Here is a 72,089-nt window from a genome sequence, read left to right as displayed (position 1 = left end):
CAACTATGCCACAATTGATCAAAACTGTCATCTGCATTCTTAGCCGTCTTCACCCCATGACTGAGCCAGAGAAAGAAAGAAAGTTTGTTAAAAGCAAACCACAGTATCTTCACATTGGAAGCCACTGTAGTCTCATAAGATCTGGGGAGAAATTGAGTTGTGAATTGCCAAAAAGAGACATCAATTTTTCCTGATGCCTCTGTGTGTGTGTGTGTGTGTGTGTGTGTGTGTGTGTGTGTGTGTGTTTCCGTGTATTGTAGGTGTGGAAAGCAAAGGCCCACTTCATGCAGTGTTCTTCAGGTTCCCATTCACCTTGTTCTTCGGGTTGTTTTGAGGCAGGATCTTTTTTATTTGGGTTCTGAGGATCACACCCAGGTTTTCATGATTGACTGCCCTGTACTGACTGAGCTCTCTCTGAAGCATTCATTCTTCTCTTCTTCCATGGGTACCCTGTGGACTAGCAGAACCCCTGCAGTATGGCAATAGTACAGCAAAGAGTTCTGAATTGCTGAGAACTGGTATGAAACTTTTAATAACTGATAATACCTGGGAAGTTATGTAACAGGACATACATGTTTATCTTCAAGGGATTTGACCTCCCCGAAAGGTAATATTTTTGAAAATAATTGGTATCAGTTACAACAAACACAACTTTTTTTCCCCCATAGCCGAGGTTCCACTACAAGCAACTTCCTCCTACCCCTTATTAAGGAGTTTTGATATGTTTTAAATAGAGAATTAAGCCCATCAGCATATTTGCTATTTAGCATGACTATATTCCAGTTGAGAAGACTTAGCTTGTCTGCAGTTTACATTATAAAAACCACAAGTTTGCAGAATTTTTATTGCCAGAAGTTCCTGTTCAACTGAAAATAGGTCTGACATATTAAAAAGTGGTGAAGAATTTTAAATAGAAATGTGCTAGTATCACTGCTGTTGGATTGGTAAAAGGCAAGGTTCCCAGGTGGGAGGCGTGCTGGAGGCCACAGCAGGAACACAGTTTACAGACTGGAGAGCTAAAGATGGAGATATGGAGAGAAAACTCCAACAGGTATTAGAAAGTTTCAAGTATCAAGAGGATGTGACTAACTGGATGTCAAAGGAAAAGAATATACCTGCAAGAAAAGAATGCATCTGTTTCTTGAAACTTTTAAAAATTAGCCTATAAAATGAGACCATTTTCAAACTCATTTTATTGTCATACTTTGTCCATATTCACTCCCTGATCTTCTCTTGTCTCCTTTTCCCTCTTCTCTTAGTCCCTCTTTTTTTCCAAATTGCCCACCCTATTCTTTCATGTCCTCGTGTGTGTGTGTGTGTGTGTGTGTGTGTGTGTGTGTGTGTGTGTGTGTTGAGTTCTATAGGAATTCATGTGATGTTCATCTTTCGTTTCCTTCACTACACTCTCTTCCTCACTCACTTTAGTTTCCTTTCTCTGGCACAGTGGTTCTCAACCTACCTGAATGGATCAACTCCTCAATCTAGTTTCTCATGTTGTGGTGACCCCAACCATAACATTATTTTTGCTGGTACTTTGTAACTGCCACTTCGTTACTTTTTTGAATCATAATATAGTTTCTGAAATAGAAGTTTGCCAAAGGAGTCATGAACCATAAGTTGAGAACCATAAGTTGCTCTATCCTCATGTCCCCTTCTCACTTTTGTTTTGTATGTGTTTCTGATTACAAAAACTGTTGCATGATGGTGCCATTACACTAGAGAGAGGAAAGAAACTTTTATGGAAAATGGGAGATAGATGTGTTCATATTTTCATACTTTACATTTGCTAATGGCACATTTAAAAATTTTTTATTTACTAATATTTCTTTATGTGTATGGGTATTTTGCCTGCATGTATGTCTGTGCACCACATATGTGTCTGGTAACTGAGGAGGCCAGAAGAAAGAATCAGTTTCCCTGGAACTGGAATTATAGATGGTTTGTTTGCTTCCATATGAATACTGGGCATTGAACCTGAGTCCTATGGGAGAGCAACCAGTGTTCTTAACCAATAAGCCCTCTCTTCAGCTACTACTAATGGGACTTTTATCTCTCTGATGAGGTGAAAACTATGACATCTGATTTATAGTTGTGGAAGGCAGCCTTCTCGGGAATAACCCAGTATTCCTTTCTTCCTGGGAATCTGCCTGAGTAATTTGCTTCTGACCAAAAGAATATGAAAATGTTGAGCTTTCTCTTCTATAATCCGGTTGCAAAAGATTAGGAAACCTGCCTTGCTATGTAGGTGCCCTCTGTGTTTTTCACAGCTCCTACAGGTCAAATGTTGCTGACGTCATTGGGTGGAGAGGCCCACACAGCAAGGCATGGCAGGTGGCCTCCTGCAACAGCTAGTTTAGCTTTCACCAAGAATGTCTCCCAAACTAGCTGCTGCGGTGGTACATGCCTGTAATATACTCAGAACGTGAGCCTGGGCTACATAATGAGAGTGTGTCTCAAAAATCAATCATCAATCAATCAATTAACCAAATGATGAAAAGTTCCTAGATGCTTATTTGCTGAAGCCTTAACTGTTAGTGCAACTATTTTCAGAGGTGGGACTTTAGAAAACGCATTTGCTCTTGACAGCTCTGACCGTATCAGAAAATTAATCTATTGCACCCTTCCCAATTTGATGGGATCCTAGGCAGTGACAGAAACTTAGGCAGTGAGACCCAGTTGAAGGAAATGAAGAGGGTTCTTGGTAACATGCACTTGGCAACTATATCTTCGTGCTGTCTCCCATCACTGCTTCCAAGTCACCATTATTAGGCAAACAGCCTTACTCACCACATGCTCCCTGGCATAATAATTCTACCTCACCAGAGCCCAGAAACAACAGAGCCAAAGGACTATGAACTGAAACCAGAGGCCAGAATAAATCTGTCCTTGTTTGAGATGACTTCCTCTTGTATTTTTTCCCAACAACAGAAAGCTAACATATCAGCAAGGTACTTGTTCAGTTCAACTACCTACAAACACTGGATTGGTTCTTCAGTCTGAGAGAGGCTTTCATAGTTGAGTCTTCAATGAGACTGCAGAGCAGGATTTCTCACTTTAGCTGCAGCTTTGTGATAGGCAGAAAGCCAAGAATCCTCCGACAATTATACCAAAATTCCTAACCCACAGAAATTTCAAGACAACATTGGATGCTGATTTAAACCACTAGAATTTGTGAGAAATGTATTATGCCACAATAGATAATTATTACAAATGCTTTAGAGATGGAGACCATATTTGGGACTCACCAGTGCATAAATGGTATGTATTAAGTATGTGTGGTCTCCCCCCAGGCCCCGGGAGACAGTATAAAGAGATGGAAAGGAAAAATGGTGTGGAAACTAAAGGAAGATCAAATTTGAGGAATAGGTGAAGGAGGACCGGGAACCTGAGATGAAAGAGAAGATGGACTGCAAGGCTGGGGAATATCAAATACTGAGATAAAACTCAAGAACTGTTTCTATCAACAAGGTGGACTTTGCTTACTTTAATGTGAACAATTTCAAAGCAATGACCTGGAGGCAGGCAGATTTCAGTAGACTGAGGAATCAAATCAAAGTGAGAAAGCAAAGGATCTTCCTTGAAGAGGGATAGCCCTTGACAGAGGCAAAGATTAAGGTGATATTTGTAGAAGGGGGTGACTCTGCGTAGGAAGAAAAACTTGCACATTAATGTGACAAAGGCCTTTGGCCATGCAAATTTACATTACTTTTTCTGTTATTTATAATGCAGTCATTTAAAACACAAAACTAAAAAGAAAAAAAAATAACCTAGTCATTCATAATCCTTCTGCCCTTTTGAAGGCATTTACAAGTCCATTTGCATCTTACATAACAAGACACAGTATCATTTCTCTCCATATATAATGTAAACAGCTTTTAATGTCATTATATTGGCAGCATAATTATTTTTAATATTACATATTATCAAATTTGTATACTATAAACAACTCATTTCGTACCTGTTGGGAGTCTAGGTTGTTTCAACATTTTTATAACTGTAAATATGACTGGGTTAATTGTACAAACTTTCTCCAAACAAAACCAGAGAAGCTTCCCATGGGAGAAGCTTCATGGATGCCTTTCAAAGCCAGCACTCTGTACTAAAGAGCTCTGAAGTGACTTAAATAAGAATGCATGAAAAATTTTCTAGAGCTCCTTGGTATTATTATTTTATTACCTCAGACAGCAGGTGAGTGCTTCAAATGAACAGAAGAAGGTCAATTGTGACTTGCCCAGACTGAATTACCCTGTGTTTTTGGAGACTGCTCTTGGCTGTTGTCTTCCTACCAAGACCCTGAGGAGTGAGAAACACAACAGGGACACCCTCCATCATCTCTCCTATTTTGTGTGCATACTCACTGTATCAGAAGAAGCATTGCCCTCAACATTTCCCTTACTATTGCATGGTGAGTCACATAACCCCCTAGGAGGTCTGAGTACACAGCAAGAAAATATCTCCCGTTCAAATTCACAGCAGTTGGTGCACATCTGCTCAACATCAGAGCTGCCAAATAATCCTCACGTTTCTGGTAAATGCTTGTTGAAAGGAAATGATTTTTCTGCTTTTGCAGTGGTCTGCCGGAATGTTCCATGTTTGTTAGAAAGCTATACATCACTTTTTCACTAGATCCCCTCTGACCATCTGCTATGGGTTGGATCTGGTTTGTCTTTCCCAAAATTCATGTTGATGCTTGGCCTTGGGAGGTGGTGCTGAGTTGGTGGATTTTGAATCATAGCAGAACCCTCATGAAGAAAGACCTGGATGGGACTGCATCTGTTAGCAAAGAAGTGAATGGTTACAAAGTAAGCCTACTTCTCTTTTGCTCCTTCTGGTGCACTTCCTCCCTTCCCAGTTTCCACCCAGAGATGAAATAACATGAGGGTCTTACCATAATCTAAGACTTACAAAACATGCAGTTTCAAAACTTTTTCCTCATACATTATCCAGTCTCAGAGAGTCTGTTATATAGTACCTGAAAACAGCCTATCTTTTCATTCGCTTTTAAAAATTAATCCTGGTTTATGATGCTAAAGGTATCTTTTTACCCCTCATGGCTTATAGAAATATAAAAGAAACCATGTGGAAACCCATGATCCATGCCCCCACTGACTGTAAAGAGCAAAGAATTAATGATTGCAGTTACATAGTTGAGAAAGATGACATGGAATGCTTCTGTCACAACCCCCACCCCAAAGCCCACCCGCCAAAAAAGTAGCTGCCTAAACAGAAAGGCATTAAAGAGAATTCTTAAAAAGTGTGATAAGGATGCTGAAGTTAGCCCTCCATAACTGATGGCTTCTGGCAGGGGTGTGAGAGGGGAGCGATTCAGTTCTACTTAAAAGGCTGGCCACTGAGAATTTACCCATGCTTCAGTGAATATATTAATAACAGAAATCGGACTTTTTAAAATTTTTAATTTTAATTGTTTTGTGGGGGGGAGGTCACAAGAGTTGGGGTGGACATGAAAGGACTGGGAAATGAGTGTGATGGAATGCATGATGTGAAATTCCCAGAAAATAAATAAAAATATTTAAAAAAAAGAAATTACAGAGTAGTTAACAGGTTTGGTTCTCAGCCTTGGGCTGCATTCAAATGCCATGCAAATGTATGAGCTCACTCATTTAAGACAAGTTATTTAACTGGTCCTATTTCTTATCTATAGAAGAACTTCATGTGGAATGACATTGTATGTAGGTAGGACTTCCTACATGATTGGTTCAAGTGGGACTTCTGTGCATGGTAGCTGTCAATATTGGCTATAAAGACAGAACTAATTGCTTCAAAAAGTTGAAAATAATATATCATTTGCAAGTATTCACTGGATGAAGCTGCTGCAAGGCTGTCAGTGTAAGCCATAGTACCTTTCAGGGGGAGGCTTCAGAAAGGCAGCAGCATGGCTCCTGTGGTTAACAACAGTGAACGTGGTGAGTTGTCCAAGCATTGCACAAAATGAATAAGTCCAAAGTGTGTGGGGGGGGGGGGAGGTGGGGGGAGAGTGGTTTTCCAACTGGTCCTATTGGTATGGTGAACCTGGTGTGGCTTTATTGGTTGGCTTTGAATCTAGAGATGAGGCTAGCAGAAGTGTACCCTGATCTCAGAGAAAATAAGAAAGGCTGGAGACTGAGAGATTTACCTACCAAGACCTAAGAAATAAATGGGAAGCTCAGTCTGCACACAGGTGATGTCCAGTGAAACTGTCATTTAAAGATGAGTCCTCCATCTACAACTTCCTGTATGCCGCTGGCTAACTCACACTGATGGTTCCTTTCTGCCTATAACAATGAAAATCATGAGCCTTGGGTTGGCTACTGGCTAGAGAAAAATTACCTGTTTTTACAGAAGTTCATGGCACTCGGGCTCATGTTTTCATGAGTCTCCTAAAGTTGTGTTCAAAATGTAGAAAAAAATATGTCCATTTCTCTAGGGGAATGACCTATAGTTTTCTATAGTCTAAAAAGTGTTCCTTATTTTTAATTTTTAGGTTTTTTTTTTTTTTTTTTTTTGTGTGTGTGTGTGTGTGTGTGTGTGTGTGTGTGTGTGGTTGTTTTGCCTGTAGGTATGATTGTGCACCACATGCATGCTTGGCAACCACAGAAGCCTGAAGATGGTGTTGGATACCCTGTGATTATAGTTGTACAGATTTTGAGCCATCATGTGGGTGCCGGGAATTGAACCTTGTATCATTCAAGAGCAGTCAGTTTTTTTTTTTTTTAATGTGTTTTTTTGTTGTTGTTTTAAAAATTAAGAGATTTTCTATTCATTTTACTTACTAACCACGATTCCCCGGTCCTCCCATCTCCTGGCCCCAGAATTCCCCCTCCCCACACCCCATTCCCACCTCCTTCAAGGCAAGGTCTCCCATGGGGAGTCAGCAGAGCCTGGTACATTCAGTTGAGGCAGGTCCAAGCCCCTCCTCCCTGCACCAAGGCTGCGCAAAATGTCTCACCATAGGCGCTAGTCTCCAAAAAGCTGGCTCATGAACTAGGGACAGGTCCGGATCCCACAGTCTGGGGGCCCCCCTAAACAGTTCAAGCTAAACAATTGTCTCGCTTATCCAGAGGGTCTAGTCCAATACCATGGGGGCTCCTAAGCTATTGGTCCACAGTTCATGTGTTTCCACTAATTTGGCTAGTTGTCTCTGTACTTTTCCAATCATGGTCTCGATATCTCTTGCTCATAGAATCCCAGACTGCAACTCACAGCTCCAGGGAGGCTAGCTAGTAAGGAGGAACCTAGGAAGGGCACATGAATCTCCCAACGATGGAGAAATGGATGAGATCTATATGAGCAAGCTGCGGGGATGGGGGTTAATCGAGGGCAAGGGATGGGGAATGAAAGCTTAGAGAAGTGGGAGGTTTGAGCTGGAACAGGAACAGAGTGGGAGAGCAAGGAAAGAGATACCATGATAAATAAAGACACCATGGGAATAGGAAAAAGCAGAGTGTTAGGGAGGTTCCCAGGAATCCACAAGGATGGCTCCACCATAGACTACTGGCAATAGATGACAGGGTGCCTGAGCTGGCCTACTCTGGTGATCGGATGTCTGAAAACCCAACTGTCATCATAAAACCCTCATCCAGTGACTGAAGGAAGCAGATGCAGAAATCCATGGCTGGGTCCGAAGCAGAGCTCCAGGAGTCCAATCAATGAGAGAGAAGAGGGATTCTATGAGCAAGAGATATTGAGCAGCCAGTGTTCTTAATCAAGTGTTCTTTTAAGTAAAACATATTGTAGTTTTTCTGCTGCTGCTGCTTCTGTTTGAATGCACACATTTTCTCCTTTTGTTTCTGTATGAGCATGTGTGTGTGTGTGTGTGTGTGTGTGTGTGTGTGTGTGTGTGTTTCTGTGTGTTTTCATGTGTATGTATGTAGAGGCCAGAAATCAACTTCAGTGTTATTCCAAAAGAGCCATTCATTTTATTTTTTGCAACAAAGTCTTTCACTGGGACATAAAACTTCCTAACTAGGCTATGCTGGCTGGTCAGTGAGCCCCAGAAGTGTGATTATCTCTGTCTCCACAGCTCTGGGATAAGAAGCAATTTCCACCATGCCTGAATTTTTACACAGGTGCTGAAGATTCATCTCAGATTCTCCTGCATGTGAGGCAAACACTTTAGTCACTGAACTATCTTCCCAGCCCTAATTGTCCCTCTAATCCTTATGTCAATCAAATATGATGAGATGAATGGTGTGTTTATCTCCTATAGAAGAATTTTTCCTTCACACATGGGCCTCCAATTTTCCTTATACCTACATACTTGCTACACACACACACCACACACCACACACACACACACACACACACACACACACACACAGACAGAGAGAGAGAGAGAGAGAGAGAGAGAGAGAGAGAGAGAGAGAGAGAGGATTTATTGTCATTTCTGGCCTAGTAAGGACTCTCATTCTCATACATTATAGCTGTGTATTTAATAACTTTTACAAACTTTTAAAATGTCAGTTCGTTCCTGTTGGCTGGAGACTCCTATAGAACAAGAGCTCAGTCTACCACCTTGAATCTGAAAGAACATGCCTGTTACTTCTTGCCTCTGCATTCACCCACTCCTTTTCCTTGTCTGCATCTCACTATTCCTTTTGAGCTTCAAGCTTAGCTTTAGTTCTTTGTTCTTATTGGAAGTTTCTACTATAGCTTTATTTCCATTTTCATTTTAAATTTTGTTTTATTATTTTATATTATATGGGTGTTTTTCCTGCATGTATGTCTGTGAACTACATGCATTTCTGATACCCACAGAGGCCAGAAGAGGAGACAGATCCCCTGAAAATGGAGTTACAGGAGCTGTAAGCCACCTTGTGGGCTCAGAGACTGAAATCCAGGTTCTCTGGAAGAACAGCCAGTGCTCTTAACTGCTGAGCCATCTCTAGTCTCTGTTTCTGATGTAATTTTAACCTCCTCTTAAAAGTTCACAACAAGTATTTGCTGCTGGGAAAGTGTGAAAGGAAGTCACCAGGTTGCTGACTTAATTTTTCAACACTGCACTGTTGACATTTTGTTTACATAATTCTCTGTGTGGAAGAATGTCCTCTCATTGTCCCATGCTCTCCTATCTACCTGGCCTCAAACAACTGAGTGTGCCATAGCATCCTCCTCTCTCCCAACTGTGACAACCTCCAGTGTCTACATACATTATCAAATGGCCCCAAGGGATAAGACTATCTCTAGCTGGGAAGCATTGAGGAAGAGTGACCTCTAGGTGTGATATGAGTCTGTGGAAACTTTCTTAGTTTAATCATATCTTTCTATCCTTCTCTTAGATTCACTTATTCTAACATATGTGTACATATCAATACCAATACCATACACATATACCAAGTACATACACATATCCATCACCACTCATTTTCAAGCCCTTAATCAACCCTTTAAAATAGATTTTAGTGTTTCCTTTAACAGGTGAAGACACTGACAACAAGATCTTTTTCTTCAATGATTGAACAAAGCCCAACTAAGAAACATCAGAAGAGCCAACACTCAGAATCAGGATGGTCTGATTCCCGCAGTCATGACATTTCCAGGGCACGATGCTGTCCTTTCTCAGTTTCTTCATGCTGATTTGTCCTTTTTCTCCAAATGGATCTCAGACTGAAGAACTAGGATTGTGTCTACTTTCTCTTGGGAACAGCATCAGTTTCTCGTGGTGGGTCAGGGATCAGTTTCAAGGAAAATCACAGCTTTTATTTTAACTCCCTGGGTCCCATCCCCTGCCAAACAGAATAGGGGTATAAAAATCTGATACTAAAACATTGATTTTTATCCTTCATCTTAAGCTACAACAAGACTATTTAATGTATTTGAAGGTTCAGAAAATACATTTCAGAAAAGAAATTCTGCATGATTACTTTCAATGTGCAGCTTGAACTTCATGGCTTTTCCTTCATTACCTCTGGGCAGGCTATTTCTCCAACTTATTTCTTTTCCATTGATTGCCAGAATTTCAATCAACTTAGACCTTTTGCATTAGAGGAAGGGATAGGTCCGCTATTTTTTCACAATTTATGGAGTTTGAAATTTTTAACACCCCCCCCCATTTAAGCACCTATGGAATAGAATTTCTACAAACAAGTTTTCTTTTAAGACATAAAGTTCAAAAATCTAAGAAGTGTGTGTGTGTGTGTGTGTGTGTGTGTGTGTGTGTGCATGACAGACTCAGAGTTGGAGAGGGAGAGGTTAAGTTAGTTCTTCTACTTACTTTTAAATGTCACTGAGGAGAAGGGATTTTGATAAATATGTTCTTAAAGGAAAAAAAAGATATAGACCAAACCATATGTTGCATTTTCTGTCCAAGGACTAGTATATCTTCTGTGGATTTTGATACTGTCACCAACCATAAAGTGTGGCTGAAGTTCAATCATGGTATTGTCTAGAAAATTTTAGGCAAATGTATATTTTGAATCTGAATTGTTATTCGATGAGGTCATTCTATTATAGCTAATATTTCATTAGCTTCAGTGGCTGCTCAGTCACCAACTCACAATTTCAAGGTCATATGTACTTGAAGTGTATATATTGAGAGACATAGATATATCTTCAATTTTAGTTTTTATATTGTCATCTGTCTATCTATCTATCTATCTATCTATCTATTATCGATCTTCCATCTGTCTATCATCTAAATATGTGTGCAGGCATGCGGTGCCATGGCAAATGTGTGGAAGTCAGACATTGATTCTCATCTTACTGGGGCAGTATCTCTCTTGTCTCCTCTGCTACTCTGTTAGTTAGTACTCTAGGATAGCCAGCATAGAGACCTTCCAGCTAATTCTTCTGTCTCTGCCTCCCATTTCTCTCACATCACATCAGGATTGTATGTGGGCTCCAGAGATCCAACTCCGGTTCTCAGCCTGGGCAGCAAGCAATGTATACCCTGTGACATTTTTCTATCCATAAACTCTGCAATGTTGCCCAGGAAGTTTCACCTTTATAAGGTTAAAAGATATAAACATTCACACCAGTATATTTGAAGGAAAACCATTCAATTAAAGCTTCCCAACAATCATCCATGGGTTGAAAATACTTGAAGCACTTTACCTCAAACAAAATATAAATTGTGAGAACTAGAAAGTATTTTAGAAGTAAGTTTACAGAGCAAGGATTACAAAAACCATTATAAAGTTCTGAATATACCGAGGTCTAGATGTCTTTACTATCAAAGACTTCCTCAGGCATGTTATTCCTCTCCCATTAACAAATCCATTCTTAAAGATGAAGGTGAGCTAGAAAACATGGCAATGCAGTCATCTTTGAGCTTCTTAGAGCCCATTTCATGCCGTTTGGAACCTAAGAAGGAAAATTATGAAAATCTTAGATGAACCTTACTTGCTATGCTTCAGTCTTGCTCTGCAACACTGTCCACCAGTTTCCAAATTTCTTTCACCTCTACACCCACTCTGTTCCCATGGGTGGCAGCAGATGCAATGGGGTAGAAAACCTCAACAACAACAAAAGCCACAAAAACTAATTCAAACCAACTCACATCAAAAGCATCTCCCTAAGTCAATGGTTTTTGAAGGCTTTATGTGGGTTTCCCTTCATTGTTACTTTGGGATTTCTGAAATTTTATTCTTAAATAAAAATCCAATAAACTTTAGGTTCCCTCCAGCAAACAACCCCACTCAACAACAGGCACTGCCTCCCAGAAGAACAGGTAGGCACACCACCCATAGACCCCCCCACACACACACTGTTCCCTTTTGCAACCACAGGCCACACCTGCTAGATCAGGCAGGCTTTCACCTGTGGACCTTCTCTATTCTCTGGATTCCCTCCAACTTGCACCTCCAAACACAAGCCCTGCCTGCCATAACAGGCAAGCATGCCACCAACTGATGCCCCCACATTCTTTCTACTCCCTCAGGCAGACACCCTCTGCCTAACCACAGACCACATCTGTTAGAAGCTCAGGTAGGCCACCCACCTTATGCCCGGTTCCCCATTCCCTCTTAATCACCATATCCCAGCCCCAAACTTGGAAGAACACTCCCTGCTGTACCAGAGGCCATACCTGCTACAAGAATTCCAGCCTCTAACTTGGGCAGAGACTTTCTGCTTGATCAAAAGCCAAGCAGCCTGCCAGAAATCCTGCCCACAACTCAGCTGGAGATTATCTACTCAACCCCAGGCCACATAAGCAAGAAAACCAGAAAGGAAACTGAAACCATAGAACAACATACCCATCCAACAAAGACAAATCCAGAAATCAGCACCTAGACACATGCACTCACTCTCTCATTCACTCACTCACTCACTCACTCACAACCACCATCATCACCAGCAACAAAATAATAGGAATTACTGTCATTGGTCTTTGATATCTCTCAATATCAATAGGCTCAATTTCTTGATAAAATGACACAGACTAACAGAATGGATGTGAAAACAAAATCCATCTTTCTGTTGCCTACAAGAAACACATCTCAACATCAAACATAGGCATCACCATAATGTAAAGGGTTGGGAAAAGACTTTCCAAAATAATGGACCTATGAAGCAAGCTGATGTAGTCATTGTAATATCTAATGAAGGAGACTTCAGACCCAAATTAATCAAAAGAGATGGAAAAGGACATTTTATACTCATCAAAGGAAAAATCCAACAAGAGAATAGTTCAATTCTCAGTATCTATGCCCCAAACACAAGGGCACACACATTTATAAGAGTAACATTACTAACTCTTAAGTCACACATCATGAACATCACACATTAATAGTGGCAGACTTCACCACTCTCACCAATGAGCAGGTCATCCAGACAAAAACTAAGCAGAGAAATAAGGGAGTGAACAGATGTGAGGAACCAAATGGACCTAACAGATACGTATAGAACATTCCATCCAATATAAAAGAACATACCTTTTTCTCAGCACCTCATAGATCTTTCTCCAAAATTGGTAATTCAAGACTCACCATGTATAGGAAAACTGAAATAGACCCTACATCTTCTCAAATCACTATGGATTAAAGTTAGTTGTCAACAACAACAGGAACAACAGAAAGATTACACACTCATGGAAGATGAACAACTCTCCACTGAATGGACTATTAGGTCAAGACAGAAATAAAAAAGGAAATTAAAGACTTCCTAGAATTCAATGAAAATGATTACGCAGCATACCCAAACTTATGGGATACAATGAAAGCAGGGTTAGGAGGAAAGTTTATAGGACTAAATGCCTACATTAAGAAAATGGAAAGATCTCATACTAGCAACTTAGCAGCATACCTGAAAGCTGTAGAACCAAAAGAAGCAAACACACCCCAGAAGAGTAGACTGCAATAAATAAACTGAGGGCTGAAAACAATAAAATAGAAATAAAGAGAGCAATACAAAGAATCAATGAAACAAATAATTAATTCATTGTGAAAAATCAACAAGATAGACAAACCTGTGTCCAAACAAACCAAAAGACAGAGAGAATATCCAAATTAACACAATTTGAAATGAAGGGGGAGGAATAATAACAGACACTGAGGAAAATTATAGAATCATTTGGCCATATTTTAAAAACCTATACTCAACAAAATTAGAAAATCTATAAGAAACAGATAATTTTTTCAATAGATAGCCCTTACCAAAGTTAAATCAAGATCAGGCAAACAACTTAAACAAACTTATAACCCCAAGGAATAGAAGCAATCATTAAAATTCTAACACCAACACCCCCACTCCTCCACCTCCCCTAAAATAGCCTAGGGTGTTCACGAAGAGTTAATGTCAATATTCCTCAAATTATTCCACAGAATAGAAATAGAAGGAACTTTGCTAAATTCATTTTGTGAGACTACAGTCATCCTGAATACCTAAACCACTCAAAAACTCTCCAAAGAAAGTGAATTACAGACCAATTTCCTTTATAAATATAGATGCAAATATACCCAATAAAATATTTGCAAGCCAAATCCAAGAACACATTTTTAAAAAGAACATCTATCATGATCAAGTAGTCTTCATCCTAGGGATGCAGGGATGTTCAATATATAAAAATCTGTCAATGTAATCCACTATGTAAACAAACTAAAAGAAAAAATACACACGTGATCATCTCATTAGATATAGCAAAAGCCTTTGACAATATCCAACATCCCTTCATGACAAAAGTCTTGGACCAAATGAGGATACAAGGGAAATAGCTAAATATAATAAAGACAATATGCAGCAAGTCAATAGCCAACATCAAATTAAATAGAGAGAAACTCAAAGCTATTCCATTAGAATCAGGTACAAGGCAAGGCTGTGCAGTCTATCCATATCTATTAAATATATTGAACTTGAAGTTCTAGCTAGAGCAACTGAAGGAGATCAAGAGGATACAAATTGCAAAGGAAGAAGTAAAAGTGCCATTATTTGCATACAATATGATAATATATGTAAGCGACCCCAAAAATTCTACCATGGAAATCCTACAGCTGATAAATACCTTCAGCAATGTGGCCAGATACAAGATTAACTCAAAACAATTAGTAACCCTCCTATATAAAAATAACAAACAGACAGAGAAAGAAATCAGAGAAACAATATTCACAAACAATATAAAATATCTTGGGATAACCCTAGCCAAGCAAGTGAAAGACTTGTAACACAAAAACTTCAAGTCTTTGAAGAAAGAAATTGAAGAAGATATGAGAAGATGGAAAGATTTACCATACCCTCAGATTGGTAAGATTAGCATACCAAAAGCAACGTAAAGATTCAATGCAATCATCATCAAAATCCAACACAATTCTTTAACGATCTTAAAAGGACAATTCTCAATTTCTTATGAAAAATAAAAAACTAGGATAGCTAAAACAATACTGAATAACAAAAGAACTTCTGAAGGTATCACCATCCCTGATTTCAAACTGTATTATGGAGCTATAGTAATAAAGACCACATGGTATTCACATAAAAACAAATAGGTTGATCAATGGAATTGAATCAAAGACCCAGACAGAAATATACAAATCTATAGAAACCTGATTTTTTTTTTTTATTAAGAAGCCAAAAATACATACTGGGAAAAAAAGCATCTTCAACAAATAGTGCTGGTCAAACTGGATGTCGGCAGGTAGAAGAATGAAAATAAATCCATATTTATTTCTCTGCACAAAACTCAAGTCCAAGTGGATTAAAGACCTCAACATAAAACCAGATAAAATGAACCTGATAGAAGAGAAAGTGGGGAATAACCTTGAATGCATTGGCACTGGAGACATATTCCTAAACAGAACACCAACAGTGCAGGCACTAAGATCAACAATTAATAAATGGGATCTCATAAAAGTACAATATTTCTTGGTAAGGCAAATGACACTATCAATAGAACAGGATGGTAGCTTACAGAACAGCAAAAGATTTTCACCAACTTCATATCCAACAAAGGATCAATATCTAAAATATATAGAGAAGTCAAGAAACTAGAAATCAACAAACCAAACAATTCAATTAAAAAATGGGGTACAGATCTAAAAGGAGAATTTTCAACACAGAAATCTCAAATGGCTGAGAAATACTTAAAGAAATATTTAACATTCTTAGCCATCAAAGAAATGCAAATCACAACTACTGTGAGAATCTCTCTTAGACCTGGCAGAATGGCTAAGATCAAAACCACAAGTGACAGCTCATGCTGGCAAGGGTGTTGGGCAAGGGGAACACTCCTCCACTGCTAGTGGGAGTGCAAACTCAGACAGCCACTATGGAAATCAATATTACAGTTCCTCAGAAAATTAGGAATTCATATACCTCATATCCAGCTATACCTCTGTTGGGCATATACCCAAAAGATAGTTCCATCCTACCATAAGGACATTTGTTCAATTATGTTCATAGCAGTGTTATTCATAATAGCCAGAAACTGGAAACAGCTTAGATGTTCCTCAACCAAAGAATGGATAAAGAAAATGTGGTGTATTTACACAATGGAGTATTACTCAACTGTTAGAAAAAAAAAATGGCATCATAAAATTTGCAGGCAAATGGATGGAACTAGAAAAAAATCATCCTGAGTGAGGCAACTCAGACCCAAAAAGACAAACATGAGATGTATTCAATTGTAAGTGGATACTAACTGTTAAATAAAGGATAATCATAGTACAATCAACAGATCCAGAGAAGTTAGGTAAAGAGAAGAGGACTAGAGGGAATTCATGGATCTCCTTGGGAAGGAAAAATAGAATAGATTTTTGTGGGTGGACTGGGGGTGGGTGGGAATGGGAAGAAGAGGGATAATCTGGGGGGGGGACAGAGGTAGAAAGTATAAGGAGAGAAGACTGAAATAGGCATACATTTAGGGAGCAATATAGAAACCTAGTGCAGTAGAAACTTCCAGAACCTATGAGGTTGACCCTAGTGAGTACTCCTAGTAATGGAGACTATTTGGAGCCTGCACTAGCCATCTTCTATAGCCAGGCTAGGCTTCCAATGGTGGTCTGGGGACACCAACCAAACCATAAAACACATGACCTTCAACCTGCCCTGCCTGCAAAATGTGCTAGGGCAATGGTGGCTCAGAGCTTGTGGAGTGCCCAACTAATGTCTAGTCTAACTTGAGACCCACACCATGAGAGGGAGCCCATGTCCAACACTGCCTACATGGCCTGGATTCAGGAATCACGGCTCAGAGACCAAGGGTAGAACCGAGCATGACTGTCAAAACAAACAAACAAAAAAGTAAATGAAATAATTCCTTATGATATTCTTCTGTATTCATAGGATTGGTGCCTGGTCCAATAGTCAACAGAGAGGCTTCTGTCAGCAGTTGATGGTTGCAAATACAAAGACTCACACCAAAACATTCGATGGAGCTTGGGGAACTCAGAAGAGGGAGAGAAAGGACTGTGGGAGCCAGACGTGTTGAGGACACCAGAGAACATGACCCACAGAATCAACTGAGCAGCACCCATAGAAGCTAAGAGAGACTGAAGTAACAACCACACAACCTGCCTGGCTCTGCCCCAACTCTCTGCATACATGCTGTGGTTCTAAAGCTTGGCATTTTTGTTAGACTCTTAACAATAGGGGTAGGGATATCTCTGACGCTTTTGCCTGCTCATTGGACCTATATCCTCCTACTGGGTTGCCTTATCCAGCCTTGATATGAGGGTATATGCCTAGTCTTTTTGCATCTTGTTATGCCAAGTTCAGTTGATATCACTGGGAGGCCTGCTCTTTTCTGAAGGATAACGGAGGAGCAGTGAATCTGGGAGAGATGGTGGATTAGGAGGAGGGAAAGGAAGGGAGAAAAATAAAAATAAATAAATAAGTAATTAAAAGAATTACATAAACTCTCTCATAAAATTCTTTTGTTTATAGAATACATCTTAGCTGTTCCCCAAGGCAAATTATTTAAAAGTTCAGTTTATACAAAGACAGCTTGAACAATAACTAATAATTACACAGCCCTTACTGAATGCCCAAGATTCTCTTGGACATTTTGTGTATACTAAAGAAGGTATTTGATCTTCAGAGTTCTGTCTGAAGCAGGTACCTATTTCTCTTGCAATCAAATCTGACTCAGTTCCTGAGTTCAGTGGTGAGAGGTCAGACAGAGTTCCACAAGCAACTTTGGGTATCCAGAAAACTGAATTATTTATGTCTACGTTAACTCCCCTACTTAAGTGAAACGGTCATAGGTGAAAGGGCAAGGATTTAAGTAGCAAAGTAGCAAGTCTAATTTTAATTAATTCATTGTTTATTGGGTTATTTTTTGAGTGAGGGTCTCACTATATAACCTTAGCTGGCCAGTGAAGACCAGGCTGGCCTCGGACTCACAGAATCTGCCTGCCTTTGCCTTGGGAGTGCTGGGAGTAAGGGCATGTGCCACCACAGGAGTCCAATTTAAAAGGCAAATGGACACCTTTCTATGCCCGAGGATAAGACCCTAGAAGTAAAGAACTCACAGTAACAATCATCACTTTTCAGGCATCTCTCTCAGGGAACATGCACAGGAGTGGGTGGAAAGACAGGAGACAGCTGTGAAAGTCTGTCATAGCAATGTGTGCAGAAACAAGACTGAACAATGGCAATATCAAAAGACATGCCAACCCAGAATTAGGGAAATCTCAATCTCACTCAAAGGGTCCCGCCTCTAGACAAAGAACTACAGGTAACTAATGACTGTTGAGAGAAGGAGAATTAACCTCTCTCAGGGTTGAGACTCAAAACTGGTTATCCAATACAACGTGGTTAGCCCCAAACCATATACACAGAGACAACAAAAATGAACTCAAGTTGTATTTATATATTATGCATACATATGTAACAGTAATGATCAAAGAAAATGGGGCTATCAATTTGAGAACAGGGAGCATGGGAGGAGGAGGTGGGAAAGAATTGGGAGGGGCTGGAGGTAAGAAAAGAGAAAAGTGGTGTAATCTATGTAATTAAAATGTATTAAGAATAAAAAGTAAAATGAAGAATATCATCCTGAGTGAGGTAACCCAAACTCAGAAAGACAAACATGGAATGTGCTCACTCATAAGTAGATACTAGATGTAAAGGATTACCAAACTACAACCCACAGCTCTAGGTAACAAGGAGGACCCTAAGAGGGAGGCATGGATCACCCTGGGAAGGGGAAATAGATGAGAGCTTCTGGGTAAACTGGGAGCAGAGATGGGGGGATGGTAGAGGGGGAGGGGATGAGAACATGAAGGAAAAGGATCCTTGAGCAGGGGGAGGTGTGGTGGATATTGTGTTCCCTGAAATATTGTGTGTTCCCCGAAATAAACATATCTGGGGTCAGAGAACAGACAGCCACTAGAACAAAGCCAAAAATGGTGGCTAGAAATTGAGAAGAGTAAGCCATAGCAGAAGTTGGGCGGTGGTGGTGGTGCATGCCTTTAATCCCAGTACTTGGGAGGCAGAGCCAGGTGGATCTCTGTGTGTTCAAGGCCACTTTAGAAACAGCTAAGCATGGTGACCCACGCCTTTAATCCCAGAAACCCACCTTTAATCCCAGGGAGTGGGGGCAGAAAGAGAAAAGTATATAAGGCGTGAGGACCAGGAATTAAAGGAGAAAAACCATGTAGTGAGAAAAGCATGTAGTTAGTTAAGCATTTGGTTGGTTAAGCATTCAGGCTTTGGAGCAACACAGTTCAGCTGAGATTCATGTGGAGGAGGACTCAGAAGCTTCCAGCCTGAGGAACAAGGATCACCTGAGGAACTAGTAAGGTGAGATAGCTGTGGCTTTTTCTGCTTCTCTGATCTTCCAGCATTCACCCCAATAACTAGCCTCGGGTTTGTTTTTATTAACAAGTACCTTTAAGATTCCTACTACAGGGAGGGATAGAGTGGGAGAGCAATGAAAGAGATATCTTGATAAAGGGAGCCATTACAGGGCTAGGGAGAAACCTTGTGCTAGAGAAATTACCAGGAATCCACAAGGATGACCCCAGCTAAGACTATTAGCAATAGTGGAGAGGGTGCCTGAACTGGCCTACTCCGGTAATCAGATTGGTGAATACCCTAATGGTCATCATAAAACCTTTATCCAGTAGCTGATGGAAGCAGATACAGAGATCCACAACCATGCACCAGGCTGAGCTCCTGGAGTAAGGAGGGATTATATGAGCAAGGGGCATCAAGTTCATGATGGGAAAAATCTACAGAGACAACTGAACCAAGCTCGCGGGAACTCACAAACTCTATACCTAGACTAACAGCTGTGGAGCCTACATGGTCCCTCTGCCAGTAAGAAATAGCTGTGTAGCTTGGTCTGTTTGAGGGGCTCCTGGAAGTAGGATCAGGATCTATCCCTGGTGCATGAGCTGCCTTTTTGGAGCCCACTCCCTATGATAGGATGCCTTGCTCAGCCTTCATGTAGAGGGCAGGGGCTTGGTCCTGCCTCAGCTGAATGTACCAGGCTTTGTTGACTCCCCATGGGAGGCCTTACCCTTTTGGAGGAGTGGATGGGGGGGATGGGTCAGAGGAGGAGAGGGAGGCGGAAAAGAGCAGGAGGAGGGATGGGAGGTGGAACTGCGGTTGGTACGTAAAATGAAAAAAATAAATAAATAAATGAAAAAATTTTAAAAAGAATTATCCAATTCACAGATGCAAAAACTAATGTATAGACAAGGTAAGGAAACTTCCCAGGATTTAGCAAATTGTCAGCCAGAACCAGGAAGATTCTGGACATTATGGCTCAGGGCTGTGCCAGAATTACAAAGCCCATTTCAATTTTTTTTCCCCTTTGTCCCACGGCCATCTTCTGTGGATTTTCTGGGCATGTGTTTAGGAAGGTTTACCAGAGACCTCAGTCTGGCTTTTCCAGAGCCCAGTGCCTGCAAACTATGACAAAGTGCTACTATAGACAAAGAATGTACAATGAACCTTCTTTGCTGCATGGCTCAGCAGTCTGGAAGGATGGTATGCCACTTAAGAGCTGTCTTTGCTGAATTCCATCAACCAAAATAGAGGGAGATGCTTTCTGCCTTATAGGAAAAGCTGCTCTCCCTGCCTCCAGTATAGATTAATCTTAACTTTGATTACAGAATACTTGTACAAGTATTTGAGTTCTTGTTCTTGATTCTTCCTCTGGTTGCCTGAAAAGTTAGGATCTCTTCAAATCATTGCTCTTAACTCAGCATGACTGTAAGAGGTAGTGCCCATAGCCAGTTAAATTCAAATCTATAATATGCCTTCTAAAATTTCCTGAAGTATTTAATGAATGTCAGCAATTATACTTTAGACTTCACACAGCCCTCACAAAGGAGAGAGGCAAGGCATTATCGAAGAATAAAATTATATTTGGTAACAATTTCAAAAACTGTGTGTCTTGTTGGAGGCCTACAAAGTAATGGTCTAAGTTACCTATGGCAGAATATCTGCTTCCTTATCAGCATGAGAATGTCAAAGACCTTTAGCAAACTCTAGGAAGTTCAGGAAGCTTAAACATGTACAGCTGGGCTTGGTAAAGAAAATCTGCAATCCTGGGACACAGAAGGCACAGTCAAGATTATATGTCAAAAGCTAGGCTCTGTCTAAAACACCAAATACCCAACAAACAAAAAACCTCAACAACATAAGTAACAAAAGGTGAATCCACAGTGCATGTTTCCATTGTTATTTTTCTTCAAGGGTAGAGAAAATGTCATTTTAGTCAACTGAAATTTAAAAAAAAAAAAAAATGATACCTGGGTGGCAGAGGCAGGCAGATCACTGTGAGTTTAAGGTCTATATAGCAAGCTCCATGCCAGCCAGGACTATATACAGAGACCCTGTCTCAAAACAAATAATAGGTTTAACAATAAAAGTCTTAGGACTCAGAATGCCAAGATAAGCTGCATATGCAGGTAACATCCCAGGTGATTAGACACTGGTGGTGCTCTAAGGTGCTCTGGAGTGGAGCCATGACTGTATTAGCTGCAAGACTCAGTATGCCTCTTGCCTTTTGTCTAAATTAGTCTCCATCTGTGTAAGGAGCTTAGGTGTCAGGACTACTGTGGTCTTTTTGAATCTCCAAATGCTTCAGTTTTGTGACGTTGCTGTAGAGCTCCAATTGCCTAATTTTCCTGTCACATTACTCTCAATAGATACCAACTGTTTACTTAGCATAGCAATTTCACATCATTGTGGAACATCCACAGAGGCCACAAAGGCTACTCAAATCTAAACAGTTAATATTTCAGTCATTAAGCTACTCTTATTCACCAGAAAAGGCCCACCAACATTTCCAAATGTAGAAGACACAGCACAGAAATAGTTTAAACATGCAGAGATTATCAAAACACCTTCGTTATTTCCTGCATGGATTTTTAGGGTTCACTGGGTATCCTCAAAAGATACTCCTTGTCATAAGTTTAAAGGTTTATGTTTTGCTTTATTTTTACTTATGTGTGTGTTCACTTGTGTGCAGAAACACAAGAATGTGCAGAAGCCAGAGGTGAGAGTTCAACCTTGACTGTAGCTTCTCAGGAACACTGTCTAACTCCATTTTGACATAGGTCATTCAGTGACCTGGAACTTGTCCACTTAACTGTACTGGCTGACCAGTGAACTCCAGGGATCCGCCTGTTTCTGCCTCCCCCGTGCTGGGTTTACAAGTGTGTCAGCATATCTGGCTTGTTTTTCTGACATGGATCCTGCAGACTGAGCTCAGGCTCTCATGCAGGCACAGCAAGCACTTTTGCAGCTGACCCACCTTCCCTGCTCCCCAGCTTGTTCTCTACATGAAATATTTTCAATGTCTTTCCTCCTTCAAGAAATACTTCCATGGGACATAAATGCTTCTAAAAGTCAGTGAAAAAAATTCTCTTAAACACACAGAAATTCCATAGGACTGACTGAAAGAAAATTTATTTAATAGTCCTTGAAAAAAAATTAACTATCGTTGTCATGTTTTCATGTGATTTTGTCATTTTAAAAACAAACCTGCACTTTTACATGGATTTTTTTTTGTTTTTAATGAAACATCTGGTGGTATTGTAGATGACCAGCAAAAATCATTATTTGACAACTTAACCATTGCTCACAAAAGTCTTACTTAATCAAGTCGTTTAAAAAGTAGTTCAGTGGTTGGTAGAGAGAATACTAAAACAAACAAGAGTAGTTTTAAATTCAAAGGTGAACATCTTCGTAGAAACCTAGTGGTATGCTTCTGAAATTGCTCTCGTAGAAGTCTCAAGCCTGTGACCAAATCTTTAGGAACAGTGAAGACCCATATGAAAGCCTGGGAGCTACACCCTACAATTTAGGAATCGGTGTGGCAGCCACTGCTATGCTCTCAATTGCACACTCATCAGTTCCTCTGCGGATCCGGAAGTAGCCACTTTCACCCCACTGAATGCCCCAGCTGTTCTTTACAATCCAGTAGTCTAGACCAGTGTCTGGATCGCGTCCATAGCCCACAAGCAGAACAGCATGATTTGTCAGCTCAAAGGGGTTGAAAGGGTCTCTCAGCCCGGTGTGGTGATAGACTCCACTGTGGTAGTGCAGGAAGTCATCATGGACTTCAAAGGCAACTGCCATGGGCCCGTGTTGGACCAGCTCAAGCTTCATTAGGGCTTCATTGCAGCCACCATAGAAACCACCCACGTAGTAGTACTCAGAAGTATAGTAGCGGAGGCAGTTGTCCTTTGGTTTGCATGGAGCATCTGTGGCTGTGTAGGGGAAGCAGTTTTCTTCCACCACCCCAAAATCTTGGGCATACTTTCCTGCAATGAGGTATGGGAACCCACCATCACAACCTAAGGATGAAAACACACATGGTTATTACACTTCTGCTAGGCCTTGCTTTGTTCTTCTCTGTTCTCTGGAAGTTTTCCTGAATTTAAACATAATTTCATTCTTCCTTTCTTGGCCACTCATCTAATAGTCCCCCCAACCATATGTCTTCAATAGTCATTTATTTAACACTTAGTAAAGAATAGAGCTACTCTAGCATAGTGGTTGAGTGATGGAGGCTCTGAAACCAAATAGGTTCAACCCCAAAAGTCTGTGAACCATTTAACATCTCTGCACCTCTGCTTTCTCATCTGTAAAATGTAGATGATGAGAGCACCATGCCTCAATGTTTAGTTATTTTACATAAAAACAATCACTTTAGTAGGTACTGTCATTGCCATATAGCTACACACACACACAGAGACGTATACACATACTCCTTCTCAAGCAAATCTCCAATCTCCATCTTTACCCTAGACCTATGACACATATCAATAGCCTTGTACCTCTCATCAATATAATTATTTAACTTTTGTTTTTGTTGCTTAATTGTAAACTTCATGAACATAAGGATAGTTTTGATATCCTACACCCTCCAGTGCCTAGACTTCACAATATGGTATGTAGGATTTCATACATATGTGAAAGGCTCACTGATGTCATTCACCAGCAGTTTCACTGGCGACCTAGAAACATCCCAGTGGCCACATCTAGGCTGGCATCAGAAAACTTGAAAGTGGAAGTATTTTAAATAGCATTTCTTTCTAAATCCTATCTAAATCTTTTGTATAGCCTGTTCTGAAAGGCTAAGTATAGAATGCTAAATTTTCTTAAAAACAGATACTACAGCTTTAGTAGAAACTGGATTGTAGGAAGACACCACGCTTGGAACCTAAAGCTGCCATGGTTAAAAGCTGTAGGATTTCCCTAAGAAAATTTGCTCATACTCATTTTCTGCTTTTGAATAAGGTCTGCGCCTGATTTTTACAGTTTTGTGCACATGTAGGTGATGTTGGAAGAAGCAGTACTCACTTGATATATTGACATCTTGCTATAAGATGTAATAGATTCCATGATAAACTGTCTACTGATAAGTGACGGGGCCAGATTCCCACCAGGGATCTCTGACTATAGACCCTGTACTTTTCTGTTATGCTACCCCTTTACTTTTGCCAGTGATGGTTGCTGACATGCAGTCAAATAGCTTATAACATAGCTCTGACATACAGCATTTACCTTGGGCATACTTGCTACAAGATACAACCTCCTGAGGACTCAGGATTGGGGTCTGAGTATTGTTGGTTAATATACGGATTCTGGCTTCTAGCATACCCATAGAGGCAAATGAGTAGCAGCTTCCACAAGATTCTGTAGATGAAGAAAAAATTATATATAAATATATATATATATATATATAAAATGCATATTATTTATTTGTAGTTTTACAAAGAAACATGAAAACCTGAGTGAATGAAACACCTTAATATAGGACTTATAATAAAAGTTTTTCATAAATATTAGTACAATATAGAAGACTCAGTTCACAAGCACCAAACCTGAGATATTTCTTGATAGTAAAGACTGGATGTCTATAATAGTGTTCACCAACAGACTGAGGAAAATATGATGGGGCACATATGAGCTAAACTTTAAAAAAAAAAAAAAAAAAACTCTAATGCATTAGAAAGTTTGAGTTCACATAAAAATCATGCTCAAATTCCAAGCTCTGGTTCTAGGAGTTGAGGAGAGTCCTCTTGAGTGGGATTAGTGTCCCGTAAAAGATGTTCCATAACTTATTGGTTAGGGCCAAATGAATTTATTAGAAGCATCTGCTTTGAAGACAGTTGCCATTGCAAGAAAAGGAGAAGAGCTGTATTATAAGATAATGAACATGAACAATGTTATTTTTCTGTGTTTCTTCAAATTACATGGGCAAAAGAAATAGCAATTTAACAAAATATTATAAAACTGGACTTCCTCTTGTTATAATTTTTAAACAAGTGAATATACCTTTATATTTCTGTTGTCACACAGCCTCTCTCATCTTCGCCATTGCTACAAAGATTACATGGAAATATGCCTATACTAAATTCAAGATAAAACCAGTTCTGCACAAGATGTATATCATGCAATTTATTATATTAGTTTCACAAAACTCTTAAAGTACTAAGAGTTCCACCATGAATCTAAAGATTTATGAAGTCAATTTAACTAATTTTACATATAGAGATATCTTTAATAAATCTGATTATTAATAATTTGGTAACTACATTCTTTACAGAAAAGCCCTGTGAAAACTATTATGCTTTTAAATGTTAGCAGGAATACTGCTTTTCCTTCTTCAGGTAATGATTTATGAAACCCCTGGAGGCAAAGAAAAGCCAGGACACTGTTCAAACTCCACCATCATAAATGCTGTTTGAAATACTTAGCTTGTTTTTCCTCGCACTAAACTTGGTATCTCCTCAAGTGCTCTTTATCTTGCCACGTGACACCGGAAAGGAGCTTAGTGAATGTTTGTGGAAAGAATGAGTCAAGAGATAACAAGAAGGCACATTTTTGCAACCCAGAAATGAAGTAAATTCAAGGCAAACTGTCAACCACTTAATTCTAAGCTCTAGAGGAAGCAGAACTTTGGGTCCTAATGTGAGTTTCCTTACACAAGTCACAGTGCCACAAGGCCTTGAATCCAATCTACCAAGAGCTTCATTTCTTCTTAACTACTGTCACGTCTGATGTTCCCACAAATTCTCCCTTCTAAAGTCTCATATTTCTTCATGTTACATACTGCTCTTGCTGCTGAGGGACCATCTAAATTATGAAGATGAGAAAATAAACAGCTGTAATGGTGACTTAGAAGTCACTACTATACAATCTACTCACTTGAGAACTGAGGCCTAGAAACTGCAGCAATGACCTGAGACCATCGGCTAACCCAGTGGTTCTCAACCTGTGGGTTGTACCTCCTTTGGGGGGATCCAAGAACCCTTTCACAGTGGTAGCCTAACACCAATGGAAAACATGGGTAGTAACAGTATGATTCATAACAGTAGCAAAATTACAGTTATGAAGTATCAACGAAAATAATTTTATGGTTGGGACTCACCACACCATGAGGAGCTGTATTAAAGGTTACAGTGCTAGGCAGGTTGAGAACCACTGTGCTAATCAATAGCAGATGTTAGTACTTCATTTTCTCTTCATGCTGGGCTAGTGACCTTTGCATTGTTTTTTAATCACTGTACTTTTGAATCACTATTTTGTTTATTCAAGAATAGAGGATAAGCTCTGTAAAGGGAGAGACTGTCTATTATTTACATTATCCACAGAACTACAAAGAAAATCACATATTTTTTTTCTTATTTGGCTTTTTTTCTTTTTAAAGTCTGTTTCAGATTATCTTTCCTTGTCACATAATCACTACATAGAAGATTAACTTCAACTTTACGGTTTCCAAATCATCTAGAAAATACTTCCTTGGGACTCTTCCTTTAAACAAGGGATCTCAACGAACAGATAGATGTGTGACCAAATAACCCAAGTCACTATTACTCTCTGGAGACACCTAAGTCCTATAAGCCATCCAGCTTCCCCAGCTTGTAACAGCCATGGAGATAAAGCCTGTAAGTATTAATCGTTAAACTCACATTATCTGATCATCCACTAAGACAGGAGAGACAGGTCACAAGAACAGCTCGTGACCCAGAAATGCTTTGTTTTGAAATCACAGGAATCTGAAAATCTCCTTTAGGTTCCTGACTTTCTGGGAAGATTGTCAACTTGCTCTCTGGGAAGATATTTATTGCCTCCTTTCTAACAAAAAATCCAGTCTAATTCCAAAAGGAACATAGTATGTAAGGCAACTATAAAGCAATAAATAAGAAGGGGCCTGTCTCTCAGAAAGCACTGCATGTGACCCCACTTCTACAAGCTCTGCCTGTGACGGCACTTCTACAAAGAGACAAACCATGGTGACCACCTAGTGCGCATCCTCCCGCAGTGGGTAACACACTGCAGTAGCACAGAAGAGTCACAGTTCTCGCCTCTCTAGCTGTGTTCCTCCTTAGCCATGTGACCCAGAGCAAGTCACTTAGCCTCTGGCAGTTCTTTTCATTTTAGTGCAGAGATAGATTAGGTGGAGCGAACAATGTAAGGGCCTTGCCTTCCTTCTCTAATGGACATTTATAACCAAGACTTCAATAGAGCGGATTCCAAACACCAGGAAAAGCCTCCACAGTACCTAATTGACCCTAAGGAACCACTCTCGTTCTCCCAGAGACAGCCAGACCGAGTGGAAAACGAAGTGAACCCATCTCACTCAGCTTTCTCTCTCCTCTCCCCACTTCCACCTCAAAGGCAATCTAGGTAGAAGGTCTTTTTAGAGCTGTTTTAAAGTGTAAATGGAAGACTTCATTTGTCTTTCCAATATTGCTTTTTTCATTCATTTTAATTTGTTCATAATTTTTCAAGAGATGTTGTGGACTCCTTTAACTATGGCTGATTTGGAATTCTGTATTACATAGAAGACTGGTATTATGAAAATGGGACATTTCAAAGTGTCTCAATTAATAGGAAGGGAAAAGAATAAGTGTCTTTGCCACTCGGAAGTATGAGAAAAATATCACAAAGCAGAAGAGGATCTTCTAAGTGGATTTTTCCCTCCAGCACCTGCTGTGACAGAGCAGGTAAGAGACTGACTGAAAGTAATCAATCCACAAATGACGTGTGTCTTGAAATTGCCCTCCATTGGTACAAAGCATATTTACAGCACACAAAGAATCGGGGGATTTGGGGACATAAGAGCTCTTACCAATCTCCCAGGAAAGCAATGTCAAAGAACTTTCTTCAAAATGTCTCATTTCTTCCCCCTGTGTTACAGTCTCATCTCACACATGGTGGGTAAACACTACCCTCCCCCCAAAAAAAAAATTCCACAATTCTCTTATTAATGTGATTATCATGTTGTACTTTGATGTTTTGCTTGTCCAGCCTTCTAAACTCACTCTTGGGGATGAGAGCTGTTAATATTTAAATACTCTGCTATTATTAAAGGGCTTCTTAGAGGACAGAGAGGGGGCTTAGTGGGTAAAGCATTTGGTATGCAAACACAAGAACCTGAGTTCAGACTGCCAGGACCCACAAGAAAGCTGGGTGTGGCAACACAATTCTGTAACCACAGAACTGGCCACAGGCTGGCCAAAATGGTGAGCATCAGGGTTGCTGAGAGATGGTGTTTCAAACAATAAGGTGAAGTGTGATGAGAAAGACACCCTCAGCAACCTGTGGTCTCCACACACACAGGTGAATTCAACCATACACACACATACATGTGCATACATTACACATGCACATATACAAAAGCTTCCAAACATAGAATAAATTACTAGAAGCAATGAGAGATGCAGCATCAAAGCATTAGCAGCTCACATTATTTACCAGTTGCTATGCACCAGGCTGTCAATAATGAAGTCAGCACAGGACATTCCTTACTTCTGTAATCCCTCAAGTAGGCATAGAGACTCTCTTTCAGGGTTCTACTCCTGTGGTACACCACCACAACCAAAAGCATTTTGGGGAAGAAAGGGTTTATTTCATCTTAAACTTCCAGGAAATGGTCTATTAGGAAGGTAAATCAGGGCAGGAACTAATGCAGAAGCCATTGAAGAGGTCTGCTTACTGGCTTGCTTTTTACATCTTGCTCAGCTTTTCTTATAGTACCCAGGCCCACCAAGTTCATGGGTGGTACCTCCCACAGTGATCTGGACCCTCCCACATCAATAATCAATCAAGAAAATGCCCTACAGGCTTGCCCACAAGCTGGTGGAGGCATTTTCTTTTTTTTTTTCAACTAAGGCTCCCTCTTGAAAAGACTCTAGTTTGTGTCAAGTTGGCACAAAACTATCCAGCACCGGATCTATTTGCTGGTCAGGTAAGTTTCAATCCTCTTCAGGCTGAGTGACTGATTAGAACACTCATGATTCTAGGGAATTGTTTGAGAGTCCACCATCTCTTGGGCTCTCATTAGTGGCACCAACCATTATTTACATACTCCTGCTGTAATCTGACCTAATATTTGGTTATAAGGTAACTTCTTTGGAATGCATGAATTAACTAAGTTAATAGCAAACCACTAACTTCCCTTAACCCCAAAGCCAAGAACATTACCAGAGAACACCTGAATTTCACAGTCAAGAGTTGCCATCTTTGCTGTAGCACACCTATGTGATGCTCCTATCAACACATTTGGCAAATGCACTCATTTATAACTTGGTCTTGTTCTGTGACTATAAAATATTGTGTCTGAAATGGAATGGTCCCCCTACCATAGAATGTGTCACTCAGAGAAACCTGAATTCATGTTCCCAGGCCATAGTCACATATTTATATCAGAATGAACTATTCTCTTTTTATTTGGGGGACAAGGCCTTTTTTATGTGTCAAAAAGTTTGTTGATCAATTACTTGCCATTTTAATTCATTTTCCTCTTTAGGAAATGGCAAAGGTAAAGGATTGCTGAATGTAACCCTTCTCTAGAGGCAGTAAGCCTCAGGGAGTTAAGGGAGAACACCCCTGACATCAAATGAAGGACATCAAATGAAGTCTTTTGGACTGGGTGAAGCCAAACTTGATCAAAACTTTGTACACTCAAAACCCCTTCAATGAGGATGAAACTTGAAGTGCATGCAATTAATGGTAAGATGTGGAAAATGTTAATATATTTGTAGAAAAAAGGAAGAATTTATCTTTCAAAATCATACATGTGTAATTATGATCTTCATTGATTAAAAACTATGCATAATTTATTTGCTACATTGAAAAATATTGAAAATTTGAATATTTCCTCAAATTTTTAGGGTGTATGTAGAGTTAGTCATTCTCCTTTAGCAAACTTGCAACATCTACAGACAAAACCGTTTTGATATTGTTGATGTCCTATATTTCATCGTAACTAACAAGTAAATTATCTTCAAATTGAACATGTACATTCTTTTACCTGCTGAGTGTCCTTAATTTACCAAATCTGCAATCTAACATGTTAACAAACTTTGAAACTTATTTTAACATCACAAAACTTTTCAGAAAGCTTTATGTTTTGGAACATTTCAGATTGGTTACATAACCTGTATTAATGAGTTTCTGAGCAATGGTTGAGTAAAATTTAGGAAAGTAAGGTTTTCTGTTATCATGTGCAGTTAAAGGAAGTTTTAAAATTGCAAAGCTAAATCAACTCACAACTTAGGAAGCTGAGTTAATCCATTCCATCAGAAGCCATATTTTGATATAAAGTGAATTAAAAAGGTCCCTATACCACTCATGATGGGAGAAACATAAGGGCAGACAGCAGAAGAGATTCAACAGACCAGTTTATCTTCCACTGGAAAGAAGACCAGTTTCATTGCATACAATTATTTCTTCCCCAAAAAAGTGTCTCCTAGCAGCCAGGTAAATGACTCCTACTAACCACTCCAATGAAATCTATTGAGAAATGCTGAACTCAGCTAAAAAGATTATTTTTAGTGAATTTGGTCATCTATGCAAAAGAAGGGAATAAGAATACAAAGGCTACATTTTTGTTTTTTAATACAGGATCACACTCTACAGTGCAGGCTATCTACCAATTGGCAGTCCTCCCTCCTCAGCATCCATGACATATGCTACCACACTTGGCCTCCATCTGTATACTAAAGTAGAAAGACCATGACCACCCCTTTCCTGTATCCCTAAATCCATCTTAGAGCCTAATACACAATGAGTATTCAATTACCAACGGCTTGAGATAACTTGATGAAACTCAGTCTTTTGTTAGTTTTACCTTGGTTTCGAACAGGGCTAACAAAATTGACACCATGGACATTTCTCCAGTCCCAGGATTCTGGCAAATTTAAAATCTGTTTCTGTACTTCAGCAGTCATCGGGGCAGGTTTAGGTCTAGAATGGAAATATGTATTTAATACCAACATAAAGTCTTTCCTGAGAAGGTAATCTTCCAACCTCTGATTCCAAGATTTAAGCCACCAGAGTAGCTAGTGTCTTCTTTGAGGTCCAAAGAGCACTAGCCCCATGAGTGGCCATTACACAATGTGTCAATTACATAACCCGGCTGCACACATAGCTTTCAGTTACTGCAGATTTTCAGGATCTAGTCATTTTCCTTGTACAGTAAAGCTACTTTTAGTATGCTTGAACAGTTACATTCTCTTACTTTTGGGAGATGTTGGTCAAGAAAGGAGATATAAGTTAAAGGTGTTCATTACAGGGTCCAGAGAAAACACTGGACTAACTGGTGTTTGACTAAAGAGGTAGTGATGGCTTCACACTTACTATGTGACATTCTCCAAAGAACTTTAATATCACAAACTACTGTTTATTCTTAAGAAGATAGATATACTTATTGTAAAGAATTTTTATAAAAATTTGAATAATAATAATAATAACAACTGAAAAATAAAGACATACTTATAAATGGTAGCTATAGTAACTACTACCACCATCACACATGTCACTATGAGTATTAAATAAGATACTGACGGTGTGAAATGATTTCCTGGCACAAACTTTACATTGAATTGCTAACTTTCATCTTCCACCCCATAAGGAAGAGCATTTAGCCATAACACATGCATGCTAAAGAAACTCAAAAGTTGGGAAGCAATGTAATATGGGCACAAACAGAAAAAGAAGGAGAAGTTTAAGGGTACTAACATGAGAACTAGAATCACGTTACAGATACCAGCCATCATGTGGTCTTAATGCCTTGGGCCACAATGCTTTAGGAATCTGGGGCAATGTCTGTGTCAGAATGAATGTCGGTATCCAGGGAAATCTCTGTATCAGAGAGTTGCTTAGAAGTGAACATGTGAGTGTGAATGCAGCAGTTCCCTGGATTCCTAAGTCTCTGCTTAATAATATTTGAGACTTTCTACTACACAACTACATATTTACAGCAGGATCAACTTACATATAGAAGTTCTACTGGAAATTAAGCAGTCAGACTTCCATATTTGCTTGAATATTTTCATCTCCATATGACTTGCGTCTTTATCTTAAACTTTCTATGGCTCTCTAGTGGTGATAACTTTTCACAAAACAAGGGTTAATGTGTCAACATAGTCTAAGAGAATAAATGGTCCCACTAAAACACAGCATGTAACACATGACAAAACTAGTTTGAGGCTCACACTCTCAGACAGAGCAAGCTCCTGCCTCTACTGCTGATTTTCTCTGCTTCAAGTTTCTGTTAAACAAGTCTCAACGTGTTTTCACAGACACATTAGGACTCTGCTTAGAGAATCCCAGAAGGGGATACTACAATACATTCCTTGTTCCAATTTCACCAACCAGAACAGCTCATACACTAGAAGCCCCTAGAATAGGCTTTGAGAAATATCATAGAACAGTCTTTGAGAAAGGGGCAGATTATGGGATAGCTGTCATTAGTTGGACTAGAAAAAGTCCACAGTGTCTCATAGTTGAAATTTTCCATTGAATCTGACTCATTAGTCCATAAACAAAAAAGTTAATCTCAGCTGGTTCAAAGAGCTGCACCATTGGTGGCTTATTTCAGTTATTTAAACAACAACAACAACAACAACAAAAACAGACTACAAATATCCAGAAATTAATCTTTGAATGTTCTGAGAATGGAGGAATATTTTCATATATTAAGAGAAAATAATCATCACAAATATCTTAACAACCTCATAAGTTCCCTATAGGTCTCTAGTTCCTTTGTCTTTAGCCATGTTGGCTTCTCCTGAACAAAGGTTTGGCATCCCAGGAATAGCCTCCGATGATTAACAAATGCTAAGGAACCACACATGCACTCCTAGATCCAGCCTCAGTTCTAGAAAGGGAATGCAGATTGCTCACATTCTCTTTCACAGAAATACAGAACAGTATATATAATTTCCCAAGGCAGGAAGATGAGGTAGCCAAAGAAGAGATGGCAAACGCAGCAAAGCTGTGGCGACGGAGGTAAGGAAGGGGTGGAGGTGGATTGAGAAATAAGAATTATTATTTTTTCCCTGAACCTTAAAACACCTCGATTTTCAGATTTTTCAGTGGCAAACTTGACAGTTATTATTAGCCAGCTGAGAGATATCTGAGGGAGCTGCAGTGGTGGCATAAAATGGAGGTAAAATGAAATTAAAATTCTCAAGAATGTTTATCATTGTTTTGAAAGCAAGTCATGTACTAGACACAGTTATGGTCCTCGTTAGATGACCTGGGATAGCAAGGGTGAGTCTACTCATTAGATTGATTGGGGTCTGTAACAGCTGTAGCTGGGGACAGGGAAGTGAAACTGGCAACATATCAAAGAATGGATAAAAATGACAATAAGGAGAAGAGATAAGACAAGACACAGGAATAAAAGGAATGAGATAGGATGTAAACCAACAGCACAGGAAAGACCCCAAAACACGACTTTGACAAATGTGAACAAATATGAAGGAAGGTGGAGGAAAAAAAGAAAATAAAAATCTCAATAAATTAAAAGATGGGCCATCCAGGGGGGCTTGAGTGGATGAGGGTGACCTTCAGTACTGAAGTTCTTACTAGTGACAGGTAGTGACACGTGTTACCTTGGGATCCTTTGGCTATGGCCACCACTTCTCCTGATCAGATCTCTTAGGCTCAGTTTCTCATATTCCTTGTATGTGGTTGCAGTCCAAGACTTCTGCACACTATTGATGGCCTTCACGAAACTGTGGTCATAACTGTAGAGCCTACTGGAGTATCTGTTGACAAAGGGACATAGTTTCAGATCTAGTCTTTCCAGTAAAAGTACTCTCCAAAAAAACTGATACTCACACTAAGTGTCAAGATGGGGAGTGGTGTAATCTTTTAGGAACAGTTGGCAACAGAAAAGAGCTGAAAGCTGTTATGTCCACATTAACCAAGCAGGATGGGTACCAATATTCAGTAGAATACTTATGTACTAGTGATAGATTGGAAGCAATCTAGATCAATGTTCTAAAGTAAGGAATTTATTAATGTAATGGTACTTTATTTATTTGTATTTCATGCTAAGAAAATGTATAGTATATTATTTAGTGACATAAAGAGAATTTACAGTATATTAATTTTCAAAAGGTAAAGTTTATACAGAATTAATCCATTTTTTAAAAAGTATATAAATATATATATATATACACACACACACATATATATATATATAAATTCTTTATAAAGCCATATTTATTTTTGTAGTTGGCATAAAAACACTATCTTTTCTTCATGCTGCATTTATTTATTTATTTATTTGTTTATTTATTTATTTATTTACTTTTTGAGGTAGGCTCTGAACTCAAAATCATTAAATATCCAAAGGTGACTGTGTACATCCTGCTCCCCAAGTCTCCACTTTCTAAGGGATGGATTATAGGCAGGAGGCATCACACATGGTTTATGCAGCGCTGAGTGCTGAATCCAGGGCTACATGCATGCTAGGCAAGTACTCTACCCACCAATCCAATCCTCAGCCCCTACATGTGCCCTTTTAAAGTGCGTATTTATAATATGTTATATGAACTAGAGAGGAGAACAAAAAGTGTATGTAATGTACACATTTTATAAATACACACTCCTAAATATTATTCCATACAGGTGTTTTATACCCTTAATATTAAAAACTGGGGTCAGCAGCAATAACTGAGAACTCTGAAGCAATGTGGACAATACTGAACTCAGATCCTTGAAATCAGAATCTGAAATAAGTTCCCCATGCGATTCATAGAAACATTAACATGAGAATCATTTGTCTACCTTGTGTGAAATGCTTGGCCACAGACGTAAAAAAACATAGCACATGTCTTTTTAATGTTACTTATTCACTGAATTCCAACATTTGTCAAACCTGTGTGTCAATGGACAATTCGATAAGCGGCTGTTACTCCCATACTAAAACACTCTATGGTTTGAGCAAATGTAACCCAACGTTCAAGACTTTCACCAACATTCAATTACATGAAATCAGATGTGCCCAACCCAAGCGACACCCAATTTAGGCACTCTGTAAACTTTTCTGTCACATTTCATTTCACATTTGTAAGAGAGTATTTTGATAGAATCAAGGAAACAGAGAACACTGCAAAGAAAAAAAAAAAAGTGCACCCATGCTGATAACCATTTTATCAAAGTTCTTTCCACTTGCTGCACAGTGTGACAGCAGAGGAAACTTTATTAGATAAGCTACGAAGCTGCTCCAGCCTTATTTCTGACCTTAATCCAACAGTAAAAAGAAGCTACAGAAGGTTTTTTTGTTTTATTTCTTTAGAGAAAGAGTAAATTTGAAAATGTATGTGAAATATTTTAAAATACTGTCTACCAAATTTTCTGGTTTTCCCAGACTATTAAATTTTTGAGAAGCATTGCTTCCTACTTTTCTTGCTTAATCATAAATAGCTAGGAGAGCTTTACATACTGATATATGCATTAGAGTAATGACAGGGTGCTTACAGGTCAAGGAGATTTAAAAAAAGATCAAGTCAGTCAACATTCCAGTATAGATGGGGTGGGACTCATGAGACCACACCCTTAACTGAGGAGCTAAAGGCAGCTGATGGCTGGAGGGGGAGGAGGGTCAATTTTCTTCATGGGTGTGGCCTCAGAAAAGTTGCCCAGCCTATGTGCATACAAGCAGCTCAAATTGGACTCAGTGAGTTATAATGGAACAAAAAAAAGAAATGGATATGAAATATGAAAGGACCATGGGAAGTTGGTCTGGAAGAAGTTGGAGTGGATGAATGGTGGGTAGATCTGAGAAAAACACACTATGTACATGTACATAATTCTGAAAGAATAGATATAAATAAAAGATAATAATGTATCCAGTATTAGGTAACAGATCACTAAGAGCTGAAAGAGATCCTAAAGTTATTTGATCTCAAATGTCTATTTAAGTATAAGGCATTGCAGGGGAGAATCTTCACTAAATAGCGCAATGTTTTTGAAAGATCGAATCAGGCCTACCAGTACATAGCACACCAGAAAGGATACAAGGTGAACAGCTTATAGGAGACTATGATGCTAAAGAACCATGCCATAGGAGCTGGAGAGCTGGTGCAGTGGTTAAGAGCACAGACTGCTTTTCCAGAAGACCTGGGTTCGATCCCCAGCACCCACATGGCAACACACAATCATTTGTAACTCCAGCTTTAGGGGATCCAATGTTTTCTTCCGGCCTCCAGGGGCATCAGGCATGTATGTGGTACACTGATATAAATGCAGGAAAAACACCAATACACATGTAAAAATAATGAAAAAATCTAAAAAAGGTTTATAACAAAAAAAAAAAAAAAAAAAGGAAGAAAAGAACCACGCAACATAAATCTACTTAAACATTGAACTCAAAAGGAGAGTTGGATCAGTTTCCATTTTGGTTTAGTCCTCTGAGCGATAAGAGTAAGTCATCTCTCCAGTCAAATCTTCCATTACCTCTCTGCTGCAGGCGTTCCTCACCGAGGTCACTTGGCTTTGAATGTTTGGTTCATGTGTACTTCCAGTGGCTTTTGCAGCTAAACCAAATGGGAAAGGAAATAATACTTGATCTCCCTCTTGCAAAACTAATCATGTCTGAAAATTGTTGTTTGTTAGCAGACACCTGAACGAAAATAGAAACTGCATTTTATAGGCTGAATTTTATCCCTTGGAAAGGGGAGGGAAAAATATTGCAATTCCATTATAATCTCAGATAAATAAATAAATAAAAAGCCATGCTTAAAACCCTTACCTCCAATGTCTCAGCCTGAGATTGGATTTGGAAACAGGTCTTTAAAGAGGTCATAAAGGCTAAATGAGATCACTGGTATGGGCTCTGGTCTAGCTTTCCGAGGGTCCTGAGATGAAAAGTATGGATACAGCAAAGAAGGCCAAGTGAGCAGACTGTGAGGAGGAGCCAGCAGCAAGTGAGGAGAAAACCAAGTTCTAGACTTCAAAACTCACAGCAACACTCTCCATTAGGCCACCCAGTCTTCTCCGTGACAGCCTGAGCAAATAACACACCGCAGAAGATACCAGGAACTTTACTTACAGTTGTTTGTTTTGTTCACAGTTTGTTGAGTTCCAACTGAACCCTCATGGTAGCATCATCATATCCATATATTAGTCAAGACGTTACTATACCACAGCAGTGAAATGATTTTTCTTTACTAGTAACTTGCAGTTCTGTCCCTTTGATCATGTTTTTATTTTTAAGCATTCTCTGTTCCATGTGGGTGCAAAATGTGTCAAGATACCACTTATTTTTTTTTTGTCAATTCCATCAGTCTGCATCTATTTCCAGGGCCGTTTTATATAACCCAGCTAAGCTCATAAGCCAAAATTACAATGTCTGCAAATGAACACACTCACATTGTACATACCATAAAACAAAGTCCCTTGCCACAACTCACTTTTCCTGGAGACTTCCAAGGTGTGCCACATTCACATTCGCCTTCTCTGAAGGACTTCCTACCTTCTTACCAGCAAAGCAAGCCCAGTTCCGGCCCAGCACATCGTGGACCCATCCGGTCATGGTCTCATGGCAATAACTGACCACTGTGCTGCCCTTGACTTCATACTGCAACCAAATGAAAAAAAATGAAAGACTAGTGAGTTACACCTCGGCTCGGCTCTCAGGTCCATTTCTCTGGTTCCCATTTACCCTAAAGATGCATTGTGGCCCTCTGGCAGCCAAAATAAAAACTTTACTTTAGCTGATGGTGTTCCAATAATTATTCTAGAAAGCAGAGAGATCCGTTTTTGTAAGACTAGCATTTGCTGACCACCAAACAAGACGTACTCTAGGAAGGAAAGAATGGCTATGGAAAAAGCTCACCTACTTAAAGCAATTATCATATCCCAGGCAGTTTGCATGTATTTCCCACAATCAGTCTAGGAAGAAATAATAAACAGTCCTTTATTTCCATGACCATTCAGGGAGAGTCATCATTCCTCCTGAAGGCCACAGGACTGTTACATGGCAGGAACAGGGTTTTCCTCCTCTGTTTTTTTGTCAGAAGAGGCTCCCATCAGTAGACTATAAGAACAGATGACAAATGTTTCCTGTGCAGCTAAACAAAATCTACTTCTGATGTTAATCTCCTGGTGTATTAGAATATGCCCATTACTGGGCACTTAATTACTGTCTCCACTTTATTTCAGTAATATGGAACTTTGCATAGTTCCATGCTACCACTGAAAGAACACTATGCAAGCCAGGCGGTGGTGGCGCATTGAAAGGGTATACGGTGCTGGTTTCTGGTGCTGGTTACCACGTGGAAAGGTCACAGTCATGACAGAACCCAGTGGTACCTTTTAGAGCTTTATTAGGAGAAGGAGAGAGAGACAGAGACAGAGACAGTGAGAGGTGCAGAGAGAGAGCATGGGGGTGCATGTCTGGCTTTTTGGCTGGGACGTAATAAGCCATAAGAGACTCCAGCTGCAAATATGCAGAATCCTTATGTGCTTGCCTTTAATCCCAGCACTCAGGAGGCAGAGGCAGGTGGATTTCTCTGAGTTCGAGGCCCGCCTGGGCTACAGAGTGAGTTCCAGAAAAGGCTCAAAGCTACACAGAGAAGCCCTGACTTGAAAAACAAAAACAAAACTAAACTAAACAAAAAGAACACTATGCAGTGACAGACCCAGGTTTGAATTCAGACGCATTGGCTCTAACAGCTCCATGACTTTCACATAAAGACATCTCATCCAAAGGAGAGCATGGCCAGAATGAGCGAGGAGGAAGGCAGGCAGAAAGAAGAAAGACACGGGCATAGGTTTAACTTGTAGAAATGTGAAAGATTCTACTAGGTCACATTTATCTGTAAAACAAGGACACCAGAAAAAAAAAAAAAAAACACACCCAAAAGTGTAACGCTGGGACTCAGGGATCCAGTGTAAGTTGATATACATGTCCTCAAACGGATGAGCATATCGTATCTGGTGGACTCTGCCACACGGCTTGACTTGTCATTGTTGAGCTTAATAAAAACATTTTTGACACAATTGTTTCTAACTCACAATGTACTTATCAAGATTTCAGCCAACTTGAGAGACAGCCATACTGAACTATATAAAACTCTGTTATTGGTAGACTAAATCTTGGTGAGCCTATACAATACACCCTGAATTCCCTAGACTTTAATCATGTTTTTCTTTTAGGTACTAGTTTGTGTTCATATTCATTAGTCTTCTCTTGTTTGCTAAGACAGGCCAGGTAGGCCTCGGAGGGCCAATGCTGACTGAAGAATGTCCTGAAATGTTTTAAGAGCCTCGAAATTTTCCTTGCAGTGGAGCATCGCTCTCTATCTCCATCTCCCTCTGTAGCAGAACGTCAGTAAACATTTACTGCAGTATAATAGAAAAGTAGAAAGAGAGAAGGCCTAAAATGTTTCAAATGTAGAAATTGAGAACATTTTTTATTAACTAATAACATTTTGCATGATTAATAAGTACTATTGAGAAAAGGTGAGCCAACCAAGGATTGGGAAAACTGGGTAATGTGCCTCCTACTGTAGACAGGTTTCTTGGACTCCTGAGAAGCTTAGCCATCTAGTAATTCATTGCATACAGCTTCTTTTCTGTGACAAAGGCAGAAATCCTCTTATTTTATAAATACTGTGCAGTCTCCTTATCCATCCTAGGGGTCCAAGACAATATAGAAATAATATCTCAGAGGGCAGAAATGAAAGATCTAAGAAGTTTGTTAAACTAGAGTTTAACACCAGCCACTCCTACAACCAAACACTGTTCCCTATAATAAGCAGTGTTTCCTCATAAACAGCTCTTTCACAAAAAGCTAGAGTGGCCAATGACACAGAGGCGAAAAGCCAGAAAATACAGAAAATAGGCTAAGTTCCCACTGTTTCTTCCATCGGTGTCTTCCCAACATAGATAAGGAGCAATATTTCTCCATTGTAGTACAGGGTTTCCTGCAAAGATTGAGGGTAGGCAGAGGTCACAACTAATGCTCATTTGTTGCTTTTTCTTTCTTTAATCCACTGGATGCTCTGAAAACACTCCAAATTAGCTGACTCAACAGAGCTTCACACTGTGGCCCATGACTATTTCCAACTCTGCCATTCTTGCCAAGGGCTTACTACTGCAGAGCAGAGGTGAAGGATACAAACCTAAGACCTTGAAGGCTTGGAAAGTCTAGACAGAATCCAGGTCTGCTGCTTTGGGCCTGTAGGATCCTGTGTCAGTGTCTTCCACCTGTCCTTTCACTGGGAAAGTGGGGTTGATAGACACAGATTCCATCCCACAGACTGTGTTTATGTATTCTCCCTCAGGAAACCTCTGTCTATTCTTCTCCAAAAGACATAAATAAGCATTGCAAAAATGAGATTGTTTATTTACTATCTAGGAAGCCGTGTGGCAGTAGAAAGCAATTAATTATTGAATGAATCAGTAAGCAAAAAATGAATGAAAAAGAACAAGTCTTATTAAGACTGATTTCAGCATGGACTTACAAATTTCAGAAAAGGTAAGGAATTAATAATTAATAGCAGAGTTGTGATGCCAAGTCACCCAAGAGCTGGAAAGCAAACAGTTTCTTCAGGAACACCCACTCTCCTCTCCAAGTCTGTCTATGCTGCAAATTCAGGTTCACCTAGAAGTCCCAAACCTTCCCTTAGAACTCTCAACCTGTACAATCTCATTTCTGTGGTTCTACATAAAATTAGCAAAATCTGGCAAATAATTGTTACTGCAGACACTTTATATACCCTGGAGCAATTTTTTAAAAACCTACAAGTTGGTTATTATAACTAAAATCCTCCAAATGTCACCCTGTTGAAGGCAGGGCATGGTGGCACAGACAGAGCAGGCCTGTACAGTGCAGCTCAAAGAGGTGGGAATGAGGAATTAATCAGGTTAGCTCAAAAGTCAAATGCTAGAAATCTTAACCTGAGGGACCTCCCCAGAGGGAGTCTATTATTTCCTTGATTTGAAAGTTCTCAGGGTCTCTTCCAGCTACAGTGAACTCTTAATGTTCGTGAGGATTAAGAGGCTGAAATTTTGGCCACATTATCCCATAATAAGTGTAGTCAATTTTCTCCCCTGAAAGAAGTTTTTCATTTGTATAAACATTGGCCTCTGAAGACTGGCTTGCATGGATGAGACAATTTAAGTTTCCACTCACATTTGCCAATTCCTACTGCAACAAATAGAGAATTTTCTACAATTCAAAGGCCTTTCAACATGTAGCACTTAAGTTCAGAGAACTACTATCCCAGGCCTTCTTCTTTTCCTCCTCCTTCTTCTTCTTTCTCCTCTTCTCCTCCTCCTCCTCCTCTTCCTTCTAAGTTCCTATTAAATTGTCACATATTCTCTAATATCCTTCCTAATCCCCACGTGCACCACCACCACCATGGTTTCATCAACTCTCTTAGCTCTATCTGTTAATACTGACCTGCTGGGGATAGTTTATAACTTAAGCTATTTATCCTATAACTTCTTTACTGTTTTCTGATACTTTAAAGAATTTTTTAAGGCACTAAAATATCCTTCCCTTGCTTCTCTGGATATACTTTACAGCAAATATTTGAATGCTTGTTTCCCATAGTACACTGGTCAAGAGAACCAACAATCAACAGTTTTGTTTTTTAAATTCTAGTTCTGTTACCATTCACGCAGCTTTGAGTAAGTTACAGTTGGGGCCTCTATCTCTGTTTTTTAACTGAAATGGGCAAGATAGACATGACTGATTCTACTTTGCTGGATTGCTAGGAAGGATTAAAAATAATACTGAAGTTTAAAGAATTTTACACGTTTAAAAATAAGCTTCCCGAAAGTAACAATATAAGCAAGTATAAACAATTGTGAAGGCAACAGAAAAGTGACTAAGACATCATCTGTTGCTGTTGCTGGGTGGATATATAGGTAACAAAGTTGTTTAACACTTTATGAGTTCAGACAACTTCTACTTCCTTTCAAATTGTCAACTGAGCTGTTTCTTTCTTTAAAAGACTGGTAGTGGTGCACACCTAAGTCACAGAACTCCATAGGCTCCTGCAACGCAAATTTAGGCAGTAACACACTAGCATCGTTTTTGGAAACAAGGTTACAATAGTGACTTTCTTTCATTATTAGTGAAATCATCTGAAACAACTTATTAAAATACACACTGTTCATTTAATCATTTAATATCTCATATGCATTATAACATTACTATAGTAGTCCACTCAGGCAGTTTTAAAAGATGTCTATACAAATCGTAAAATAAATAAAAATCTGGACATGGAAGCCTCATCTACCATATTGATTTATTACTTCACAGAGCAGTATCTCAGAGATGTTTGAGAACTGAATGATAAACATATTTATGGAGATTTCTGACATCTGAGCAACACTGAAAAACCAGGAAAGGTTACTCAACTTTTTGCCTTTCTTTTCCTCCCTTGTAGATAGTGACATTAATGCAAAGTAAATTGCTTCATTTGCTGCTTTGTTCACAGTGTGAAGAAAGTGTTAAGAAACAATGAGGCTAATTTGACCAAATCCACATTTGGCTAAATCCCTCCGACTACCATAGCTCCCTTGGAAAGAAGCAAACTTCCCCAATTCTGTTCCAAGAATAAGCATCGGCTTTCTGCCCACTAACAAGACTAAACAGTTTAAGAAGTTGAATTTTAATCAAATGCAAAGTTGCCAGGAAGTTGCAACCAAATTATGATACATTTTAAATGAAAAATATTGGCATTTAGATTCAAATATAAGAATGGAAGATGTTAAATTTGATTATTACCTATGCTGAAGACACTCGGTTTAAGCTTAAAAGAAAACCCAGAAATAGCTAAGAAAACTACCATATACCACTCAGCAAAGTGGTCAGCATCCTTGGGTTCATTCTCAGTGCCTTGTTCACAGAATCTCAGCTATGGGGTTGAAAGAAAAGATGAAAGCCCATTAAACTGTTAATTAGTCCCAACTCCTTCCTATGCTCAGCATAGGTAGGGCATAGCCTAGCCTCTTCCAGGCTAGTTAAAACAGAAACCACCACAGACATAAAAGTCTCTCTTTTCCTAGGCCACAAATTAAGTCATAGCTCCAAAAGCTGGAACTTTACTATTTTAAGCTTAGAGCCCTTTTTGGATTTGTAAGTCAAGAAGTTTTAGGCATAGGTAAATGAATACACACACACACACACACACACACACACACACACACACACCACAAAAGTGAGTCTGATCTCTTTTCTATTAAATCATTAACAAACAGCCCAAGGGCCTGCCATAACCTCTAAGGGCACGAAGGTAAGAATATTTAAGAAACATCAATAAAAACAATACCACAATGAGGTATTTTTTCAAGCTTCTTTCTTAAAGAATTATTTATTAAACTCATTATTTTCATGCTATTTGACACACATTGTATGATACACAGGAATACAGTATTCTGTAATACAGAGTCAATAATCCCTTCTCTTACAGAGCAGAAGGGAAGACAAACAGGCAATTATGACAAACAATGCTAAGCATTTGTGTACTGTGAGCCCTTTTGGCACATACCTACAATTTTGTGCCCACTAATTTGCTCCTATAAACATTTAGAAACCAAATTACACAGAGAAATATATAAAAAAAATTTCTATAGCAAGTACATCTGTGTGTGTAGCCAACAATATTTATAGACCTTGAAAATCAGCTTTAAAATATAGAACTCTCTGAAGGCTCTGAAGGCAGGAAACTTGATAATATTTCCTAGAACAGAAAACTAAAGATATAGCGCCACCCCTGGCCAAAGTTTCCAGAAGCCAAGAAAAGTGATGCTTTGTGTGTTGGTTTGAATGAGGATGCCCTCCCCTGCCACAGGCTCATCTAAGTAAATATTTTGTCCCTACTTAGTTGAACTGCTTGGGAAGGATTAGCACGGATGGCCTTGTTAGAAGAGGTGTGTCACTAGAGGTGGGTTTTAAGGTTTCAGAAGACTGGCCAGTTCCCAGTTAGCTCTCTCTGCCTAGAGTTTGTGACTTAAGATGTGAGCTCTAAACCATTCTTTTACTCCACCATCATAGTCTCTAGCCCTTTGAAACTGTAAGCTAAATTAAACAGTTTCTTTTATGGGTCTCCTTAGTCTTGGTCTTTTATAATAGCAATAAAATTGTAGCTGACACTTTGCAGGCTAGTATTACTTGTAAAAAGTCTGCAGAAAGAAAAGTGAGTTCACTCCCCCAGACCTATAAAGTTCTATTTGCATTAGGTTCTGAAGATAAAAGAGAGAAAAGCGGATGTGCATCCCAGAAGATAAGACACCAGACCATTCCTCTACAAGTACAAGCCAGAGGTACCTACAGGGGACAAAGGGAACCATTATTGGCCTCTCTCCCAGTAATGGAGTGGCAACCACAATCTAGATTTTGGAGATTATTGGAACCAGAGGCAGGATGAGAAAAAAATATCAACAACCCAGTAAATCTGACATGGCATAAAACTGTCATGATGATTCACAGATCACAAATCTTCTGAGCTTACTGAGCCACAGGAGAGAAGCCCAGTGGACAACATGGACTATGTACACATGCACCTTTAGATCTTCCAAGTCAGTTCTAAACCAAATGAGAAGGAAATGACTCCACTGCTCAGCAGGAAAGAGCTAAAAGATAGCAATCAGGCTGAACAATAGTGCAATTAAGAAAAGTCAATTTCACAAGGGATTTCTTTGGGGTTTCTACTTCAGTTTAAAAGCTTGCAAAGGGGAAAAGACAAGTTAGTGTTACCTGATGACTGAAAAGACTCTGGTTTAAAGCAAGAAAGTGAGTGGGTTCAGTGGTAAGGAAGCCTAAACCGGGTCCTAAGACTCCAGTAACAACCAATGCGATCTACACTCCATCCCATTAACTTAACCTCTCGATGTTTATGTGCTGGAATGCACCAGAAAAACTACCCAAATGTGGTTCTAAATACCATTTACTTTGTTAAGACAGCTTTTCTTTTACTTTTTAGCCCCAGGGAAGTCCTTAGGTTTGAAAGATTAGGAGTAGCATTTTACAGTCAGAAACGATGTGAGCTTAAGCTTTATAAGAGGTCAACCATTGCTATGTGTAAAAGGAAACTAGTCCCATCTATTTTATAGGAGTTTCAGACTCATAGTATGTCAACTTAGCTAGCACCTAATCTAAAAAACAAGTGAAGAAACAGAAGAGAAAAAGAAGTAAAGAAAGGTGAAGAGAAAAACAATAGAAAAAGAAAAGTATTAACTACATCATCTTTCTTGCTGGGGGTGCTTCAGGTCCACTGTCTGCAAGAAGATATACCTTTTAGTATTTGGCTAAGAAAACATCTTTCTGCCTTCTATGTGGCTTCCATGGGACCATCTTCCCTCCGATAGCCAACATCTGTCCATTTCAGGTCATCTCAAAGCCTTCTTTTCGTCTACGTTAGGTTTGGGAATTACTCAAGGTAATTAAAGAAAGTGAAGGTACCCAGAAAGAGACAAGTTAATTGTGAGTAAAATTTTCACTGTGATAAAATATAGGCAAAAAATGTCCCCACACCCAAACCCCAAAATACCTAGTTTGGGGAAAAGATTTTAACATGACGGTTTTCAACTAAGACAAGAAAGAAATCATTTCTCTTATGAAAACACTAAATGCTGAAGCCCCTTGAGACTTCATCTCTTCCACAGTATTTTTCTTTTATTCTGTGCAGTTTCTGGTTGTTCACATTCCACAGTGGTGATTACTGTTTTCCAAGGAAACGTTCAGGGTGGCAGCTGCCTTGGAGGTAGGTCACCAGGACTCCTCTGCATTTTACATGCAAACAGATTCCAGAAGGGACTGTAGCTGCCATGGCCTCTGCTAGCTGCTAGAGGTAGATCCAAGTCTTTGGCCTCTTAAACCAAAGTCTGTTCTTGGCTGCAGTATTAAAAGAGCCTCTCAACAGACGATCTATTTAATAACTACAAAACAAAAACTAGGGTTACAAGCCAACAAAGATCACACCATCTTTTAACACTTTATCACAGTAGCCTTTGTTAAGTCAAAAGAGAAAAGCAATACCAGCACTAATACATTAGGTGTTGGTAGCTATTGAGCTCAATACTGAAAAAACATGTATTATGCATGCAGGCAACATGCTTGCAAAGCACATGCATCTGAAAATGACTGCTTCTCTAAAAAGCCAATGTGATTTTAAAGTATACTAAAGCAACAAACTAAGTCCTAGCAGCTTAGGCCCATAGCATGCTGTCTCCTACAAATGTAAATGTAGTCCTAACATTGCTTGGATGTATGCATAAGTACCAGGGTATATGCCCCACTTATGAAACAAAGGTTAGGGTTTAACTTTTCTGCTGGTTGATGCTTCCCCAGAAGCAGAAGGAAGTTTGAAGAGATTTAGGGCAGAATTTCATAAACTGTATTGGGAAACCAGTGGATCCATTTTGGGGTGATTTCTCATTCAATCTTCCTCCTAAAGTGCCAACATGCAATATATTAAAAATTCTGTGCAGTTCCGAATTAAAGGGCAGTAATGTATTCTCTACTCATCCAGTTCTCTGAAGAACAGAGAAGGCACAGTTTATTTCTGTCACTGGTACTCTCACATTGAACTGGTTTTAGAGGATGCCTGACATTCTCTAAATTTGAGGAAGATGTAGTGACTGAACACTCTAAGAGCAGTTTCTTTCTGGTAATATGGACTGCTGCAGACCCATTACAAAGCCTGGGAAATGTGGCTACAGAGTAATGGTGGTGCTTTCGAGACCTGGTCTCATTTCTCTTTTTCCATCTGGCTTTCAGGACTAAGTAACCCAGAAAAGGAAGAAGGACAAGGAGAAACAAAACTATTTTAAAACACAAGAAAGGGTAAATCATTCCATTATTTGCTCATCACCCACTATCCCATCAAATCCTATGGGAACAATGATTGAAATACTTATTTTGAAAATATGAAGTGAATTAGCCAAGGGGAATCTTCCTTTTCCCAGTAAACATTCTATGCTTTTAGCAGAAGCTACTTTAAAAAAGATGAAAGACAACTTGGTGATGAGTGACCAGCATGCCAATTCATTTCATCTCTCTAAAAGATAGATACAAAAAATTGTGACCTCACTCCAGCCCCATAGCATGTGTCTCCTATACATTCATTCTGCTATAGTCCTAAGGCTGCTTGAATCTATGTCTTGGTACTAGGGTATATACTACACATGGTTCTTCCTTGAGGGAGTCTTTGGAGAAAAGAATAAACAAGCTAGGGAAGCTTAGTTACTTTACAAACTTCACGAAGTTGGTCTTCTCCTTTTTGGGTTCACATCTACTAAGGTCATAATTATGACTCTTGGGATTTGATGGTGCAATCAGAACACAGGAGAATGGAAAATTACATAAGACAGCTGAGAAGTTAAAGGTAGCAGAAAAGCAAGCTCAAGCAAGCATGCATAGGAAAACAACAATCTATGCATTCTCCCTTTCTCTGAAGAATAAATAGGCACTGATTTCCATAAGACAACAGGGCAGGAGAAAGCTGGCTTAACAATGAAGATAAAGATATTTCAATTGTGCTCACCCAGCTTGTTCTTCTGATGTGGCAAACCATATATTCCCACAGTTCCCAGCTGCATGAACAATTGACTGATAAAATCAGTGACATCCTATGAAGAGTTTGCATTGGTAAACTGAGTCATGACAAAAGTTCACATCAATAAGGAAATACACATGAGACATTCATCAAGATGCTTTTGATATCAACCCTCCATCAAAACTCTTAAAAGTGAATCTCAAGTTTTAAAAATTAACCCTGTGCTTAATATATAGAATTTATATTTTTTAAAGGTACATCTACTGCAAAATAATCCTTCTAAAGTTGTTTTATCTTAAAAATAAACCCAGAAGGCACAGTGAAAAAATTAGTACACAGTTCTCAAATCCTTTATTATGAAAATACACTGACATTTCTGGTTGGGGTGAATAGTTTGACACTTACAAATTTCTGGCAAACAAACTGTGGAATTAGAAACCTAACATGGGCTTCTCAATATGTTGGCCTAGATCTAAGAAATAGCTTGCTTTATGAATCTAGTGGTGGTGGTGTCTATCATTATTATTATTATTATTATTATTATTATTACTATTATTATTATTATATTAATTTGTTATTATATAATTCAATTAAAACTGGAGGGCAAAAGAAAGCACTCAATAATCAGGAAGTTTAGCTTGATTACCACAAAAAAAAAAAAAAAAAAAAAACATGCAAAGCCATAACAAGGGTCCAGTGAGATGGCTCAGTGAGTAACAGTGATTGCTGCCAAACCTATAAACCTGAGTTCAATTCCCAGAACCCTCATTGTGGACAGAAGGAACCACAGGTTCCTTCCATAGGTTGCCTTCTGACTACATAGGATCTGTGACCCACAATTGCCTCCCCAACCCCCACCATTACCCACAACCCCCACAAAATAAAGAAATATAACAAAAATATTAATCCACAATAAATCTATTTTCCCCTCTATATTTTTTTCACCCTTTGAATAACTATCTTCAAAACAAGATGAGGTTCTTTTTCTACCCCTCTCTTCTCCACTGACTCACAGAAGATAAAATGAGAAAACTGAAGAGTTAGTAACTTGTTCTCCTTGAAGACATTGTTTGGGGCTTAGTTTGTTTACATGTCCTCTAGACAGCTTGCTTGGGGTTGTCATGCAATGGAGTTTTATACAGCTGGTCATAAAAACTGATGAAAGCGCATAAAAACACAAGGGAAGGAAAAGGAGCTACCACCAGTGTCATAAAGTCAGACATGATCACAGCTGTTTACATTCTGCCTGGTTTTGTCTCATTGTTCTTTTATAGGAGGCCAGCTGCTTTGTAATATGCAGATACCTCACAGAGGTGTAACTGTGCCACGGGGACCTGGAGAGCCGAAGGAGAACTGTTTTACAATCAACAGTGTTGGCCATGCCTGCAGAGAGGAGCCTCACTTCTGGGCTCTCAAAGGCAACTCCCCAGAAGTTTCCGTTCTATCACAAGCCTAATGATTCTATTTTGTTTTACAGGAGGTTGTAAAGGCTTAGGAGCCTGCCTGGATGGGAGTTCAGGTCAGAGACTGCCTTGAAGAAACAGAAAAAAAAGAGAACCTTTAAAAACACATAGTCAGTGTTTTCTGTTCAACTTGAACTATTCAAGCTTGAAGGCATTTGCAAAACCACAGAGAGACTAGTCCTATTTCAGCCTAACATATTTTAAGTAACTAAAAGCCAAACTTTTTCTTCATTTTTTAAAAATAGTTTAGGAATCTTCCTGTCATGAGAAATGTTTCAGCTAATGCCTGAATAAGATGTGAACAATGCAAAGTGCCAGCAAAAAGACTGACATTAGTCACCCCACGCCTAGTGGGAATTCAGAAAATGGTGGGGAGGCCATGTCTGCTGTTGTACCGTAGGACACAAAAGAAAGAACTGATGAACATCCTGCACATAGACACTACCTACTCAATAAACTGGCAGGACAGCAGTCAGAAATCTAAGAACTGCACATTTCACAGATGTAATGGGAAACACATGCTATGGTCTTAGGTGTGTTAATGAAAAGATCTGGAAATCCAACTGTTTTGTAGAAGAATAATGAACAGAATTGCAATGGCAGGCACATGCAGTAAACTTTTGTTAGATATTCATGTAATTAGTTGGGTTGAGTAAATGTAGTTTATATATGACATTTAAAATTGATACTATTTATCCATTTTAAGCCAAGCCTTTTGGCCACACTTGTAACCCCAGGACATAGGAGACTAATACAGAATTTCAAGTTCAAGGTTAGCCTGGACAAGAAATCAAGAGCTTCTCTCAAAAATACAAAACAAATGAAAGACCAATTTTTAAATACTAGTTCAAAAACTATTTTCTGTGCCTTAGGAAAAAGTCCAAGTGTTTTAGTCAATGAACAGGTTTATTTTTGAGTCATGCATTCCTCAAAGTATGGTTTCCCAGCACTGTAGAAAATTCCCTAATGCTTGTGGTAAAATCCAACTAGCTTTGGGTTAACAAAGTCACCCAAAGTACTTGACTTTCCTTTTATATAGTCACTCCACTTTACAATTTCTCTTAAAATTTTAAACACTTTCCCCCAGTACTGCTGCTGTATTTGCTAATAAAAATGTTTTAAACCTTTACTTACTTATTATTATCATATAAGTATAGAGGAGTGTACATGGTACACATGTGGAGGTCAGAGGACAATTTTGTGGATCTCGATCTACCTTTCCACAGCTTCTGGGCTCTACCTCAGATCACCAGGTCTGTGCAGCAAACTTTGCAAGCTACGTTCATCTGGAAGTACTTGATTACATTAAAACATGTTTTAGAAACAAAAATCCTATATATGTTATTCCTGCTTGTTGAAAGTACTATCTTCATCACCAGATCTAATTAACCCCAGTGCTTGGTTTTTCTGCAGGGAAAGAAAACAAGGCCCTACTACAGGTTCTGGAAAATAGCCACTTTGAATGCACATATATAAAAAACCTAGTTGGGTAGGAACCATCTTCCTACTTAACAAGAGAATAAGCATCTGTCTAATACCATCCAGAGGTGTGTATGGGCACCTGTTAATCACTGACTAGACAATTACATATACATTGACAACACATTTAACTTTATATGGCTTTAAAATTAGTTCTTTTGACCTAATGTGATTAATATCCTCATGCTCTGGCAAAATATTCAACCTGCCTACATTGATTTGAGAAAAAAGGTACTGTTGTACTCCATTTCCTTCTTCAGCTGCCAGAGTCCCACTGTCTCTGATGATAAACACTGTGGGAAATTGCCCTAGTCTATTTCTGATTATGATACTTCTGGTAATTAAACGGTGATTTTACTGGTTTCCCCACCAGTATTTTGTAGTACCAGTAAATGGGTAGTTTTCTAAGACAAGTGAATCTACTTATATCCCATTCTCAACCTCTTAATAACTTATTCAACTTATTTCCAAACTAAGTTCAAGTTCACCTATTCCATTCATTCTTCATTTTTTAGCAAATAGAACTAAGCATTTCTTGCATGTCAATAAGAGATCGAAGAAGAAGACAACTACAAGGACAGCGAGTTATGGCACATCTCAGGGCTCATAATGGAAACTAAACATCGATTTTGTGCATTTGTTTGCCAAGTCCACAGGCAAATCAGATCTACAGACAAAGAACCCTGAAAGGAATGTGACTACACACGAGGCCTAAAAATCAATGGACATGCTAAAGTGGTCGAGGGAAAGACTGTGAAGCTTCAGCCCTACACAAAGAACTACAGGAAACTGAAGAATTCAGAGACAGCGAGAAAGTCTTCCTCAGGGAAGAGTACACCAAATATCATCATCGTACAGACTGAGAAGTTATGCTTGTATACTTACTAACGTGTGTGTGTGTAACAAGAAATAATGAAAAATAAAGGCCATGAATTTGAAAAGGAGAAAGGGTGGGTATATAGGAAGGTTTGGAGGAGGAAAGGGAAAGGGGAAATGATGTATTTCAAAAAAACAAACAAAAATCCAAGGCCCATTCAAATTGAGACCTAAACTCAGATTGAATACACCCACCACATAACTGAAACAAGAGATTCAAATACTGCTAGGATGGATTTCAGTACAGTGCTCAAGAGTTGTTATTAAAAATTGTTAGTAACTAGTCACATGGGCTCCTAACTAACAACTCCCAGACTGATTCTTACTATCTAGATAGTTCCTGGATAGGAATTAAACATTCTTCTGGATCTCTCCCTTTTCTTTCTTTATTTTACATTAAAGAGAAGTCTGTATTAAAATATTTCTGGAAGTTATTATTCCTAAGAAAATTGTTTGGCCCAGAATTCTATATGCTGGTGATAAATCATGTCACAAGAGAAATCAAACTTAGAGGTCAGGCCTGCATTCCTATGCTGTCTGTTACCACTTTTAACAGATGCATTCCCCAAGTTCCCAGAAGTCTCTATAAATGGTCTATTCTTACCAGATGCTTCAGCGGCTGCAAAGACTGTACATGAAAAATTCTGATATATATTCCATGTATAATGAGAAACAGCAGCTTCAGTTCCAGTTTACTTTAATCATTGAATACTAGGCCTATAGGGAAAGTTTCAACTCTTCCTTAAGAACACAGGAGAGCCACAGTCCCACCTACTTTAACCCAGCGAGTGCTTATACCTGGAAGCAGTGTGTTTGAATACACAGACAATGGTTCCTTACTAGTCGGAGATGTAAAATTCTAGCTATGTATGTCTTTTTCTTCAATCAGCCCAAGGAGCATAATGACTTTTATGCATTCTATTTCCTGCTCTAGCCAAATAAATTATTCACATTACCATATATAATACATTTTTATACTCCAATGAGTCCTTGAGGCCAATCTCTCAGAGCCAGCAGGTCATTATTAGAAGGATAGCATGAACTCCAGAAAGTGAAATTTATCATCTTCTTATCCTTCCTACAGATTCACTACAAAGCCAGAGACTAAGCAAACATTTAAAAGTACAAGTATAGTGATGCAAGAAATAAGAATTTTTCACACTTACCTATATATGTGAGTGTATGTATACATACATACATATACACAAAAGACTATACATTTTAAATGTACAACTTACTCAAATTTTAATTTTGAAGTGTCAATTTTACAATATGCAACTTGTCTTAGAAAACCAGCATCTATTCTGGTTATGTTCTTGGGCTAAAAGTAACACTCCAAGGAGTCTCTAATCAGGAGAAATTTTAGCAAAGAAATGACTGGAAACATAAACTAACCTTGAAAAAGGCAAACCATTTGTAGTCATTCAACACAATCTCGAAGCCTTGGTTGTAAATGAGGGTGAAATGTCCAGAATTGCCGAATTCATCATATGCTGTGTCCAACTTCTTAAGGTGTATCACAACCTGTACGTTTTCTTCTGTTGGTTCTAAAGAAAATGAAATGGATGATAACACATGAAAGTTAACTGAACACTCAGGGGAGCAAGTAGCCCCAACCATTTCCTATCTTGTACCTATAGGTACTTTCCTATCTTGTAACCTGACTGGGATTCATGATCTGGCTCATGAAAAAATTGGTCTCTGCTAGGCCCCATAGCACAAGCCTTTAATTATAACCTCAGCACTGGGGATTACAGAGGCAGGCAGAGTTCTAGGAGACTAGCCCCAGACTACATAGTGAGTTCTAGGCTATACTATACAGGATTACATAGTGAGGCTCTGTCCAGAAAGACTTTTTTAAAAATTTCAACTTTGTTCCCTCTGTATTGTGATGGAGGGATCTGGGGAAAAGCCTATGAAGTGACGTTTCTGAAGAACATAAAGGTGTCAGGTAGCATGGTAGGCAGAGAGACCACCATGCAACGAAATATTTAAAATATTTTTCTAGTTGGGTATGTTAATCTCAGCAGTCCAGAATCAGAGGTAGGTGGATCTCTGTGAGTTCAAAGCCAGTCTGGTCTACATAGCAAGTTACATGCAAACCAGGGATACAGAGCAAGGTGCTAACTCCAAAGAGGAAAAAATATTTTCTTTGTAAAGAATGGGGAAGAGGTTGGAGAGATGGCTCAGTGGTTAAGAGTACTGGCTGCTCTTCCAGAGAACTTGGGTTCAATTCTCAGCACCCACGTGGCAACTCACAACTGTCTGTAATTCCAGTTCCAGGATGCTAGACATCCTCATACAGACATACATAGGCAAAAAAACAACGCCTATAAATAAATAAATTAATTAATTAACGAAATTGCCCTACAGTGGTGGTGTTGCATACCACCTTTAATTCCAGTACTCAGCACTCTAGAGGCAGAGGCAGGCCTGGTCTATGGAGCAAGTTCCAGGATAGCCAGGACTACATAGAGAAACCCTGTCTTGAAAAGCACTCCTCCATCTCCCCCCGTCTCCCCCCGAAAAAAGAGTGCCTAGGTGTGTAGCTCAGTGGTAGAATGTTGACCTCGGAAAGAATAGGAAGGAGACTGTTTCCAGTCATAAGGATGTGCTGAGCCCATTAAGACAGAAAGTAATGCATTCAAAGAGATGAGATACCTCTCTCCTCAACATCTGTAGAAATGAACTCCTCAGTTTGAATCCTACTGAAGGACTCAGCAAAAATGAAGCTTCTAATACATCAAACTAGTTTGAATTTGATAGCTATTAATGTTTAACTTTCCTAAGATCAGGGGTCAGATCTTTGTGTGCCTTTAATTGTTGGGTTAGAGTCAAAAGGAGGTTTTTCTAGGCAGAGGCTCCCAGAAAAGCAGTCAGCTATTATGTCCATCCGCAGAGTCCTACACTTTAGTCTTTCCTTGTTTACGAGATGAACACCCGAAATGGGAGACTGAGTCAGATAAGGCAATGCCAACTTTCTCCCTTCTATCTCATCTCCATGCTAAAATTTAGAAAAGAAAGAATGATAGACACCACCGATTAAGCAAAACCCATAGACACCTGGAATTAATTAAATAGTCCCTTTCTGCAAGCAGGGTCGGGTGGGGGTGGGGGTAGGGTGGGGTGGGATATGTGACAGCCTTTATTCTACTGACAGGGAGGGAGACTAACTACAAAGCCCAGAGTTGAATACTCTGCGCAAGTCAGACTTACAAAGACCAGAAGTGCCATTCTTCTGGTCGGTCCTAGTGTTTTCCTACGGATAAGCAATTAATCCGAGGCACATGGAATGCCCCGGTGTTCGCTCACTACATACTCACAGAAAGCCTTCCCCGAGCGAGCGAGGCATTGTGCTTGGTTCCGGGCATTTCCAAATACTACTGGGTAAAGCGTGACAAAAGAAACAGAAAAAAGCTTTTGTATATCTCTTGCAATCTTTAAACATTACAGCCTGAAATATCAAGGAAAGTAGCAGGTAACAGAGCCCAGTTTGAAATCGGGTGAGAGAACGGTCCTGTTCCACAACCTCACCGGGTGGCGCCTCCCCCCCACCAAAAAAAAAAAAAAAAAAAACCCAAAAACTAACAACTTGCTACATTCTACCCAGTCTGAACTCTATAGGACTTTTTTTTAAAAAACAAAACATGCCAGACTGCAGTGGAAGATCAAAAAAGCAGTTTTCCACTCTCTTCTAAGAAATCAAAGCAACCGAAATAATTAAAAAATTAGTGAGGAGTTTTCTTGAAAATGAGTTGTGAGAAATACCAAGAAAGTAAGTATGAAGTTCTCAGCAGCTCAAACTCAACTTGGCGGCCCTGACTTTGGATCTGTTCCCCCAGGGGACCAGTTGTCTCCTCTGAACTCTCCAGTCACCCACTAGCACCGGCCCCGAGGCAGGGACTCAGGGACAGAAAAGGAGGACTCCGGATTCCCGGGACGCGCGGCTTACCCATCACCGAGCAGTTAACGTGGCTTCGGGGACCTCTGGGGCCCACCTGGAAGACCCAGGTGCCCAGCAGGTCAGGGTAGGTGCAGTTGGCAGGTGTATCGGAACGCACGGTGCAGACACCCAAGAACACCAGCAACAGGACGGCGCGCGCCAAGTAGGGCCAGGGACCCATGGCTGATGGCGCCCGGGAGCAGATGGCAGCGAAAGAACTGGATCACCGCGCAATGAGAGTCAGGCGACCCTAGTGGCTCGAGCCTTAAAATACCCACGAGCCCGGAAACCCTAAACCCGGGGGCGGGGTTACAGGACGCTGAGAACCGAATGAGGTGGGGGAGGAGCGGCGAGGCTGCGAGAGCAGGGGTGGAGAGGCTGGGATGAGGGGCGGGGCAGGGTGTGACTAGGTGAGGCCGGACGAGGTGGGCAGAGCTGGGTGGGGTAGAAGGAAAGGAGGGTGGCCCGAGGATGGATGTTAGAGATAGGGCCAGTTGGGGACAGGAGGAAAGAGGCCTCTGCCTTTCACCGTGTTTGGCCAGACCCTGAAGCTAAGGACTCTGGCCAGATTGCTGAGTTGTGTAATGCCGGTGTGATTAAAATAGAATTAACCCCGGGTCAAGACAGGGTTGACCAAGAGGCTTAAGACTACCGACTTTCTTTCCCTTGTTTGCCTTCTCTTAATCCTTGGTACAGTTGCTTGCATTTTTGTCGCTTGTGGAAAAACTTTACTTGCTAACGTCAGCCACTCGAGTTGTTTGAGAACTTCTGTTCCGTTTCCCAAGTCTACCTTTTTATTTTCTCAGTTTTGTTTGGTTTCCTGTCTGCCTATTTACCAGATTTCAATTGTGCATATTTGAGGTTCAGTGCATCGTTTTGTTTTGTTTTGTTTTGTTTTGTTTTGTTTTGTTTTGTTTTGTTTTGTTTCCCTCTCTAGGATTAAGTTGAATTGTGTGAGAGGGTAGAGAAGGTTACAGGACTCTCAGTTGATCACATTGCTCAAGTACTTTTGTTTTCAGAATGAAAAGCAAGAGGTAGAGAAGGAGGAAGTGGCCAGCCCAAGATGAGCTGAAGGCAGTGGTCTGAGTTCCAGTGTCAGGCTTTGCCTGCCGTGAGCTGATGGGAGAGTAGTCTTTGGAACCTTAGTTCCTCTATCAATCTTCTTGCCTACAATTATAAGGTATCAGTCTTTAGGGAAGGCCCCTTCCCTTCTTGTGAGAGCTGTTCTGAGTTGCCTGGCCATTGTTGGCACGGTTCATGTCCCTTCTAAGCTAACTTGAGGATATAGTGATGGACCAGGAAGACTTGATGTGCCTCTTTGCCCAGTTAGGCTTGTTCATTTTCTACCCTATCTCACAGATCACAGATATTTGCATGCAGACTTTTTCCACTGAGTACAAGCAGTCTGAGGAAGCAAAGTGGTTGAAGAAACCATGTCTGTTTCCAGATTCTACCTTAAAAACACTCAGGCTTCTGAGCTTGAAGGCACACTTTGGTAGGGGTATTTCTTGGGAACTCAGGGGTGAAAGTGCTCTTTAATGTGAAATTAAGCTAGAAGAGCTAAGTGAGGAGAGGCTGACGCCCTTTACATTTTGTAGGCCTTTATAGGATTAAGAACTGACATTATATAATTAAGTAGTGCTTTTAAGGGCACCATTACATACTAACATCAACTTCCTAAATTTTTGCAAAGTTTGCCATTGTTAAAACATTAAAAATTTTACTAAATAGTTAATATCTTAGAGCTAAACAGTGAATCTAGGGATTTCTTTGATAGACATGATCAAAGTAGAAGGTTTAATTGTGAAAGAAGTTAAAGGATTTCTTCTGCAATCAGTGACAAATAGAGACTGTGGGGCTCTTTGGATGAATGAATTCATCCTGATATTAGGAAATGGATATTTCAAGAGTTGAATCACTTGTTAAATGTCATTGCCAGTTAGTGAGAATCAACAAGAAATGGGTGCATGTGCATGCCCCAAAGTTCAGTGTATGATATGAGATAAAGTGAGTTTCTAAGTGGAGCATCCTTTGTCCCCAGACTTCCACAACCACAGGGAGCTTTCCAGAGGCAGCTCTGCCTAACACGGTTCTGAAAATGTAGTCCAGGGCCAGCAAACTCCAGCATCTCCTTGGAATTTACTAGAAACGCCTGTCTCTGAGTCCCATCTTATTCCTGCCCGATGGACAATGTTGAGGTGAGTTCCACAACAATGTGTTTTAGTAGTCTTTTAGAGGATATGAGCACAATTTGAGGTTTCGGACACATCTTCAGGGAGTCCCTGAGAGTCAGGCTTGGAGTCTGACTGTGTTACAGCTGTTTTAGATCTGTTATTGTCTCTGGGCTTTAAAAACAAATTCCATAATGTGTACATGATTATATCTCCTATTCTATCTCACCTGGTTTAACAACGACCAAGTGAATCATTAGCAGATAGATATCTTCAGATATCAGACATTTATCATTGCATATATTTTATAAACCATTTTCTTCTCGCTTTCATTTTTATGACGTTTATGTGTTTATTTTGTGTAAGGAGGATGTGCACAGAAGTTGGAGTAAGTTCCATCCTTCCACCACATGCAGCCCAGGGCTCAAACTTAGGTATTCAGGTTCGTGCCGAGCACTTTTACCTACTGAGCCATTCATCAGCCCATTGCTGTATATGTATTTCTCTTAGACAACCTTTCCCTGTTCCTTAGACTTCAGAATCCTAAGTGTCCTCAATAATTCCTGTCTCACTATTAATTCTCCATTTACTTGTTAAAAGAATAATATGATATTTGGTATCATGATTCTGTATTTCCTGCCTTGTGAATAAATGTGAAATGCACTGTACTCCAATTCACATAAAAATAAAAGACCTCCGGGCGGTGGTGACGCATGGCTTTAATCCCAGCACTCAAGAGGCAGAGCCAGGTGGATCTCTGTGAGTTTGAGGCCAGCCTCATCTCCAAAGCAAGTTCCAGGAAAGGTGCAAAGCTACACAGAGAAACCCTGTCTCAAAAAACAAAAACAAAAACAAAAAACAAAACAAACAAACAAACAAAAACACCTTAGAGGGAGAGAGAACACTGGAAATATCAACTCTGGGTATGAGATGTGATATTACAAATACTTCTGGCATTGGTGATGATAATAACTTTTTAGTGTGTTATATGTTTACCAAGGCCACATACCTACTTATTTAATAGATAATACCAAGGCAATAAGCATATTCTACCCTATTTAATAAGTATGGCATAAATCTATAAGGCAGCTATTATGTAATTCACCTTTTTTGTTTTTGTTTTTTGTTTTTTGGGTTTGTTTGTTTGTTTTATTTTTTGAGACAAGCTTTCTCTGTGTAGAAGCCCTAGCTCTCCTAGAACTAGATCTGTGGATCAGGCTGGCCTTGAACTCACAGAACTCCACCTGCCTCTACCTCCTGAGTGTCCTGAGTGCTGGAATTCAAGGTGTATGAATTCCATCTGGCTTTCAACCTTATTCTTAGTAAAGCTGAGGTTCAAAGGACTTACTTGAGACTAAGGTCTATAAAAGAAAAAGTAAGAAGGGAACATTTTTGTTTTTATTTTATTTTATTTTATTTTATTTATTAACAAGAAATTTTCTATTCATTTTACAAACCAATCAGAGATCCCCCTCTCATCCCTCCTCCTGCCCCTAGCCTTCCTGCCACCCCAAGCACCCTCATTTTCACCTTTTCAAAGGCAAGGCCTCCCATGGGGAGTGAGCAGAGCCAGGTACATTCAGTTGAGGCAGATCCAAACCCCTCCCCCTGCACCAAGGCTGTGTAAGGTGTCCCACCATAGGCCCTGGGCTCCAAAAAGCCTGCTCATGTACCAGGGACAGATCCTGATCATATTGCCAGGGACCCCTTAAGCAGGCCAAGCTAAACAACTATCTCACCTACGCAGAGGGCCCAGTCCAGTCCCATGGAGGCTCCACAGCTACTGGTCCACAGTTCATGAATTCCCACTAGTTTGGTTTGGCTGTCTCTGTACATTTCCCCATCATGATCTTGATGACCTTGCTCATAGCAACCCTCTTCCCTCTCTTCCACTGGACTCCCAGAACTCGGCCTGGTGCTCGGCTGTGGATCTCTGCATCTACTTCCATCAGTTACTAGATGAAGGCTGTACGACGACAGTTAGGGTATTCACCAATCTGATTCCTGGAGTAGGCCAGTTCAGGCACCTTCTCCCCTATTGCTAGTAGGCTAAGGTGGGGTCATCCTTGTGGATTCCTGGAAACTTCCCTAGCACCCTGTTTCTTTCTATTCCCATAATGTCTCCCTCTATCATGGTATCTCTTTCCTTGCTCTCCCACTCTGTCCCTGTTCTAGCCTGACCATACTGTTCCCTTATGTTCTCCACCAGCATCCCCTACCCTCCATTGCCTCCCCTTGCCCCCACTTTGCTCATGGAAATCTCATCTATTTCCCCTTATTATAGACAGAAGGAAGACAAAGTAGGTGAAGAAGAAGGGACAGAGAATTTGGAAAAAGAAGCCTTAGAAAGAGGTCTGAGGTAGTCATAGCTAGCCCATCCAGGAGTTTGGGTACCACAACTTCCAATAGATAGGTGCAGCTAGGGTGGAAATAGCAGAACCCTGGCCTAGAAGCTGCACTTTCATTGGCTTGCCTGATTAGGATGCTGAGGTGTATCCTGGAATCTTGATGTGAATATTACCACAGCAGGAGCTTTTGAAAGGAAAAGGGCTCAGGGTGGCCCCTCTGGTGACCATGGTGGGTGGGGAGACTTGTGTTGCAAATTATCTTCAGCAGGCCAAAACTCTCCACAGTCTGCTGCATTCCTATATTTCACTATAAGGATGTGATTGACTTTTCTACTAGACTTCATGCTCTTGCACTGTAGGACTGTATTAACTCTGTACATCAAGCTTTATCACAGAGCTCAGTCAATATCTTCCCCCATTCATATCCTCAACAAAGTGGATGAAAACAAGGAAGGCAGGGAAAGAAGCCAGAAAGAAGGCAGAAGCAATCGCCTTTGTAATGCTGCCTGGTTAGTTAATGATTATTTCTCAGTCTCTTTCTTCTCACAGCTCAGAGTGCCTTTGCTTGCTTGTATGTATGTGTATGTGTGTGTGTGTGTGTGTGTGTGTGTGTGTGAGAGAGAGAGAGAGAGAGAGAGAGAAAGAGACAGAGACAGAGACAGAGGGAGACAGAGAGGCAAAGAGACACAGAGTGAGAGGCAGAGAGACAGAGAGAGAGAGAGAGACAGAGAGAGAGAAGATCTCACTATGTACCCTTGGGTGGCCAGAACTCAAACTCATTGTGCTAACCAGGATAACCCTGTATTCATAGAGATTTGCCTGCCTCTGCTTCCCAAGTTCTGGTACCAGACCAGTGTCACCATGCTCAGCTTCATGAAGGTTATAAAGACTCGAAGATAAAGCTTATTGTACTATGAATGAAAAGTGTTTTTGACAAAAAAAAAAAAAAAACCCTATTTATTAACAACAATGGCAATAACAGGAGGTAGAACTGGACATGTAGGGTAGGGACCCTTCAAGCATCAACTCTGAGAATGTCTTTGCTGGAGGGCAGAAGAAAGTTCTGGTTTCTGAGTCTTCATTATCTCCTCTAGGACCACTGCCTAGAGGCTGCACTTAACTACCTGACTACGTGACTACTGGCTGCAATCTAGAAAAGGCACCTGAACACCTGATTGGGCCAACTGGACTGACCAGCTCATCCCCTTCCCTATGCCTCACCCCAGTTTCTCTCATAAATGCTTGAAAAGCCCCCAGACTAGCAGCTCAAAAGTACTCCATTTCCTGGGGACCATACACTTCTCCATCTCCCTCCTTTGCTCCTACCTGTGAATCTGTACTAAACTTCCTTCTGAATCCCATCATCTGTGGTTCGTGAATTTCATTCTTCAAATTGTCAGACAAGCAACTGAAAGTGACTGGCTCAGGGCAGCTTGTGTGGCGTTGGAGTTTCCAGAAACCTGGCCCCACCTGCCCCCTCCATCCCCGAAAGCTAAGATCCCCTCAAATGCTTAGAGAAGCTGTGTAGTTTTCAAAGCCATTGCAGTAACCGCCTATAAGTGACAATACAGTGAAGGTGACAGGTGACATACTTTTCTTCAAAACCAGCCGTGTGTCTTCTCACAGCAGAGATACACTCCTAGACATTTGCCATTGAGTGAGGTTGGCAAACATCATAGAGAATATTCAGATCATCTGAATAAAAACACAGATCATCTAGGCCGATGACTCTGAATTGTCTTTTGCTACAAAGAAGAGACATGGTAGATACAAGGTGGATTAGGCTGTTGCACTATTAACATGATTAATATATTATATTACAGTAATTCTTGATTTCTAATAATTAGAAGGATGACTCTCTAAAATAATAACTAAAGATGGAATGCAGTGTGTTGACCACACTGTTACAGATCTAGAATGGCTTCCCTTGAGAGACTGAGACAAAAGGATCATGAGATATAGCCACCTTGGGCTGCAAATCAGACTTCATCTCAAAAAGCAAAAAAGATAGACGATTTACTATCACTACTAAATAGCATGTGTGGTATGGTTCATAATCCATGTTTTTCCATGATTGGCAGCACTGTTTCTTCTTTCACACCCCATAAATACATGAATAATGTACTCTAAGAACTTCTTAGCTAGGATAACTTTCTACCTGACATCCTGTCAGGGACAGCTGTCTTAAAAATGTGTGCCTTGTGCTCACAAGAGAGCAGAGATGAGTGATCAGAAGGTGGTTATATAACCACAACATGAATCTAAGAATGGAAGACCACTGAAAGCACACTGCCTGTTAGCTGTGAGTCACTGTCTTCATCTTTAATATCAAGTATCGGATACTCTGGTTTTATTCAGATAATGAATAAAAAAAAATAACAGAATGCCCTAAAGTTTGTTGGAATTCTGAGCTTATGACATTAGAAAGAGAATTATTTTTCATACTTTAATAGCTAACTGGCATGTATAAAATATAGCCATCTTTAGATTGTACTACTTCTGTGGATAGATAAGGAAACAGGAGGTTAGAAAGGTAAGTGGTTTTTCTGTGGGTTCACTGATGGCAACTGTAAACCTAACAACCAAGTGAAGATCGGATTTGAAATTTGAATATTAGAATGGAGCTAAGAAAGTCAGACTTCTCTAATGATGAATGCAGTCAGATACAAAAGGGAGCGAAACAGGTTTTACAAGTGAACTGTCCAGACTGGAAGCAGCTGAGCTGTGAATTGCTCAGCTAATCTCTACTCTATGATCCCAATTATCACTTCACTAGCTACTTATATTGCATCAGCTCAGACTTTTGAAACAATTTAGAGAAGCATTTATTCCACCAAAAGTAAGATTTTCCCGTGAGTCACAGAATAGGAATAGCCCTCTGGAGCAAACTTAGTCTGTACCCTTCTTGGCTCAGCATCTACCAATGCTCTTTGTCCAATGTACCATCGTTACTTCTTGCAGTTCCCCATGGTAACTATCTTCTATTTTCACGTACTTTTCCTTAGGCACAAGACAGGGTCTCTTTTGATGTTCTCAGCTCCTGTCCAGCCCTGTCCCTACCTCATTTGATCAGCATTGTGTCTTAGGAACCCTTATCATTGAGCTTTTTTTCCTTTATCAAGTAACCCTCCTGTTTAACACACCTACATTTTTTATCATTTTCGGCGAAATCCTATGAGCCATGTGTGACTGGCCTCACTCACTCATTGGTCCTCTGATTGCTCACTGTCCTAGAAACATTTGACCATCAAGCTGTCAAGATTCCTCTTCTCTTTATTACCTTTGTGTCTTTCTAACCTCCCTACCTGAAATACTTCAGCATTTTCTTAATGACTGCTCATTTGCACCACTTGAGAAATTCTTTCTTGTAAATCCGTTACCTCCTCAGAGGCTTCTCCCAAATGGCAGGACTTAAAGAGTACTGCTGGTCAACTTTATTACTTTGTTTATTTGCAAACATTTCTTAAAGCCATGTGTAATTAATCTTTCTGCTCTCCCGGAATAGAAGCACTATGCTAACCCAGGCTTGGCTGTCTCATCAATAAGAGATTTTCAATAAGTATTATTAAATGTTGACTCACAATATCTCACTTTACTCTCCAGCTTTAAGAATCAGGTTTATCAATAGCCTATTTTCACTGGATGAATGCTTGCATTAAGGGTGATGAATTTGGTGTGTCTTACACTGTACTGTTCATTTTCAGACACATTCATCCAGCATGAGAGAGAAGTTGTAAAAGTTGACCCCAAACTACTTAACAAATACTTGAACTGAGTGAAATAACTTAAAAACATATATTGGGCAACAGGAAGGCTAAACTGTGTGTCATCATTTTATTTTCAAAGCTTTGCAGTTTAGGTTGACTTCCTTTTTTGTTATAGGCCATGCCAGGAGGAAAAGATAAATACAACAGAGTGAGTTCTGAAACAACGGGACTGCATCTCGCCAAGAGGAGATCAGAACCAAGCCAGCAGCTGGTCTATGGTGGCAGGAGTGAAGGTCAAGACTATCATGTTCTCCAAGCTGAGAAAGTTCTTCCCTTTTCAGAGTCAGATACCTTCCTCAATTACTGACAGGTTGAATTTAAACATTTAATGTGAATAATAATTTAAATGACAGAGAGAATTATGTGTTCTTCCTCCACATGCTCAAGGTGAGTGAGTCCATAGATAGATAGATAGATAGATAGATAGATAGATAGATAGATAGATAGATAGATAGATAGATAGATAGATAGATAGATAGATAGATAGATAGAAAGAGAGAACTTTAGTGCCCACACTAAAGATTATGAAGTCTGACAAAATGGCCGGGGAGGTGGCTTAGTCAGCAAAGTGCTTGTCGTGTAAGCATGAGTTCCTAAGTTCTAGCCCACACTCCTCCCCTTGCAGAAAGCTAGGAGTAGTGGTGCCTACTGTTATTATAGTTCTGGACAGGTTCAGACAGGATGATCCCTGGGGTGCATTGGCCAGTCAGCCTAGCCAAATGGATGAGCTTCAGGTTCAGTGAGAGACCTTGAGGTTTTGAATAAATCATTACGTGAAATATTTAGAACAACACAGCCATTGATTATACACTGGAAGTAATATTGTTTTGATGATAAACACACACACACACACACACACACACACACACACGGATGTTTCGGAGTTATGCCCATTAAATTGTAACATGCCCAACACATTGCTTCTCAATCTTATTTTCATTGTTTTATTATTAATATATAAATTAATAAATTTTTCCTAGCCCGATCAGTTTTCCCTTGCTCCATCCTCCCATCCCAGCCCCTCTCCTCCTCTTCTCCCATTATTTTCATTCTTAATAGAAATCTTCATCATTTAAATTACATTACAGAGATCTTATCACTTCAAGCTATTGAACTAATTTACAGAATATAGTTGCATGGTGCTAAATATCTATAATAAATCTACTTAATAATTTTCTTATTAATGGACAATTGAGTTATCTTTGAGTATTTTAGATAATCATCTTCACCAATGTAAGCAATGTCATAATAAAAATTCTTGAACATGCATAATCCCTAAAAATACTTCTTAAAAAAAATAAAAATTCTTAAAAAATTCTTTTTTATATTTATTTATATGTGTGTGTGCACAAGCCAAAGCATGCATGTGCCCTTGGAGGAGGCAGTTCTTTCCTACCACATGGGTTACAGGAAGTAACCACAGAACATGAGGCTTGCTGACAAAAACCTTGCTTGCTAAGTTATACTGTCAGCCCAAGGTACTTTTATTTCTGTAGAAAAGCAACTGACTAATTGATAAAAATCAGCATTGATCTCTACCCAGAACAACCCTAGCAAGGCCTGCTTCCTTCAGGGGGTTCAGAAGCTTCTAGCATCCTCACCAGGCTACCTGCTGAAAACCTCATTTTTCTGAGTTGTTTTGAATGAAAACATTTCAGATTTTTAAAAATTCTTTGAAATATTTCAGATGCATATTTATTTAACTTTAACCATGAATTTCCACATTTCACCTAAGGTCTTTTATATGTCATGTGAGGCAGGAGTTCACTTACTGTATGTTGACTAGCTAGAGCTTCTGGCACTCTGTTAAAAATCCTCATTTTACTTCGAAATTTCATTAACAAATTTAAATATATTAAGTTCCTCAGTACACAGGAAGTATTTAACCTTGTTTTGTTTTACTGTTCAAATGAAAAGTAAGTTCATTCAATATTTTTATAATTTTTCCAGATATTTCCATCTTTGTGAATTTTAGGGTCTCTCTACTTCTTTTTCTCAAAATAATTAACATGTTCAAAACTGCATATATTTGGCCAATCTTTTGTTATGAGTTATGCATGCATGGGAACCCCCCAGCTGACTGGGCCAAGGTATCCCACTTATGCAGGGAATCATGCTGGCATGCTGGGCAGATGCAGTCGTGAGCTGGGGTGGGGCATTAGGGCACCCACAACCCAGATGCTGCATCCATGTAGAAATGTTTTATTATAATAGAAAGACAAAGAGAAGATAGGGAATAAGGAGAGAAAAGAGAGAGAGAAGGAGAGAGGGGGTGGAGGAGTGCACACCTTATGGGAGTGGAGAGAGAAAGGAAGGGGCAGAGTTTTTCCTTAAAAAGAGGCTTTTACTTCCAGATACAGGACAGCACCAAGGGGCGGGTCAAAACATTAACACCTATTTTTCTCTATATTTTTTTCTTAATGAAGCATTCAATGAAACTAATTTTAAAATATTTTAGAAAAAAACATTCTTGGATCGATCTACTTCTAATTATTTTGCTGGTTTTTAATCAACTAAGGCCATCATTTATTCATAGTGATGTTTTTCTTTTTACTGTATTTGTCTTGTTTTACTGTTATTTTTTCTTATTTGTTCATAGGATATTTTAGTAATAAGGACATATTATGACCCGTCCTGCAGGCCAGGTTATTAGGTCGGACCGGAGGAGGCACCACCTGAAAGACCAATGGGGGCGACAGAGGAAGGAGACCAGGCGCATAAAGAAAGACAGAGACAATCTGAGTCACATCAAGGTCTCATTTATTGCAAAGTAAAGCAAGCTTATATACTGGCAGATATGAGGGGAAGGGAGGGAGATGAAAAATTGTTAGAAAAGGGTTCAGGACGAGGTCTCTTTGGTCCAGTACTCAAGCAACAGATCAATCAATTAGGAAAGTGTTGGGGAGAGGTCTCTCTGGTCTAGTGCTTGAACAACCAATCAATCAATTAGAAAAGGGTTAGGGAGAGGTCTCTTTGGTCCGATGTTTTGAACAACTGATTAATCAAACATACTCCAGGAAGTTTAATCTAAAAGTACACTTTGTAGTTTTTCCAGGAGTGATTGTTTTTGCAATTCAATGGGTGCAGTTATGCCAGATCATCCAAGCAAGAAAAGTCAAGGCACAGCTATCCAACTTTTGGTTCCCAACAATATTAGGGTCTACGTTTTTTGAGAAAAACTTCATCCCTTAGTTAAAACGTGAGGTGCTATTTTTTGTAATTTTAAGAATATATGGCATCTGTTTCTTCTATATGTTATTTAAGAGACTTTGTTTCTTATTTTATGAAGTTATTTTTGGTGTAACATGTAGTGGGTAGCTGTTCCAGCTTTGACCTGAAAGTACTACCTCCAGTAAAGCTTCAGTAACTGTCACACCTACAAGGCGGGGCCAAGACAGGAACCCTTAACAACCACGATCTGGATGTGCTGGCTCTCTTGGTTCCTGGATCCTCGATGCTGGAGGTAGACTGAACGGAGTTTTCCAGAGAACACTTCAGGACTGCGCTGCACCTTTCCCAGACCCTGTAACCTATCCCTTTACGTGTAAGTTACCCCACAAAATAAACCTCCCTTTTAACTACATAGAGTTGCCTTAATACTACAACTAATAGTAACATTTTGTTATTAAACCAGACTGCTTTAGAATGTGGCCTATAAAGTATCATTTTAAATTTTGCTAATACTTTCTTGGTGGTTAAGTTGATTTATCAGTTTATAAGATAAACATAAAAAAGTTATTTTTTTTCCTCAAATTAATGCATGACATAGTGAGTATGTTGTCTTTCTACAATTTGTTTGTTTGGTCAGTAGAGCTTTAGAATCTGATTGAAATCGTTCAGTATAATTTCAAATCAACTTCAGAGTCTATCAAATTATTTTTAATATATTTAGTTCCTATGCCATTAACTATATTTATCTACTTTATTCTTTAAATCAAAAAGAGTTTTTAATATGGTGGCCAAAAAAAGTGAACTGCAGCATTGTAAAAATTAAGAGGAACAACTGATAGGCAGTTTAAGTCAGCCTTGGACGTTCTTTTTCCCCTTTCTATACTCATATATAGAGCACATTTTAAGGAACATGGTATTTATCTTTTGCCTCTGAGCTTTTCCCTGTTCTTACTTCTGTAATCTTACTTTCACTCTTACTCCGTGGCTGGCTGTGTGGCTGGATGGCTGGTCCCTGGAGTCCTCCTCCTTCTCTAGCTACTTCTTCTTTCTCCCTCCCAAATTTCTCCTTCTAAATATTTTCTCTGCCTATCCTTTTTCCCGCCTCACTATTGGCCATTCAGCTCTTTATCAGACCATCGGGTATAGCAGGAATCTTAAAAAGTTCTTATTAATAAAAACAAACCTCAGGCCAGTTATTGGGGTGAATGCTGGAACATCAGAGAAGCAGAAAAAGCCACAACTAACTGACCTCAACAGTTCCTCAGCTGATCCTGTTTCCTCAGACTGGAAGCTTCTGAGTCCTTATCCAAGTGAATTTCAGCTGAACTGCTGCTCCACAGCCTAAAAGCTTAACCAGCCAAATGCTTCTAGTTTCTGGTCCTCGCGCCTTATATACCTTTCTCTTTTCTACCATCACTCCCTGGGATTAAAGGCATGTGTCACCATGCTTGGCTGTATCCTTGAACAGATGGATTTCTGCCTCTGGAATGCTAGGATTAAAGGCATGTGCTACCACTGCCTATCCTCAAATTTAATATTGTGGCTGTTCTGTCTCTCACCCCAGATAAGTTTATTAGTGTGCACAATATTTTGGGGAACACAATACCACCATATTCAGGTGTTTTAGACAGGCACAGTAACACAGCTTCACAGAGTTAAACAAATTCAACACAAACAAAAGTGACACAACAGTGCAGTTTGCTGTTGGATAATTGGTCCCTGAACCTATCCATTGAGGCCTGCAGCATTTAAAATGGACAATTCATTTGAAACCATTCACATGAAAAAAAGACTGCCTTAGTAGTGGTAGTCTTCTTGAACTCATGAACTTCCTGCCATCCGCATATCTCACTGGTATGCACTAGCACATTGGCAGGAGTGCACTTTGGGAAATCAACTGCCTACAGAGATATTTTTACCTATTCACCTATACAGGCAGGCTGCTACAACTGTGGATCAAGAGGCCCCATCTACCCCTCAAGTTGACAATAGTAGTTCATGTTGGTTTTCATTTAGTGCTGCTTTGTATGTATGTATGTATGTATATATGTATGTATGTATGTATGTACATATGTATGTACATGTGTATGCAAAACTTAAGGGGTCATGGAGGCTTCCTTGGGCATGAGGCATGCAAGAAGTACATGGACATACATGTGAGGAAAGCATTCATATGCATAAAATAAGGTAATAATTTAAAGAATGAATGCTCATATTAGGCAAGAGGAAAGTAGGCAGAGGGCTAAAACAGATTAATAATCAACAACTTTTGAAAGATAAGTGTTAAAGGGAGTTTTGAAAGAAAAAAAGTCCTGGAATGTGTTGCACCAAAGAAAGACTGGTGTAATGAAAGCATGGAAGAGGAAATTCTGAGTCTAAAATTTAATGAGTGAATTTGTGCTTCCACTAAGCCCCAAACCCATGCAAGTAAGAGAAAATTTTGGCTTCCACCTCTAAGATCATTTCCAAAGCTGGTACCACATGTCTTGGACTCAAAGCAGACTCTCAGTTCAGTGGACACAGACCTTCAGTTAACAGTTTGTAAATCTAGAGAGCTTAGGGTCAGTTGACACCATAGTGTGGCATCATGAAAGACATAGTGGGAACTGGCTCTTATTGGTTGGTTCTGTCACACAGATGGAGTGGAACAGATAAGCACTATTAAACCATTATATCACTGTGAAGCACAGCAGGATGCTTTTGAAGTTAATCTGATAGGATGTTGTCACTTCCTTCCCTGTCTTTAGAAATTAACCCTCTAAACTTTCTGGTTGGTTAGAATTTGAATAAAGATGAGTAAGAAGGAACTATTGTGGCACATTGACTAGAGTCTTTATTGGTTTGCTTTGGAACACGTACATGTTGTAGGCAACAGATGTGTTGCATAATTGCAAGGGCTAGTGAAAGGCTCATCTGCATCTGATTTCATGTATGGCAGCCAAAGAAGAAAAGCATGACTTAATTTCTCATGCAGTGTTAAACTCCCTTTCAAGTCAAGATCTGAATAGCTTTGTTCCTGCAGTCATTTCCAACCAGTCATCTTATTAGTCTCAAGTATCCGTTACAGTAACAGAAAGTAGATTCATACCTCAGAAACTCTCAGATGAGGATGCCTGATCTTTCAGGCTTTCTGGTAAACCTGTGTATCCCCCTCTGGAAATAGAAATTAACCTTACTCCCATGGAATGTCTCTAGAAAGAACAAAGTAGCTCTCATCTTTATTATGTCAGTTAGCAAACAAGTATGTCTTTCAACCTGTAGAGACTTCAAGAGCTTCTAAGAGGCTCTTTGTCATGGGAACATGGTCTGAAGAAATTAAGAGAGTTATCTTTTCATAATTCTTTTTATTTTAAATTACTTTTATTACTTTTATCTAATAATTACTAATGTTTTAGTAACAATTACTATAATGAAAGCACAATTGCATCAGAATTGAAGTCTGGCTACAAAGTGACTCAGATTGCCCTCTCCCACCACCTGTAAGTGTTAGTAAATCTAGAGATATTTCTATCATTAGTTAGATGCAGCAATTTCTCCAGCTCTGAGTTTCTACTAAATGACATGTCAGCAACTACTGTCTAAACTCTACCTTAGGTTATATGATTAATTACTCCTTATGTAAGAGGAAAACAACTACAAATAAGTGACTAAAATATTCAAATTGTTTTATTCAAAAGAACTGTGTCACCATTATATTAGTAGCCTATAGTCAAGGTAAGCAAATGAAGTGGCTTAGTATATTTTCTGTGAATACAAAGGCTTTTATAACTAAGTTTTAAAGTAAAATTTAAATACTTTGATTCTATGAATATGTTAATTACACTGAATACTTTTGGCTGAGCTGTAGTCTTGAAGAAAATATTAATACAATTCAGTAAATAATGCCGGGTGGTGGTGGTGGCTCACACCTGTAATCCCAGCACTTGGGAGGCAGAGGCAGGTGGATCTCTGTGAGTTCGAGGCCAGCCTAGGCTATAGAGCTAGTCCAGGACAGGCTCCAAAGCTACAGAGAAACCCTGTCTTGAAAAAACAAAAAACAAAAAAACAAAACAAAACAAAAGCCCAATTCAGTAAATAAGAATAATCAGAAACTTAAACATTCAAGAGGAATTGGGGCAGAGACTTGAATGTGAGGAGGTAATGTTAGTCTTTTAAAGAGACAGATTTTACTAAAGAGTAGGGTAGATAGGGTAATGGAGAAAATGAGAGAGAAAGAGAGGGGGATCTATTTCAGGCAGGATGGACAGTGACAAAAATTAAGAAAAGATGTGAAAGTTCTACTACTCTTTACTAAAGTTTCAATGTGGCAAAAATAAAATTTAATTGGAGGTCTCAATATCAGGATTCCTAGTAGTTCATCACTGATGGCATCTAATAATTCATTTTACTTTTATGTTGAATTCCTCATAGATATTGAGAAAGTCCTCAATTTATTTATTTATTTATTCATTCATTCATTCATTTATTTATTTATTATTTGTTTGTTTATTTATTTATTTATTTAGGTTTTTTGAGACAAGGTTTCTCTGTGTAGCTTTGGAGCCTGTCCTGGATCTCACTTTGTAGACCAGGCTGGCCTCGAACTCACAGAGATCCGCCTGGCTCTGCCTGCTGAGTGCTGGGTTGACAGGCGTGTGCCACCACCACTGGCTGAAAGTCCTCATTCTAATAGAACACATGCACTCAGATGGTCTTGTGTGTGGCTACTTCACACAGTTCCTCCTTCCACTGCTATCTGAATTGTGTGACTTACTTCATTTACTTATTTATCTATTTCCCTCGGCATACTTCCAGGTGGTGGATATGCCACAGAAGTGTTATAACTTGTAGTATGTAGGCTTGGAATGGGGTTATATTGAGGTTTATAAATCAAGCTGCCCTTGGTTAATATGCATAGTCCTGAGAGCTGTAATAAAATGAACCTACACCGTCACCTTTCCACTAGTAAAATGAAAGCCACTGTGACTTCAGAGTTGGCTGTGGTAATATTTCTTATGCAATCCCTTAGAGATATGGTGAAAAGGATTAAAGAGAAGGCATCGCAGTGGGAGAGTCCTGGGCCCTAACTGTGGGAGCTGTCCTGCTGCCGACATAGGAGGAGAGGGGAAATGCAGCCCTCCAGCCCTCCAGACAACTTTGACCTTTCCAAATACTACTTTCCAGTATTTTTTCTCTCCATCTTCAAGACACTGGTAGTTATTTGGAGAAGAAAAG

General features: G+C 39.5%; 1 protein-coding gene across 2 annotated transcripts; it reads right to left on the bottom strand.

Annotated features, from left to right (window-relative positions):
• Positions 1 to 22,280: 22,280 nt before the first annotated feature.
• On the bottom strand, positions 22,281 to 55,718 carry Ctsc (cathepsin C). Of its 2 annotated transcripts, XM_036208843.1 has the most exons (7): positions 55,428 to 55,712; positions 52,871 to 53,022; positions 37,554 to 37,720; positions 33,744 to 33,899; positions 30,974 to 31,089; positions 24,397 to 24,528; positions 22,281 to 23,183 (listed from the first exon to the last, which is right to left on the bottom strand). In XM_036208843.1, the coding sequence occupies exons 1-7, from the start codon at positions 55,597 to 55,599 to the stop codon at positions 22,681 to 22,683; spliced, it is 1,398 nt and encodes a 465-aa protein (XP_036064736.1). In that variant the 5' UTR covers positions 55,600 to 55,712; the 3' UTR covers positions 22,281 to 22,680. The 2 variants fall into 2 exon arrangements, with proteins under 2 accessions (XP_036064736.1, XP_036064744.1); XM_036208851.1 differs by lacking the exons at positions 22,281 to 23,183; positions 24,397 to 24,528; positions 30,974 to 31,089; positions 33,744 to 33,899; positions 37,554 to 37,720 and adding exons at positions 43,462 to 46,038; positions 47,646 to 47,730 and having other exon boundaries at positions 55,428 to 55,718.
• Between the last annotated feature and the right edge of the window lie 16,371 nt (positions 55,719 to 72,089).

The sequence above is a fragment of the Onychomys torridus genome, chromosome 1 (assembly GCF_903995425.1).
Source record: "Onychomys torridus chromosome 1, mOncTor1.1, whole genome shotgun sequence".
NCBI lineage: Eukaryota > Metazoa > Chordata > Mammalia > Rodentia > Cricetidae > Onychomys > Onychomys torridus.
Note: the sequence above shows the minus strand (reverse complement) of the source record. Positions and strands in the feature narration are given on the sequence as shown.

What these genes read in the sequence shown, in the direction of transcription:
- Ctsc (XM_036208843.1), bottom strand. Translation starts at nt 55,599, where the DNA reads ATGGGTCCCTGGCCCTACTTGGCGCGCGCCGTCCTGTTGCTGGTGTTC. An exon ending in CTTGGAAGTCTCCAGGAAAA is followed by an intron (nt 33,900 to 37,553) that starts GTGAGTTGTGGC and finishes CTTTGTCAACAG; the next exon opens with ATACTCCAGTAGGCTCTACA. An exon ending in CATAGCCAAAGGATCCCAAG is followed by an intron (nt 31,090 to 33,743) that starts GTAACACGTGTC and finishes TTTCCATTCTAG; the next exon opens with ACCTAAACCTGCCCCGATGA.